At 34.6% G+C, this 72,089-nt stretch overlaps 1 protein-coding gene across 1 annotated transcript; it reads right to left on the reverse strand.

Annotated features, from left to right (window-relative positions):
- Positions 1-36,454: 36,454 nt before the first annotated feature.
- On the reverse strand, positions 36,455-37,147 carry LOC141720276 (uncharacterized protein At5g65660-like). The gene is made up of 2 exons (XM_074522624.1): positions 36,790-37,147; positions 36,455-36,701 (listed from the first exon to the last, which is right to left on the reverse strand). Exons 1-2 carry the CDS (start codon positions 37,042-37,044, stop codon positions 36,531-36,533), a joined length of 426 nt encoding a protein of 141 aa, XP_074378725.1. The 5' UTR covers positions 37,045-37,147; the 3' UTR covers positions 36,455-36,530.
- Between the last annotated feature and the right edge of the window lie 34,942 nt (positions 37,148-72,089).

Genomic DNA, 72,089 nt, shown 5'->3' on the forward strand with positions numbered 1-72,089 from the left:
GACTTTCCTCCTTTCCTCTTACTTCTTTATTCCATCTCAAGTTTATGAGTCTTGAGCATCCCATAAATTTCATCAAGAGTCGTTTCATCAAGATTATAGTTGTCTCTTATTGTTGTTGCCTTCAAATCCCAGATTTCAGGAAGAGCCAACAGGAATTTAAGGTTTGAATCTTCAAGATCATACTCCTTATCAACCAGTGACAAATCATTCAAGAGTTCGACAAATCTATCATATAAATCAGTCAATGACTCATTAGCCTTTGAGTCAAAGTGTTCATACTCTTGAGTGAGTATTGTCTTCCTGTTCTTCTTAATCGTATCAGTTCCCTGACATCTTGTTTCCAAGGCATCCCATATCTCCTTTGCAGTCTTGCAGTTTATTACCCTGTTTGACATTACATTATCAATGGCACTATGCAGTAAGTGTCGTACCTTAGCATCCTTAGCAATTGATGCGATATCTTTAGGGGTGTAGTCACTCTTCTCCTTTGGTAATGACTATACTGCTTCACCTGCAACTGCAACAACGAGTTTGGTTGGTTTGTGAGGCCCTTCATTGATTCTATCAAGATATTCTGGATCTGTAGCTTCTAGAAACATAGTCATCCTCACCTTCCATATGGGATATTTAGATGGTCTCAATATGGGAACTCTAATAGCCTCATATCGGCTATGGATTTGTGTTTTTGGAGGTTCTTCAGTTTTGGTGGGCTTAGTTGGAGTTTCTACTTCAGACATGATTGTTTTTGGATCTTAAACTGTTTGTATGTTAACAGATAGGCTTTGATACCACTTTTTAGGTCACACACACTATAGAGGGGGGTGAATACAGTGTATAGCACAATCAAATCAAACTCTAATAACTCAAGTAACAGAAAACAAACTTTATTCAAAACAATAAACTCTGTTACAGTATGGAACTGTCCTCTCTCAGTGATGAACAAATATCACGAGAGCTGCTAGGGTTACAATGAATAATCTTTTCGATAATGATAACACTTATAGTGTAAACCCTATGTCTGTGTTTATATACTACACAGTTACAAGATAATCGCTAATCGATATGAAATATAATTCTGCTTCCTATAATATCTATCAATCAGATATCTTTTCTTCCAAGTATTATATTCTTCATAGAATTCCTTCTTCATGCATATCTCTTCTTACGTTTGTCTTGATCTTCTTTTCCATTTAATCAGCCGCCTTCCTTATCTGAACGTTTCCTTTAAGTCCTAATATTATCTCCTGATAAATATCTCCTGAACCTTAAGTACTAATGACTTAAATTCTGACTTCAGTATAAGTGCTGATTTCAGTTAAGTACTGATTTGTCCTTTTTAAGTAAGATCTGAAAACTAAACATAAATCATATTAGACATGACATTATCGAATATATCTAACAGGGATGCATGATAATTTCCGTCATAAACTAATACACCTTTACGATAAAATAAGAAAGTTTGATTAAACTGTAAAATAACGCCCACCTTCAGTTAAATAACAAACTACATTTCTGCAGTTTTTAATCAATAAAAGTATCGTAAATGAATCAACACATGTATAGAGGAGAAAACTTGACATACACAACCAATGGTAGTATAAACCAACCTCAAAGTTATGTACTCTGCACCATATATCAATGCACATTTCACAACAAAAGAACTCTGCAGGAATCAAATAATGTTAGTTGAAAAAACTTTGGTTTATAGAATTAGATACATAAAGATTTTCCTTGCATACAGTTCAATAACTTATGTTATGTATTGTGAAGTTTAACTTTCAAAATAGTGACTAAAATTTCAAATTCTCAAAACAATGACCAACTTTATTTTCCGCATTTCAAAAAAATGGTTGTCGTCAACTCCTGTTAAGTCTTCGTCATTAATTAATATATTTAAAGCGTAAATTATTTAATGATGGTCGTACTTTATACTCATTTTTAAAATATTGGCTACACTTTTAAATTTTCAAAATGATGATATAGTGTCGGTGTGGGAAGAGTTTTAAAGAGTCCTCATAAATTGATCCTAATACTGGGTGTCGATTAAAAATTCATTATCATTTTAGTTATAAATTTTTTCAATGGGTAAATGATTTTCTCAATATTTTAATTAAATTCTTTATTCGTGTTTTTGTGTGGGGGTTGAAAGAACATGAAAGTCGGGCACTTGATTGAATTAGAAGAAGTGAAAAAAATGATGTTTTTGAGTTGTGTTTGTATCTATTTGTTTAACGATGTCATATTATTTTCAGTGACAATAAATATGTGAGTCCAGATAGCAATTTGACGAAACCATTCTTTTTAAACGTGAAAAAAAGTTTCAATAATTTATAAAAGTTGAACCACTGTTTTGAAAATAAATGTGAAAATTAATAGTCAATATTATGTAATTACGCTTTAAATATATTATTTAACAGTGAAGACTTAAATGTAGTCGCCAGACATTTTTTTGAAAATCATAAGGAAAAGTTGGTCACTGTTTCGAGAATTTAAAATTTTGATCACTATTTTAAAAATCAAAGTAAAATACGGCCATTCATCCGTAATTTACTCTAAAAATTATGAACATTACATACACCGTAACATCTCATAATTTTAAAAAATATACTAAAAAATGACATGTACCTCATATGGATTTTTATTTTAATTTAAAATAATATTCGAATTAAAATTAATAAATTATATGTATAGTATTTTCCCTTTTTGTCTGGCTTTGTTTCCTGTCGTAAACTAATCAAGAAGGTAGGTAGGTGAGCATCTAACCCTTTAGGCACGAGAATATCAGATAAACTTAAAAAAATCATCTTACTGGAAAGAAATTTCAGAAGCCACATAATACAGTCCATAGGCGTGTTGGAAGTGGGAACCGTGTGGGAACCGAGAAGAATTTTGAGAGATGTGTGTTATGATTATAATAGAGAGAAATAGTTACATGAAAGTTCCAAGTAATGTTATTACATTACAGTCCTTACAAAAGATTTAAGTAAGATATTTAAATTTATTGAACTTAGCCCTGCTGCCATACATTTATATTTAAGACACTTCCTTCCTCTTATTCATTTATTTATCTATTTTTCTATGTTTAGCACGTATTTTAAAATTATTATAAATTATAATTTTATAATTTATTTTTAAAATATTTTTTCTGTATAAAAATTTAATCTTATATTTTTATTTTAAAAAATATTTAAAATTATTTTAAAAAATATATTTTACGAAAATTTTAAAATACGTAATAATTCTTATTTTATAATATAAAAATTTAAAGGAACGGGGAAAGTAGTAAAAGCAAGCGACTACGGACGGGTAGAGGGAAAAAAGATAACACGAACAAAGTGGGATAGTTGATGGTGGGATTTTGTGGAATTAATTTGATCATTTTCTAGTTGATTAAGAAATTAAGTCGTGAATAGAATGTTAAGATTATAATAATAACTAGTATTTCTAGATTTTTTTAATACCATACAAATATATTAATAAAATTATTGATCATCTTCTTATTGATAAATATTGTATAACGTTCTAAGACATATGATATATAAGTTGTATGAATTTCATGTAAAATATTTTTAATATATCTCACTAATCATAATACTTATTTTATTGTTTGTGTCATGTAATTTGTATTTATTAAATGAATATAAGCAGGTAGTTAGTGTACGTGTAAAAGGAAAAAAAATTAAAGTTAATCCATCAAATATTGTCAATATGTATATAAAGAAAACTAAAAATTGACATATATGTATATTGCAGAGTCGAGTAATTTTTTTGAGTTTTGGTCAAAAAAATCTTGAGTAATGAGATATTTTATTACTAAAATCATTACTAATTTACAATTACATTGCTTAATTTAAAATGATTAGTAATGCATAATTAAAGTGTTGAATACTTGTAATCGTAATATTCAACAAATTAGAATTTACACAACAATTAATATAAGTTTATTTTTTAAGAAGAATGTTATTTTTTTTAATTCAACGTTTATGTTGGTTTAATATCATTGCTAATGTCTTAATTTATTAACTAAAGTTGATCTTTAATCCTCTCTATTATACAAAATTAATTTTATAAGATGTTAGATAATTGTCAATTCATAAATTAAAATTGACATAATATATTTAGTTTTTAACACATTGAAAAAAACTTAAATTTAATTAATCGTTCTTATTTTCAGAACATAAAAGACTTTTATTATTTTTTTCTAGTATATATATCAATAAGTCTAAAATACACCATTGGCCGTTAAAATTGAATCTTTTAATATTGGTAAAGATAAAGTCACATGTGTGTGTATGTATGTAAATTATTATTTATTATATTTTCGAGTAAATTAAGTGGGTCTCGTTTATTTATATGTTGGATATCATGGTTATGTATATGTCTAATTGTTATTTAGTAAATTACTCAAATAACATGTATTTATAATTATTCAAAAATTATAATTATTAAATAAATAAATTACAATTATTTATATATCGTAATCGTAGTTGCACTAACAATCAAACAATATCTATTTTTACTCAACAGAACACCAGTCATGGATGTGACATAAAAATAATTCATATATTATAAAGACTGACTACTGATATTCAGAGGTTTTTTTAAGAATCTGAAAATAAATTTGTACTAATATCATCATTCAAATTATTTTGAAATTTCTTTCATTTTGATTCTAATATTTCTTTTTATAGTAACTTGATAACATTGTATATTATTTTTTTAAAATTAAATATTTTCAATTTGATGATTTTTTATATATTAGTTGAATTTGTTAATCTTTTCAAAATATCGACTAATATTAATTTTTTTTTATTTAGATAGCATAACATGGATTAAACCAAATAGTACAATACGTTATAGTTTGAACCTTTTTTCTAAGTAATTCAAAATAATTGTACAATATATTCCATGTTGTAGAACACGTAAATATTCAATTTGTTGAAAATTAATGATATAACACCATAACACGTTTATATCATGTAGTTTATTATTTTAGTTTTTAAATTATTAGAAACATAAAACCTGGACCATTAGATTGGATTTTAATATAAAGTTAGGATTTTGGATTCCCGAACTCCACAAAACAAATATAGACTTTATTTATATGATTACTTATAATAACCATATAAAATTTAAGATTTATCTCACAAATATTTGAATATAAATATATATTTAATTAAATAGTGCAACAAATAAACTATTTTTTATGAAGAAACATCAAATGTCTTACCATTTTTCAAATAACATGTTAATGAAAATTATTAATTCTACTTTATAGTTGTAGTTTAGTTTTTTTCTAAAGAGAATAAAAAAAATAGGAATTTAGGAGTATCTCTTTATAAATTCACCATCATTGAATAATATTTTAAACCTAATTATTTAAAAGTGAAATATTAAAAAATAAATCGATTTAGTATATCTTCGTAGTTTAAATGGAACTCGTGACATCTCATGTCAAATTTTATATATATTTAAATATTGGGTCAAGTTCCAGATGTAATAATGTAAAATCAGTCACTTAGTAATTTTGATACATAATATCAATTGATTTGATCGTATAAAGACCTCAAAAATATTAATTTTTATTAATATAAGATATTAAAATTTATCCTTATTGGTGAAATATTCTCGTTGAACTCGTAATTTAAATTTATTAAACTTAGATAGTGATGATGTATTTTCGACTGGGTCATTTAGTCAAATTTTGAGTATTTTTCAAAAAGGATAAAATTTTAATTTTGAATCTAGTAATTTTGATACATATTATCAATTGACTTGATTTTATAAACTGATCAAAGATATTAATTTTTACCAACATAAGATATCACAAAACTTCTCTTTGTTGGTAAGATTTTGTGGTCGAACTCATAATTTAAATTAAACCTAGGTAGTGACGTGGTATCTATGAGCATGTCTTTTAATTAAATTTCGAGTATTTTTTGAAAAATGGGTCAAATTCTAAATTTGAATTCGAAATAAATCGAAATACGCTAATTATAACTTATCTAAATATATAGTACACATATATTTTTTTTTTATTATAAGTGTATCTATTTTCAACATATAAAAAATTAATTATATGTACAATTTATTTTTTATTAAAAAATATATATATTAAAAATGTACGAGACATACTTTTCAAATAAAAAAATGTTTAATAAATAAGGGAATGATCCGTTTATGTATTATGCTTAACTTTTATCTCAAATTTAATTATTCAAAACTAATTCTACAAATATTTTAGTAATCATGTTTAAAGTTAAATAAATTATCAATATTTACAACACATATATGATAAAACACTTAAATAACAATGTGGTGTAGTGATAAGATGATGTGCTTGTGAATATATATACTAGATTTCAATTCCTCCTACCGACCACCATGTATATAGAAGAGAGGGGGTAACTATAAATCATGTTATTTTCGAGGTTTCACCGTGTAACTTACATGATTCAAGCTTTCGAATTAGGGAGGTTTCTACTTTTGAATTTTTCTTTAAATATTTGGGTTTAAATAAATTTGGTTTCTTCCGCGTTTTAGTATTTATTTATTACAAAACTTTCTAGAATGTAATACATAAATATTTAATTATACAAAACATTGTAAATAAAATCTAACTTAGTTTCTTAAAGGGGTCAAAGTTTACAATGCATACTGATATTTTTATAAGAACTGCAGTTTAAAACAAAATTTTAATTTTATTGGCGGGAGAGTGTAAAATAAATTATGTTACTCCCATATATAATGTATATCAATAATGTTCTAAAATTCCCCGATTCAACTGATTAATCTGTAAAGTATTCGACCGATTTGGTGTTTGAAATTCGATTAATTTTACGATTTTTTCTTTATTGGAGTATATATAATTATTTATTATAAATAAAATACTATATTAGTTTAATTATGAATAATTATAGAAATTATGATATAAAAAATATATATTTGTTAATAAATAACTAATATGATCATAATAATATATTAAATATAATTTAATATTATAATATATCAAATTTTTATTCTGAATAATCCTTCCAATTAATCCTCAATTTTTAGTTGATCTCAAATCGATATATAGACCGAGTTTTTTCTAATTTCCAATTTTTACAATACTGATATACATGCTCGCCTTTGCCGATAAATAACTATATGTGCTGGAACTTCTACATGTAAATATTAAGATAAATTAAATAATATTAATGGTGAAAGTTCCCTTAACTCGTCCATAGTTAAAAATCGTATCAAAGATTTTTATCGATTTTTGTGGCATGATACGAAGTCTTATTTAACACCCCAGCTAATAAAATTTCTCAAGATAATACTTATTTAAATCCAAACTCCATTAAAATCCGATAAAACTTTCAATTCTTGAAATAAAATACAACCTAATTACAACCAAACCAACAAACTCTAAAGAAAATCTAAGAAAATACAAAACTCCTCAAAGTCTTGGAACTCGCACTCTTCCCCTTAAACAACCCACCTAAAAGAGAGAATACCTGTCGAAGAAAAATAAGAAAAATAAAGGACCGGCAGTGAGCGAAAGGCTCATATACGGATATAAAATAAAGCATAACTGAACAAAGATTAAAAGATGACGAGGCTAAGAACACAACTCAATACCTGAATGAAGCACAATAACAATAGTAAATGAGACAATATAAAAAAATGAATACTCAACTCATAAAACAAAACTAAATGCTTACCACCCAAAACTTATCATACTCTTACACATATCCTTATCAATTTTACATAATAATCATAAATAATATAATCGAAAGAATAATGATAAAATGAAATCATACCCTTACACATACTCTTACACATATTCTCACACTTACAAAATAATACATAAAATAGCTTACATACGAACATGGGAGATAATCTTACACTTACAGGATGTCCTACATTTTCGGTAATCCATAAATATATAGTCAACAAAACTTTTAGGGGCTTCCACAGCACAAAACAAATGCTACCCAATATCTTACAGGAGCTTGCACGGCAATAAACACGTGCTACCCAAAAGGCCAAATCATATACATACTAGCCATGGCTATACGTGTCCCACAACTTCGGCGACACGCCCATACAATTTAAGTACACCGCATAGGAGGTGCCAAGCACGAGATTATCCACTCGCGACGGATGTCTTACAAACTCCCAAGTCATACAAATAACATAAATAACTCAAAATAAATACTCAAATATCACACACTCAAATATCTTACATCTCCTAAATAATATATAAATTTATCAAATAACCTCAAAACACAACAACCCAACATCACGAAACAAAATAACATAACAAACCACTAATTATTGATAAGCTCAAATCTGATCAGTTTCAAAGAATGTCAAATTACTGCATAAAGATGAAGTCAATTGAAAAGGTACGAAACACGAAAGTCGTGGGAAATTCCGAGACCTTTCCAGAATGGTAAGGCTCGTCAAAAACGAACAAGTAACATATTCATAAAACAAATAAATGCAGTCTGCAGAACATAATCAGCCGTGATTATAATTGTATTTTGATGTTTAAGACATCAAAATCATAGAATTTAGCAGCAGAATGTAAACTCAAATTGCAGATATCGAAAACAGCTTTCCAGAATGGTATTGCTCATAATATTTGAACAAATATTCAATTTAATATGATTTTTCAAAGGTTGGATATTCAAATCCCGAAGTCAAACAGACAGGTCATACAAATTGCAGAAAAACTCATATTTAGAGACCGAATTTCAAAAATGGAAAGGAACGAAAGTTGTAGATAATTAAAAGATCTTTCCAAAATGACCAAGATCAACAAATTCTAACAAATAACGAATCAGATATGAATTTAACAAGAAATCAGATCGTATACAATGAAGAATACGGAAACGAAAAATAAGAGAACAAAGAAGATATCCGTACTTCGAGATCTTAGTAACCGAGAATGAAAATCAATAAATTTAGAACCCCAATCACAAGAACCCTAATCCCTTAAACTCCAAATCCATAATCTCCGATTTGACTTTGTTGATCATCTATTTCTCCTTGTCTTGCCTTCTCTTTTCCTCCTTTTCTATCTATTTTACTCTCTCCTCTTCTCTCCATCTCTTTCTCTCTTCTCCTCTTTTCATAAAACGTGAGTAATCTCTTTTTGTTCTCCCTGTTGTTTTTTTTTCAAACCCTAACTCTTTTTTCTCCTTTCTTTTTTTATATTAAAACCCTCACTCTCTTTTTTATAATAGCCTTACTATTTTTTTTAAACCAATACCTTTAAAACAATATTCTCAATATAAGAATAAAAATAAACTTATAAAAACTATTTTAACTACAGCACACTGACATTAATAAATAATTAAATCAAATAATTAAACTAAAAATAATTATAAATAATCGGGATGTTACATCTTACGAGTGAATTTATATCCTTGGTTGAAAAAGTACTCTGATCAAATTGAAATGCGTGGAGAAAATGAATTTTTTCATTAGCCAACTTATCATATTTTTAAAAACTTATCATTTAACTATAATTTTTTTTAGTCACTAATATTAAGTTCATATTTTTTTAGTCACTAACGTTAGATTCAGATTTAATTATTAGTGTATGTCAATTTTTTATAGCATTATTAAAATATAGTGGTAGTCTGTAATATTTTAATAATTTGATATATGTCTATATCTTTATATATAATACTTGTTAGGTCACACACACTGTAGAGGGGGTGAATACAGTGTATAATACAATCAAATCGAACTTTAATATCCTAAGTAACAGAAAACAAACTTTATTGAAACAATAAACTCTGTTACAGTATGGAACTGTTACCTCTCAGTGATGAACAAATATCACGAGAGCTGCTAGGGTTACAATGAATAATCTTCTCGAATATGATAACACTTATAGTGTAAACCCTATGTCTGTGTTTATATACTACACAGTTACAAGATAATCGCTAATTGATATGGAATATAATTCTGCTTCCTAAAATATATCAATCAGATATCTTTTCTTCCAAGTATTCCATTCTTCACAGAACTCCTTCTTCATGCATATCTCTTCTTGTGTTTATCTCGATCTTCTTTCCTTTAATCAGCTACTTTCCTTGTCTAATCGTCCTTCAGCACTTAAGTTCTGATATCCAACTTCTGATTATTATCTCCTGATAATATAAGTACTGATATCCTTAAGTCCTGACTTCCGGTATAAGTACTGATTCCCAGTTAAGTACTGATTTATCCTGTTAAGTAAGATCTGAAAACTAAACATAAATCATATTAGCCATAACATTATCAAATATATCTAACAATCTCCCCCAACTTGTAAATTACCATAATATACAAGTTTAACAGATATTTGATGATGTCAAAAATATTAAGTACAAATGCATGAGAATTAGACTAGATAACTACAACTTACAGTCCTTAAAGCTTTACCAATATTTAACTTCTGATAACAACTTCAGTCTGTACAAATATCAGAATTCAAGCAGTTGTAGATCTTTGACTTGGTTTCATCTTCTGATCTCTCTGATGTCAGGAGTTGTTCTGAGATAGTTCTTCAACAAACATCTCTCAGCATATCTAAGTTCATCAATCATTCTCCTTTTGGCATCTTTAAGCTCTGCAGTATCTTCACCAATTTGAAAGATTGCAGCCCTGAGATCATTAATCTTTGCTTTTCTTATATCCTGATCCAGTCTGATCAAATAAGCTTTATCAGACTCAAGATTGAATTCCACAGCCCTGTACCATAGAAAGGTAGTTATAATTTGAGCAGAATTGGGCTTCATTTCAACTATATCACCCTTGTGATCTCTGTACTTTGGAACATATGTGGTGTCAGACTTAACAGAATAAAGCTTTTTTTGTCTCTGAATCTGATCCTTCAAATAGTTTGCAGCAGTTCCTGTCAATCTGTCATCCACTTGAAGTAAGAATAATACATGCTTCAATTCTTCAAAATACTTCAATGGAATGACATTTTGCCTTATATGATAAACCCTACCATCTGTCATGAAATACAACAAGATGTATTCTTTCAAATAGGTATGATAAACCATTTGTACAGATTCCAGTTGATTCAATCTCTCAGGAGTTGCTCCAATACCTGGTTCACTCAAGGAAGTTGGATCATTGGTAGTGTTATGTATTCTTCTTTCATCAGCACTTCCCAATCCAGTTTTATCTCTTGCTTCCTTTCCAGTAACTACTCTAGCTTCAAAACCACTTGCAGTAGTCTTCAAAGGTTGAACCTGTTTTGCTTTAGTGAATCCTGGTAGGAGTGTCTTTGGTCTATCTTCTGATATCAAATTAACTTGAGCTATGTCAGACGTTACTTGCTTCTTCTGAATATCAGAACTTACAGTTTCTTGACTCTGAACAACTTGAGCCATGTCAGAGGTTGTTTTAAGAACTTTTCTTGAAGTCAGAGCAAGATCATCCTTTTCATCAGTAATTTTTTCATCCTCAGGAGGCACATAAACCTTGATAGGTTCACCAACCTTTTCTTTACCCTTGGATCTTGGATCAATCTGCGGTTGTGATTTAGCCAATGTTGCTTCAGTATGTGTCCTTTCTTTGATCACAATGCCTTTGAGTTTTGGAAGTGGCTTTTTACCAGAAGCTTCAAATTTAGATGTGACTTTCTCTTATTTAAGTCTGGCTTCTTCTTCCATTAAACTCTCCAAGTCCATTCCTGGATTTTCTTGAAGAAATAACTGTCTTGACATTTCTTCATCAAGATCTAAAAGTTCATCAGAACTTATTCTTTTACCAGTAGCAGAACTAATTCTCTTCCCAGTATCAGAACTTATCCTGTGACTTTTGATTTCAGCTTTTCTTGATGTGAATCCTCTACCTTGACTATGACCTCTACCCGTTCCAGAGTTTCCTTGATCATCCTTTTCATCATCCTTCCCTTTCAGTATCTTGTCAGTCTTGCATTTGGACTTAATTACTTTCTCCCCCTTTTTGGCATCAGCAGGTAGTAGAAGAGAGACAAGCAATTCCACTGAGGCTTGGATTTCATTAAGTTGTGATTGCTGAGAAGCTTGATTTTTCAGAATATCATCAATCTGAGTTTGTTGATTATCTTGAGTCTTCTCAATATAAGCAATCCTGTCAAAGGTAGGTTGGAAGAACTTTTTCTTATCAATCTTTTGAACTTGTTCCTGTTTGATAAATTCTTCCTGAATCTTGTGTAGCTCTGCATGAGTAGTTGAATGAAGACCTTGTAGATGTTTAGTACTCAATGCAGTGACTCTAAGCTGGGTTTTGAAATCATCAGAATTTAACATTTCATCAGCTTTAGTCAAGTGCTCAGCAAGATGCTTTTCAGTTGGAACACAGGAAATTGAATTCCATTTCTTAGTCCCCTCCTGTCCGGTAGGAGTTTCACTCCAAGGCACTGGTGCTTCTCTGGTAACAAACTTCTTAACAAGTTCAGACTTAAGAGTAGTTTGTTGAGGAGTATGTCCTGAAGGACCTGCTGCATCAGCATCTGCATTTGGAGCAGCATCACCAGTATCTCCAGCATTTGCAGCATCAGAACTTACAGAATCAGTATCTTCTGATAAAACAACAGTGTGAGTAGCAATTGAGGCTTCAGCATCCTCGAATTGCTGATCTGGTTCTAAGTTCCGATCAACAGCCATATCCTGATGCTCACCTAAATTCTGATCATCAACATCTAGATGCAGAGAAGGTGTAGTAGATAACTCTGGAGTTTGAACAGCATCAGTAACAGGTGTTGTGGATGGATTATATGATGTTGGAGCTTCTAATAGAATTACTTCAGGAACAACCAAGTTGTGAACATCAATATCAGCACCTGTGCCTGAATCAACAGGAGATACAGATGGTGTGTTGGCCTTTTCAGAAACAGCTTCCTGAGATGAAGTTGATGGAGAAGAAGTGACTTTAGCAAATTCCTTTTCTTGTGAGATCAGAGATTCCTGATCCCCTTCCTTAGCTGCTTCCTCTTCATCATCTGAAACTGGCCTATTTGCCCTCTGTTTCTTGTATCTCTTTGTAGATTTGGATTCCTTGGGAGTTTCAGGAACTGTCATTCTTCTAAGCCTCTTGAGAAGCCTAGATCCCCCAATTCCAGAATCCTTCTGAGAAGTCTCTTTCTCAGCTGCATTAACAACATGTTCTGAAGAAGGAACCTGTTCCTCAGTATCAGATTCATCTCTCAAAGCAATCCTCCTTCTCTTTTGAGGTGTTTGAGGAACAGTCTTTGTCCTCTTAGGTTTGGAAGATGAAGGCTTCACAGTAGGTGCTGAGGATGAGGGTTTAACTGTCTGTGAAGTGGAGATATAGGATTTGATATATTGCCTGAGGGTAGGTTGAGTATAATGAGTGGTAGGTGCTGATGGTTGTTGTGATATTTGGGTGGTTGTTGTTGGTTGGACATCAGAATAAACAAATCTATAAGTATCAGGATCAGCATTTACTAAGATCTGTTTTACAGACTAAGAAATCTGTAAAGGTCTGACCACTGATTTCTTAGTGTCAGCATTTATCAGGTCATTAAAGTAGCGTTTTGCAACCTTAAAAAGGTGGAGTTGAGGAACTGACTAATTGAGGTTCATCGGTACAAAAAGTATATATAAGTTGACAGAATCTAGCAAAGTAAACAACATTCCTATCCTCTGTCATCCTATCCCCAATAAAACCAATTATAGCAGTTGCAAAATCAAAATGAGTTTGGTTTATAACAGCATACCCGATGTGCTGACTCATAATTGGGATAGCATCAAAATTCGAACACTTGTTCCCAAAAGCTTTAGTGATGCAGTCGAAGAAGAAGCTCCATTCTCTTCTGATATGAGCCCGTTTCAACTGCCCAAGTTTTTCCAAACTCTGTTCATACCCCAAATTGGCCATTAACTCCTGAAGAGCTGATTCCTCTGGAATTGAAAAGGTACATCCTTCTGGGAGATGTAGAGCCCTGCGTATTATACCAGGAGTGACTGCATATGAAGAATCACCCACTTCGAAAATAATACTAGGAGTGCCATGTGTACCACCATTATCAAAGTGCCTAGTCCGCCAAAATGTCAGAACTTGTTGGCTCGAAAAGACTGAAGGCTGGGTCAATGCATACCCAATCTCACTGTGTGCAAGAAGATCTTGCACAAAATGCAATTCAGATGGAGCTTCAGCATGATCAAGAATTGCAGCATAGTTGTTTGGAACAAAATTTAGCTCCATCAATGATTAAATCCTTAGGTGCCATGTGAAAAATTGAGATTTAAGAGTGCCTGTTAGGTGTTTGGTAAAATGTCTGTATGAAAAACCAACGTGAGAAGAAGAAAGAGAGTAAAAGCAAGTAGAGAAAAAGTATGAAGGGAAATAAAAGATAAAAAAAATCCTCTCTCTTTCTTACTTATACTCTGAAAAAATATGTTACCGTGGATACCTGTCAGACATGCAGTAATAACGGATAGTTACTGGGCTCGAGAAAATAGTAATCATTACTTACCCACTTGCCTTTTTTCAAGGAAAAACCGTTCCACTTACCCAGATATTCCATTAATCAAGGTGAAACAGTTTTAATTCAAAATTGAAACCGTTCCCACTTATTTAACTATTTTTCACTGCAACATTAATATTCTGAAAATAAATCAAGTGAAAATGACCAAGATAAATCAGATGAGTAAGTACTGATAAAGTAAAATCAGAACTTAAATTAAAATAGAATTTATATGGTCATCAGAATATGAATATTTATCAGGATTTATCAATGCATTACAAAATAACTTAGAGACAAAATCTTGAAACAAAAACAAATTTCATTAATATATCAAGTGAATACATTCATGAAATTGAAATTGCATCAGTACTTGTACAAGATTTCCCTAAGCTGCTAAACCTAACGTCAACAGCCTTTGTCCTAGCTCAAGAAGCAGGGCAAGGCTGATGATGAAGCAAAACAGGAAGAAGAAAATAAATCATTTCTTCTTCCTACTCTCAACAAACAGAATGGCGAGTCAAATGATTCACTCTTGCTGGCGGAGAGCTTCCAGCCTTTCCTCCTCCAATCGCTCCAGATGGCGATGGTAGTCCATATAGAAGAACATGAGGTGGGTGAGTACCTCCTGTGGGACAGAGTCCCATATCTCATCAGAAATGGCAGTGACGTGCCATTCCTGCTGCCAATCGGCACAGCTTAGCTCCATATTGAAGGTTTCGTAGTTCAAAAACATGTTGTATCTGACCATGGTGTTTTTGAAAGAAAAAGTATGAAGGTAAGGTGAGTTTGGGAGAAAAGATTTGATGGGAAGGCTGATGTAAAGTGGTTGCTTATATAGGCAAGAGAATGCCAGGAGACGCAAATGAATTTAATGTTGACAGGTAGAATTAATTCTACCTCGTCTCCCCAGACTTGGAAAAAGAAAAACATTCATTGGAAAGAGAAAACATGGTTTAATGCGCACAAGAAGCAAGTAAAAGTTGACTGTTCAAGCACGAATACCATTAACCCTAACCATAGTGACTATTAATCTTCCACTTCAACATATTCTAGTTTGAACCGAGACTGTTATCAAATATTATCCACAGATAAGTCAAGTAAAGAATTAGACTATAATATCAGAACTTAGACTTATATCAGAACTTAACAGTCATCAGAACATAATTTCTTAACTCGAAAAATGAATGCCTATCTTAGTAAGTCCTCATACAAGTTCTGAGTTATATTCTTCAGAACTTAATCATCATAACTTGTCCTCAGAATTTGTGCAATGTGACATAATGACTATTTATCTAAAACAACATAGACCACAACAGTAATTTTCATCATTCATATGGAGTGATTAGTGTGTGCATTAAGCTAAATGTCAGACAAAGAGTAAAGTCTAATTCACTTCAGTACATCTTAGAAATAAGGCATAACTAAAACTTTGCTAAAGAAATGTCATTATTCTGAAACCTACTGTTGAATAAGTTCATGCTTGAGTCCACCTCAACTATTTTGTGCTAATTTTATGCATCTTTTTAAATTCCATTTCACAGTGGCTTCTCAGTGTAAGTGAGTCACGACTGCTTATCAGAATTTATGCTATTATCAGAGTATTTCTCCAGTAATCACAGAGTGTGAAAAGTCACCAAGAAAATATTTTGCTTTTCTAATGCATATTTACTTAATACCAGCAATGCACTTGGGTCGTCCCTTCCACATTTTTACTCTAGATCTCAAAGGAGTACCTGATTTTATTCTTTGATCCTTTTGCTTTTTCTTTTGATAAGTGAGGTTTATCAGCACTTAGTGCATTCAGCAGATTTACTAGTATCAGAACTTAACAGATGAGTAGCATTATTCTAATTTGTGACTTAGTAATAAGATAAACAAAGTAAACTCAACTAAGCTCAATTATCAGAATTTTGCTTGTGTCAATAGATTTCCACAGAAATAATTACTTCTTACATAGGATCATTTGTTTATTGAAGACTACTAGGTCAGCATCTAATATAGTTATCCTCATAGGATTGAATAGTTACTTAAACAGACATATCACTTATCAGAGTTTAGAAACATATATCAGACAACAGTCAGTACTTAAACACATTTGTCAATTAAGCACAGAATACACAAAGAGATTAATTTCTGTAAATACTGATCATAAAGTCTGATAAAACAGAACAAGACTAAGCAGATTTAGAGAAAGAACCCGAAACCATTCCAAGTTCATTTACCAACCTTGTAAAAGTGGCTTCACACTATGGTTTTGTGAAGATATCTGCTAGTTGTTGTTCTGTTGGAACAAAGTGCAATTCCACTGTACCTTCATCCACATGTTCCCTTATGAAGTGGTACCTGATGCTGATGTGCTTTGTCATAGAGTGTTGAACTGGATTACCTGTCATAGCAATAGCACTTTGATTATCATAGTAAATAGGGATTTTGAAATATGTTAACCCATAATCCAGTAACTGATTCTTCATCCAAAGAATCTGTGCACAACAGCTTCCTGCAGCAATATACTCTGCTTCTACAGTTGATGTGGAAATTGACTTTTGTTTCTTGCTGAACCAAGAAACCAATCTGCCTCCAAGAAATTGGCAGCTTCCACTTGTGTTTTTCCTGTCAATTTTGCAACCTGCAAAATCTGCATCTGAGTAACCTATTAGTTTAAAATCTGATTCTCTAGGATACCACAATCCCAGATCAGCTGTTCCTTTAAGATACTTAAAAATTCTTTTCACAGCTGTTAAGTGAGGTTCTCTTGGATCTGCTTGAAATCTTGCACAAAGATAGGTAGCATACATGATATCAGGTCTACTAGCAGTTAGATAGAGTAGAGAGCCAATCATACATCTGTAATCAGTAATATCTACTGATTTACCAGTATCCTTATCCAGTTTTGTTACAGTGGCCATGGGAGTGGATGCACTTGAACAATCTTGCATTCCAAATTTCTTCAACAAGTTTTTGGTGTACTTAGTTTGACAAATAAAAGTGCCTTCTTCATTCTGCTTGACTTGAAGGCCCAGAAAATAGCTAAGTTCCCCCATCATACTCATCTGATGCCTTGACTGCATCAGTTTGGCAAACTTCTTGCAAAGTCTGTCATTTGTAGACCCAAAAATGATATCATCAACATAAATCTGGACCAGAAGTAAGTCCTTTCCATGGTTGAGGTAGAACAGTGTTTTGTCTATTGTTCCTCTGTTGAATCCACTTTCTAGAAGAAATTGAGCTAAAGTCTCATACCATGCTCTAGGAGCTTGCTTAAGTCCATAAAGTGTTTTATCAAGCCTGTAGACATAATCTGGATGTTTGTAGTCTATAAAGCCTGGAGGTTGTTCAACATATACTTCCTCCTCCAATTCTCCATTGAGAAAAGCACTTTTCACATCCATTTGAAAGACAGTAAACTTTTTGTGAGCAGCATAAGCCAAAAATATCCTTATGGCTTCTAACCTAGCAACTGGTGCAAATGTTTCATCATAATCAATTCCCTCCTGTTGAGAATATCCTTTTGCAACCAGCCTTGCCTTATTCCTTGTAATTATGCCATCACTGTCAGTTTTGTTTCTGAATACCCACTTTGTACCAACAACAGATCTATTCTTTGGTCTTGGCACTAGGGTCCAGACTTTGTTTCTTTCAAATTCATTTAACTCTTCCTGCATTGCTTGCACCCAATCAGCATCTTGAAGAGCTTTTTGCACTTTCTTTGGCTCAGTCTGAGAGAGAAAAGAATTGTAAAGACATTCGTTTGAAGTACCTGTTCTAGTTCTGACACCTGCATCAGGATTTCCAATTATCAAATTAGGTGTATGTGATTTTGTCCACTTCCTTGCAGATGGAAGGTTTTCTCTAGAACTGGATGCTCCCCCATGATCCATGATGTCTTCATTTTCATTTTCTGATGCTCCCCCTGAAACTATGCTCTCTGAGTTGGATTCTTCAGAATTTAGATTTTCAGCACTATCAGAACTTGGCTTATCAGAACTTGACGAATCAGATCTTGAAGAGCCAGACGTATGTTCTGATGTTTCTTGAGATGTGGTAAGATCTTGAGTATGCTCCCCCTGCACAGGTGCATCTTTCTTTGGCGTAGTCATCACGGTTTCAATAACATCAGAGTTTAATCCATCAGAATTTACAGTATCAGGACTTAGACTGTCAGGATTTTCAGTATCAGAATTTGAGTCTTCATTTTCAAATCTCAGTTGATCATGGTCAATAAAATCTTCAAGACCAGTAATCTTCTTGTCATCAAAGGAGACATTAATAGATTCCATGACCACTTTTGTTCTCAAATTATAGACTCTGAAGGCTTTTATGGAAAGTGGATAACCAACAAAGATTCCTTCATCAGCTTTTAGATCAAACTTGGATAGCTGTTCAGGATGAGTCTTGAGAACAAAACACTTGCATCCAAATACATGAAAGTACTTCAGATTTGGCTTCTTTTTCTTCACCATCTCATATGGTGTTTTTCCTTGCTTGTTAATGAGTGTTGCATTTTGAGTAAAATAAGCAGTCTGCACAGCTTCAACCCAGAAATAGGTTGGAAGCTTTGCTTCTTCAAGCATTGTACGTGCAGCTTCAATGAGAGTTCTATTCTTCCTTTCAACAACTCCATTTTGCTGTGGAGTTCCAGGAGCAGAAAATTCCTGCTTTATTCCATGGTTTTTGCAGAACTCTTCCATTATCAAATTCTTGAACTCAGTGCCATTATCACTCCTTAAGGTTTTCACAGAATCTTTGACCAATTTATCCAGATGTTTGACATGATCAATCAAGATAGATGCAGTTTCACTTTTTGTGTGCAAGAAATACACCCATGTGTATCTAGTGAACTCATCCACTATGACCAATGCATATTTCTTCTTTGCAATAGACATGACATTTACTGGACCAAATAGATCAACATGTAGTAGATGATAAGGCTCAAGAATTGATGATTCAGTCTTGCTCTTGAATGAAGATTTTCTTTGTTTGGCCTTCTGACAAGAATCACAAAGGCCATCAGGAGCAAATACTGACTTTGGCAGTCCTCTCACAAGATCTTTCTTGACCAGTTCATTTATATTGTTAAAATTTAAATGAGAGAGTTTCTTGTGCCAATTCCAGCTTTCTTCAATTGATGCTCTACTCATCAGACAGATTGCAGAACCATCAGTACTTGTTGAAAGCTTAGCTTCATAAATGTTACCACGCTTGTATCCTTTCAGAACAACTTTGCCTTTAGATTTACTCACAATTTCACAGTGTTCTTCAAAGAAATCAACATGATAACCTCTGTCACAGATTTGACTTATACTCAGCAGATTGTGTTTAAGTCCTGAGACCAGAGCTACTTCTTTAATGATGACATTCCCAAGATTGATATTGCCATATCCCAATGTTTTTCCAATGTTGCCATCTCCATAAGAAACACTTGGGCCAGCTTTCTCCACAAAGTCTGATAGCAGGGCTTTATTTCCAGTCATATGTCCTGAACATCCACTGTCCAGAACTAAGATATTTTTCTTGTTGCCCTGCAATCACAAAGACCACTAATGATTAATTTTAAGGACCCAGACTTGCTTGGATCCTTTGGCCTTATCAAGTTTGTTAACATTTGCAGCGGATTTAGCATCAGAGTTTATGTTAATATTTTTCTTATCAGAACTTACACTATCAGACTTTGAATCAGAATTTACACTAGAAAGAACAATGGAAACTTTCTTCAAAGAAGGTTTTAATTGATAATAATCATAGTACAAACTATGATATTCCTTACAAGTATAAATGGAATGCCATAAACTACCACAATGAAAACAAGAATTTTGTGGTTTCTATCTAACAGACTGACTCTTAACTCCTGATTTTGAAGGTAAGGAGTTAATGTTCTTATTCTTCCTGCAAAAAGAAGCCAGATGGTTAGAACTTCCACAGTTATGACATGTTTTCCTAGGAGCATCATGAACAGGTTTATAATCATTGCTTTTATTCACACCTTCCTTTCCATTCCTATTTTTCCTAGGTGATTTTACCTTGTTTACATTCTTAACTTCTTTCAGCTTATGCTTAAGCTGCTTCTTTGTCATTAAGCCTATGTTTACTTCAGCTGTCTTTTCCAGTTTTAGTTTGTCAGAAGTTAATCCCTATGCAGTAAGTGTCGTACCTTAGCAATTGATGCGATATTTTCAGCAGTATAATCACTATTTTCCTTTGGTACGGTTTTTGCTGCTTCACCTGCAACTGCAACATCGAGCTTGGTTAGTTTGTGAGGCCCTTCCTTGATTCTATCAAGATATTCTGGATCTGTAGCTTCCAGAAACATGGTCATCCTCACCTTCCATATGGCATATTCAGATGGTCTCAGTATGGGAACTCTGATGGTTTCATACCGACTTTAAATTTGTGTCTTTGGAGGTTCTTCAGTTTTGGTAGGCTTAGTTGGAGTTTCTGTGTCATACATGATTGTGTTTGGATCTTTAACTGTATGTGTGTTAACATATAGGCTCTGATACCACTTGTTAGGTCACACACACTGTAGAGGGGGTGAATACAGTGTATAATACAATCAAATCGAACTTTAATATCCTAAGTAACAGAAAACAAACTTTATTGAAACAATAAACTCTGTTACAGTATGGAACTGTTACCTCTCAGTGATGAACAAATATCACGAGAGCTGCTAGGGTTACAATGAATAATCTTCTCGAATATGATAACACTTATAGTGTAAACCCTATGTTTGTGTTTATATACTACACAGTTACAAGATAATCGCTAATTGATATGGAATATAATTCTGCTTCCTAAAATATATCAATCAGATATCTTTTCTTCCAAGTATTCCATTTTTCACAGAACTCCTTCATGCATATCTCTTCTTATGTTTATTTCGATCTTCTTTCCTTTAATCAGCTACTTTCCTTGTCTAATCGTCCTTCAGCACTTAAGTTCTGATAATCAACTTCTGATTATTATCTCCTGATAATATAAGTACTGATATCCTTAAGTCCTGACTTCCGGTATAAGTACTGATTCCCAGTTAAGTACTGATTTGTCCTGTTAAGTAAGATCTGAAAACTAAACATAAATCATATTAGTCATGACATTATCAAATATATCTAACAATACTCCATATGTCCCCGAAACGTTTACTTTGGGCAATGAGAGTTTGACACGTATTTTAAGACTCCTAAAAGATATGGTTTCATATATTATTTTAAATTTTTTTTTCTGAATAATAATTTAACATTTAAATTTTATATAAAAAAATCTTAAAAATAAGTTATGAAACTATGTTTGTAAGAAAAATATCTTGTGAGAGTTGTTTGATTTAATACCAAATTCAAATTATTATAACATTATTTCTATTTTTGTGTTTATACACATACTTGTTTCATGATTCTATTATAATGGATGGGTTTATAGTTTTGATTATGGGTCGGTGAGAGTTACACGAAGGAATTGTGATTAGTGATTTCACTGGGTTTGAAAGTGTCGTTTGACAAAATATTGATATGTAATGTTTTAATGTTTTTAATACTTTATGATCAGTCTGTAATTTGATTGTATTGATTTTTTTATTCTTTTATTTCTCAATAATTTTAGTACGAATTGGGATGACTCTCTCTAATAATTTTGCTTTTGAGTTTAGTACCCTACATAAAAAATAACAGACGTATATGATCTGATTTTATGCATTTGTTTATAATGTATATACGTCTGTTCTGACCAGATGTTTAAAATAATATGCGTCCTTTTTATAACAGACGTATATAATTCAGACATTATACAACTCCTTCATATGCAACTGGCAAACTCAAACGCATATAAACTTTCTTATAAATGACACTTTTTGTACTAGTTACCACTATATTTTAATAATGCTACAAAAAGTTAACAAAATACTAATAATCAAATCTGAACCTAACGCTAGTGACTAAAAAAAATCCGAACCTAACATTAGTGAGTAAAATAAAAAAAGTTATAGTTGAGTGGTAAATTTCTAAACACACAATAAGTTGGGTGACGAAAAAATCCATTTTACCAAACTTTCACATGGACACTTTCAAAACCCAATGAAATCACTAATCATAACTCTTTCATGCAACTCTTACCGATCCAGAATCAAAACTTTAAACCCATCCATAACTTATTAAATCACACAACTCTCATTTTGTAACATAGTTTTATAACTTATTTTTAAATTTTTATTTTGTATATAAAAATTTAAATGTTAAATTTTTATTAAGTAAAAAGAATAAAATAATTTATGAAACTACATCTTTTGGGAGTCTTAAAATGCGTGTCAAACTTTCATCACCCAAGCTAAACGTCTTGAGGGACATATATAGTACTATATATAAAGATATAGATATTGTTATTCCTAGAGGACTAACAATGAGATTTACAGAAGGGGGGGTTGAATGTAAATCTCAAAACTTTTTCAAGTTTTGAGAAGTTTATTAAAGCAGTGTGTTCTAGATGAACAAGTGTATGAATTGCTTTGAGCTAATGCAGACAGATATATATTCAAACACAAAATGTAAAGAACACAACAAACTTTAAAAACTTTTCTGGTGGATTTGTTGTTCCACCAGAGATGGTATATTAGAAAATCTGTGTTCAACAATGTTGATCACAGCTGCATCCTAGTACAAACTAGATGAATTTTCTCTCAAGATATTTCTTAACAGCTCTGGAAAAATCTCTCTCTAATTACTAGCTTCTTCTTGGTTTATATATATTACCAAGTGTACAAGTGAAAAACAATATAAAATTACAATAGTAAAATAAGTTCTTCACTTGCTTCTTTTCCTGTTCACTCAAGTACTTTGTTGACTATTGCAACTTTGTACTAAAGAAGAACGGCTGCTTTTTCTGTTGATCCTGAAATTCGGCTACCACATCTCAGGTTTTCTCTGTCAACCCACGTGCCTCTGTTTGTAGGTACAACTACCACTTATCAACGGCTAATTAGCAGAACATCCGTTGAAGCTTTCATCCGTTGATGACTTCATCCGTTGAAGGATGTTATCCGTTGAAGCTTTCATCCGTTGATGCTCTCATCCGTTGAAGGATGTTATCCGTTGAAGCTTTAGAGACATCCGTTGAAGCTTAGCTTCTCATCCGTTGAAGGTCTTTAAGTCATCCGTTGATACCACTTCATTTATACAAAATTACAAGGCATGAAATATTTACAATTGGCCTTCCTATCTGCATATCATCTAGTAGTCAACATGACTCATAGTTTCTCTCAACTTCTAAGAATTACAATTTTAAATACAGAGACTGAAATATGCTACAATACTAGACTTATTTCTAAGTAAAGCTACACCATCAACGGATAGCCAAAGTGGTCTTATCCGTTGAGGCTACAGACACTAAATTTCTACTTAAGTGTTTTGTTAAACATATCATCAAACTAATGCACATATATTCCTAACAATCTCCCCCTATTTATGTCTATAAGAACTGTAGGCATAAATTCAGGGTTAACTTGATGATAACAAAACACTTAACAAATATTTGAATTGAAACTAAGTAGAAATATAAAAAGTGCTGCAAAAGTGTATGTACTAGGAGGTAATTGAAGATTTACAGTATTTCCAAGGGTGCTCCTCTAGCCTGAGCAAATCATCATTTTCTTCTTTGTTCCCTGGTTTTCTTTCCTAGCCCTTTGTCATTTTCCTCAATTTGGAGTTGGAGTTGTCTGAAGAATTCAGCTTCATCTTCATCACTGATATCCAACTTAGATTGCATTTCCTTGAGAGTTTCATTGCTGGCAATCTTGAGTTGGTCTTCAAGTCTGAAAAATCTTCTGACTCCTTTGTCATCTCTAAATTCCATCAACCAATGAGGTGATTTGTGAATTTTAGTTCCCCTTTCTTGTATGAGTAAGGTTCTGGGCAAAGCATTTGGTTCCCTCCAAGTCTTCCTTATGTTGGCAATCTTGTTGAGAATTTCAGTCTTGGCTGTTCTGGTAAAGCCAGAATCCTTTTTGATGGCTGAAAAGACTCTGATCAAGGTAGAGTAGCCTTCATTTAGAATCCTGTAGAGAGGCCATGTTCTTTCCCCAGCTCCCTTATATCTGAAAACCAATCTCTCTGGTAGCTGTCTGTAGGCAGCTATTCCCCTTACTTCCTCCAGCTCATCCAGATAGAGATTAATGTCTGAAGCTTCTTTTATGTCACAGATGTGAACATAATCATCTTTAGAAATGGGTGGCTTAGGGTTAGGTTTTTGTTTTTGAGTGAATTTCTTAGAGGTTAGGGGAGGTGTAGATTTAGATTTTCTTTTCTGTTTCTTTGGTAGTGGTATATTGGTTACAAAGGTAGGCAATGTGATGTTGTCCCAATCAATAGGTTCCTCTTTTGGAATGATTGGTTCACCATGGATATTTATAGAGGGATCAGCAACAAAAGGTTCAGGTATGGAAGGTAGTGGTTTAGATATAGATTTGGTATCTTCAGGGTTATCTTCACTCCTTCTGTGTGCCTTGGCCTTTCTTCTGTTTCCCTTCTGCCATTCCTCTCTTTCCTCCATATTTTCACCAAATATGCTCCCAAGAACCTCATCTAAGTTAGCAATCTTTTCTTCACCCCTGACTTCAATTCCTTTCATTTCTTCAACTTGGCTTGACTTTAGCTGTTTTTCAAGCTTTGCTTGTGCTCTTTTGTCAGCCTTGAGTTTTACAGCTTCTTTCTTCAACCTTCTGGTTTCTTCCCTTTTAGCCTTTAGAAATTTGGGATGTCCTTGCATCACACAGATACTCTTTCCCTCTCTATAGATAAAGGCCATGTTCATTCTCTCACCCTTGTCCTTGGTCTCCTTCTTCTTTATGATGCTTGCACTTAGAACTTTATCTCCATCAGGTTTTGGAAGAGGAAAGTCTACTTCCTTTATCTGAGCAAAGTCTAGGGGATTCTTTGTGGAGTCCATACTGGATCTAGTGTTAGGCTTTAGAACCATAGGTTTTAAATTCTTGAAAGAAGTCTCTCCAACCTTATTTCTCCCTACTGGCTTGAGCTCCATGTTGATTGGTTCAATCTTTATGCTAAATTTCACAGATGTTGATTTATTTTGTGTAGAACCAAACACCAATTGTAACCTTTCATCAATTTTCCTCCATTGTTCTTTCATTTGTATTTCAGCTGCTGCTAGCTGAATCAAATCAATTCCATCAGGTTTTCCCTTGATTTGAATGATTGGAGAGGTAGTGATGGCAGGAACTAGCACTTTAGATATCTGAATCTTTGTAGAGGGCTCTCCTTCCCCTTCCCTTTTATTCTCCCCCTTTTTGTTATCATCAAGGAGAGGGGTCAAGCCTTGTGCTTTTGCCAGCTGCATTAGGAGATTGGTTTGAGATTGTTGGTTGAGAAGAAGGGTGGCCACAGAGTCTTCAATTCCTTGAACTCTGTCTTCCAACTTGGCCAGCCTTTGTTCAGTAACTGATTCCTTTTTCAATCTCGAAACCAAGTCCTGCAAAGTACCATAGGGCATGACTGAATCCAATTTTTCTGAAGTGAAGGATTTCAAGTCAGCAATATCTTTCCTGAGATCATCTAGACTCATATTTTGCTTTACTTTCTGCAACTTCATGAGATGCAGTGAGTCCAGGTGAGCTTGGAGGATAGCCTTGATATTTGCATTTGAAGTGTTCTGAATGGCCTGTTGAATAGTGATGATTTGTTTGACCAAGTGGACATTGAATTCACCTGTTCTATGCTCCTTAGTCAGGGCCCATTCAGGTAGATTAGGAATGGAACTAGGGTCTTCATCTCCCCCTATGTTCATGCTTCCATCAGAAGAAATAGAGTCATCATCATCAGAATTTACTCCAAATTCCTCAGATGGCTCACCAGCTGTAGAAGGCATCCTGTTAATAGCAGCTTTATCCCTTTGAAGAGATTCTGTTGTGTGCACTAGATGTAGTGTCCTTTCTGCCTCCTCATTGCCCTGAGCAGCCAACATTTGATAGGCTGTCACAGGATGAGTAAAAGTGTCAGCATCCAAGGAAATGTTATCAATTACAGCTTTGTAATGTTGCTGAAATTGTCTTTCCTTTTCAGCATCATCCACAATCATTGACTCATGAGCAATGGCTGGTTTCACCCTTGTATCAACTGTACCTGCTTTTCTCTCTTTTTCTCTATGTTCTTGCATCAGGGGCTCCCCCTGGCTCACATATCTCACTCCCTCATCTTGGTGAAGAAGTATTTGGTGATTGATGTGTAGTTATTGTGAGAGAATGGGGCTGTGACTCCACATTTATTGGAGTCACATCAAACTGAGTTTGAGAAGGCACAGAGACAGATGGATGTATCTGTGCAGTGTGTGCACCCTGTGTAGAAGATTGGGTTCTAGCCTTCTTTCTTCTAATAAAAGCTTTTGTAGGTGAGTGTTTGGCTTTAGTGTCCCTCCCTCTTTTGTTCTGTGTTCCTGGTTGGGAACTCTTTTCAATAGTAACATCCTTTTGGGAGGATGCTACTAGGGATGTGCTAGAAACCTTTTCAACCACCACAGCTTTTTGAGAAACTGGGGCTTGGCTAGCTTGGGAAGCACTCAACTCTCCTTCCTTATCCTGGGGGTTTCTTTGATGTTCACCCCTCCCCTCACCACTCACACCCTGATCACTTCCCTCAGGGTTAATGGTTGTTGTTACAACTGTTGTCTTTTGAGAAACAACAGAGGTGGTTTTCTTTGTCTTGGATTTTGAAAGTTTAGATTTGGTGACCTTGGTAGAAATCTGTTGGGGCATTGACACAGATTTCATGGCCACACTAGAAGATAAAGAAATAGAGGGGTTGGAAGAAGTAGGAGTTGTAGAAGTAATTACCTCACCTACCTGGGGTGCATTCATGATTGGTAAATATACCAATTGCACACTGCTGTTGAGATCCATTCTCAATAAGTCTGCAAGAACTCTTTTCTCTTGTGCCCAGCACTTGAGTTTATTATTCTCATTGATAATGACTAAACCTTCAGCAACATGGTTAGCCAATAACATAAAGAATCTAGCATAATAGATGTTATTAGGTCTATTAGCTTTGTTACCTAATCTAGTACCTAATTCTAGCATCACATAGTTGCTAAAGTTAAAGTACCTATCAGAAACAAGCATATAGAACATATTAACAAGAGATGAAGTTATGGCATCAAAATTACTAATTTTCCCAGAGAAAACCTTTATGAAGGCATCCCCAAGAAAACTCCATTCTTTCCTAAGGCCTTTTCGTCTAATACCCCCTAAATTAGCAGAGTTAAGAGAGTAACCTATGGAATCTAACATGCTGGATACATCACTATCAGTGTGTGGTGTCATGGCATTGTTCTCAGGTAATTTAAAACATGCTTGTAAGTCATCACAGTTAATACAGTGATTTTTACCTTTGAGAGTGAAGGAGATAGTCATATCCATGGAGTTGAACTCAGCAGTTGTCCAAATCTCCTCAACTACTTCACAGAAAATCGTTGGGGCTTCCAGCATTGCATAGCTAAGTTTACAGTTTTTGATGAAGTCCATCATTTTGTGATAATCTGAGTGGGCTTCATTCTTTTCTACCAGAGCTATGAAATTGTTCTTCTCGTAGATGAACCCAGATTGAGACATAATCTTCACGACTGGTGCCATTGTTGTGAGTAGAAATTGCAGAGAATAACTTGAAGGTTTTGCAGAGAGAAAATGGTAAATGCTTGAAATTCTAAGAAAGCGTAAAGTAATAATGAACAATCAGAAGGGCTTATATGCTTTCAAAGAAAAAGAAATAAATAAAGGATTAATCAATAAATAGGTGTTAGTGAATTTCAGCCGTTTAAGAATAAACTGTAAGTATTCTAATAACTACCTTTAAAACCAATACATACAGATGTATGTATGGTATCAACGGTTAAGAAAATAGAATCAACGGCTGTGAAACACCTCAAACGTCTGATGTGACATTTCAACGGATAATGTAAATTGTCATCCGTTGAAAGGTACTTCAGCTTTATCCGTTGACGGATAAAAGTTCCAGAGATATACTTGTCTTTCAACGGATAATGAATATCCGTTGATAGAGCAATTTTGACTTTCAACGGATAGGGAACATCCGTTGATGGAATAAACTTTGTTAAAAGTCAAATTTGTTCTAGCAACTAATATATTTCAGGCTTCACTTCAAATTGCAAAGAAGACATGAATTTTAAGAGTAATTAAGCATACCTAGCTCACTTACCAATCTTGTGAATGTTGATTCATCAAGTGGCACAAAATGTAGTTCCACTGTACCATTCATGACATGCTCCCTGATGAAGTGGTACTTAATATCAATGTGCTTGGTCCTTGAGTGCTGCACATGATTCTCTGTTATGGCTATGGCACTTGTGTTGTCACAAAAGATAGGTATTCTATCAACATGAAGTCCATAATCAAGGAGTTGATTCCTCATCCATAACATTTGAGAACAGCAACTTCCAGCAGCAATGTATTCAGCCTCAGCTGTAGAAGTAGAGACTGAATTTTGCTTTTTGCTAAACCATGATACAAGCTTGTTTCCCAGGAATTGGCAGGAGCCTGTTGTACTTTTCCTGTCTATTTTGCAACCTGCATAGTCTGCATCTGAATAACCAATTAGATCAAAGCCAGATTCTCTAGGATACCAAATTCCTAAATTTGGTGTACCCTTGAGATATCTGAAAATTCTCTTGATAGCAATTAAGTGAGACTCCCTAGGATCAGCTTGAAATCTAGCACACAGACATGTAGCAAACATTATATCTGGTCTGCTAGCAGTTAAATATAAAAGTGAACCAACCATGCCTCTATAACTTGTAATGTCCACAGACCTTTCAGTCTTATTTAATTCAAGTTTGGTGGCAGTGGCCATGGGAGTTTTTGCAGATGAACATTCCATTAAGTCAAACTTCTTTAAAAGATCATGAATATATTTAGTTTGACTAATGAAAATTCCATTACTAACTTGTTTAATTTGTAAACCAAGAAAATAGGTTAGTTCTCCCATTAGGCTCATTTCATAATTACTTTGCATTAGCTTAGCAAACTTTTTACAAAGTTTATTATCTTTAGAACCAAATATTATGTCATCTACATAAATTTGAACAAGTATACTAGAGCCATTAACATTTCTAAAGAAGAGAGTTTTATCAACAGTACCTCTAGTGAAGTGATTCTCCAAAAGAAATTTTGATAATGTTTCATACCAGGCTCTAGGTGCTTGCTTCAGTCCATAGAGTGCTTTCAACAGATAATACACATAGTCTGGAAAATTTGGATCTTCAAATCCTGGAGGTTGACTTACATAGACTTCTTCCTCTAATTTCCCATTTAGAAATGCACTCTTGACATCCATTTGATAGACTTTGAAATTGGCATGGGCTGCATAGGCTAGAAAGATTCTGATAGCTTCAAGTCTTGCAACAGGAGCATATATCTCATCAAAATCTATTCCCTCTTGCTGAGAATAGCCTTTAGCAACCAATCTGGCTTTATTCCTTATGATAATGCCATTTTCATCCATCTTATTTCTGAATACCCATTTTGTATCAATAGGACTCTTGTTCTTTGGTTTGGGTACCAGCTTCCAAACTTGGTTTCTCTCAAATTGGTTTAGCTCTTCCTGCATAGCTAATATCCAATCTGGATCCAATAAGGCTTCTTCCACTTTCTTAGGTTCCTCCTGAGATAGAAAACTACTATACAGACATTCATCTTGAGTAGCTCTTCTTGTTTGCACTTTAGATGATGCATCACCAATGATCAGTTCAAAGGGATGATTCTTGGTCCATTTCCTTTGAGGTGGAAGATGAGCTCTAGATGAGGTGATCTCAGTATTGTCATGATGTGAGATAGAGTTTTGATTAGTTGAAACTCCCCCTGAGTTGTTGGTCCTTTACAGGGAACTTGGAGTTCCATCAATTAATGATGTAAATTGATTATCAGTTGATGAGCTATGATCAACGGATGCTTCATTAAGTACTTCAACGGATGATGCACAATGTCTTTCAACGGATGCTGAATTTTGTGCATTATCCAGGAGCAAATTTTGTATTCCTTTTGAAGTGTCGTCTCCATCAATCTCTTCTTCACTATCATCACAATATATTTCAATATTGTCAAATTTGAGTCTCTCATAATGTTCCTCATCTGTTAGTCCATCAATCTTTTTATCATCAAACACAACATGCACAGATTCCATAACAATGTTGGTTCTTAGATTGTAGACCCTATAAGATTTTCCAGCTGAATAACCAACAAATATTCCTTCATCAGCCTTTGCATCAAACTTCCCTTTATGGTCAGATTGATTCCTTAGTATAAAACATTTACATCCAAAGACATGAAGAAAGTTTAGAGTTGGTTTTCTTTTCTTGAACAACTGATAAGGAGTCATGCCTTTAGCTTGATTGATCAAAGAAATATTTTGAGTGAAACAGGCACAATTAACAGCTTCAGCCCAAAAATATGTTGGTAACTTTGATTCTTCAAGCATTGTTCTGGCAGCCTCAATTAAAGATCTGTTCTTTCTTTCAACTACCCCATTTTGCTGAGGTGTTCTTGGAGCTGAGAACTCATGCATGATTCCATTTTCTTCACAGAACAGCCTTAATGTCAAATTCTTGAACTCAGTTCCATTGTCACTCCTGATGTTTCTTACCTTCAAGTCAGGATGATTATTGACTTGCCTGATGTGATTGATAATGATTTCACTTGCTTCATCCTTTGATCCAAGAAAACAGACCCATGAGAACTTTGAGAAATCATCTACAATCACTAAGCAATATCTTTTTCTTGCTATTGACAATACATTGACTGGTCCAAACAAATCCATATGTAGCAGCTGTAATGGTTCATCAATTGTTGTTTCAAGCTTCTTCTGAAATGATGCTTTCCTTTGTTTGCCTTTCTGACAAGCATCACACAGACCATCCCTTGAGAATTCAACAAGAGGAATTCCTCTTACTAAGTCCTTTTTGACTAGATCATTCATTGTCTTGAAATTCAAATGGGATAGCTTCTTGTGCCATAGCCAACTCTCAACTGAACTTGCTTTGCTGAAGAGACAAGTAATAGATTCTGCATCTGTAGAGTTGAAGTCAGCTAAGTACACATTTCCTTTTCTAACTCCAGTTAGAACCACTTTGTTGTCTTTCTTACTAGTGACAACACAGGCTTCAGAATTGAAGGAAACTGTATTCCCTCTATCACATAGTTGACTGATACTCAGTAAGTTGTGCTTGAGACCATCAACTAATGCAACTTCTTCAATGATGACATTCCTTGTTGAAATCAAGCCATATCCCATAGTAATCCCTTTGCTGTCATCTCCAAAGGTTATGCTGGGGCCAGCTCTCTCTTTAAACTCTGTGAGCAGGGAGAAATCTCCAGTCATGTGTCTTGAACAGCCACTGTCCAAGTACCATAGATTTCTTCTATTTTCCTGCACACCACAAAATCAATCAATTTGATTTTGGTACCCAAGTTTCCTTGGGTCCATTCTTGTTAGCCTTTCTCCTAGACTTCATTCCTCCTGCATCTTTAGACTTAGGTGAGTTTGAGTCAACCTTGGTCTTAGATGTGGTTGGTTGAGGTGTAGGGTTAGTCACAACATTATCCAGCACATTTATAGAATTATTAGGCATGGATTGTGCATACATGTTATTCCACATTGGCATATTGTATGGCAATTGAGGCATACTGAATGCAGCAAGATAAGGATTGTTAAAATATGGCATGTTTGCAAAATGTGCATAAGGATTTTGTTGAGACATAACAGGCATAGCATGTAGAGGTGATACAGACATGTTAGGCATGGAAGAGGGTACAGTTATGGGAGATTTCTTAATAGATTTACAATTAGCAGATAGATGATTAACACTACTACAATGCACACAGCTTTTTCTAGGAGCATACTTATCAGGTGTGTAATTGTTATGTTTGTTAACTCCTACCTTCCCATTTCTGTTGGATTTCCTTTTGGATTCCTTTTTATCCTCAACCATCTTGAGCCTATTGTTTAACTGTTCTAAGGTCATGTGCCCTACATTCACCTTTCTGACATCTTTGGATGTGCTTGCTTCTTCTTTGACAAAGTTCTTTGAAGTTGAACCAAACTTTTTGTTGAGTTTCTTTAGATTTTCTCTTTTAGAAACATCTGCCTGTTTTAATTGAGGAACCTTCAACGGATGTTCCTTTTCTTCCTTCAACGGATAACTTTCATCATCCGTTGATTCCACATCCGTTGACAGTCCATCAATTAATTCCAGTTTCTTTTTATTTTTATCCCAGGCAGTTTCACAGAATGATTCAATTCCTTGGACTTTGGCAATTTGAGCACTTACATCCCTAGATATTTTCCAGGCTTTAATCACCTCTTGCTCTTTCTCTAATTGATTGGAAAGTATTTCTACTTTCTTAACAGATTCAGCTAGTTCATTCTCAACAGATATACAATGCAATTTGGTTTTCTCTAGGTCAATCAACTTATTTTCTAACACAGTATTTCTATTGCTTAAAAACAGATTGTTCTCTTTGATCCTACTATTTTCTTTAGCAAGAGATTTAAGAGACACACGCAAATGATACAATTCAGTAGACATGTCATTGAAAGCATCATTGCACTCTTCTTTAGTAAGCTGTGTTAAATCAGTAGTGATTACCTGATTGCTTGATGAACTAACTTCGTTTTCTTCAGAATCAGCCATGAGAGCAAGGTTGACATAATCCACATCTTCATCCTCTTCATCTCCATCAGCTGCCCAGTCCTTTTCTTGAGTAATGAAAGCCCTTTCCTTCTGTTTGAGTAGATCAAAATATTTCTTTTTGTAATCTACTTGTTCAAATTTCTTCTTTTCAGAGGTTGGCTTTCTGCACTCACTTGCAAAGTGTCCACTTATACCACAATTAAAACACTTGAACTTGGATTTGTCCACCATGTTCTTATAGGGTTTAGTGGCTCTAGTGTTTTTCCTGAACTTCATCTTTGCAAATCTCCTGGACAGAAATGCAAGATGCTCATCAATACCATCAGAGTCATCTTGACTGGAGTTGTCTTCATTTTCAGCAACTTGCCCTTTACCCTTGTCTGATTCTGGATTTCTTACACCATATTTGGAGCTTGATGTAGATCTCACAGTTTCTTTTCTGCATTCTTTCTCATTTTCAGCTACCAATGCAACTGAACCTCCTTTCTTTCTCCCCCTCTCCAATACCTCATCCTGTTCCAACTCTAGTTCATAAGTCTTCAAGATTCCATATAATCTTTCAAGAGTAAAGTCCTTATAATCCTGAGAGTTTCTTAAGGAAACAGTCATGGGTTTCCATTCCTTTGGTAAGGATCTCAAAAATTTAAGATTTGAATCCTTCACCTGGTACACTCTACCATACAGCTTCAGTCCATTCAACAGTTTTTGGAATCTATTGAATGTGTCATTTAAAGATTCATTCTCTTCAAAATGAAAGTACTCATACTGTTGAATGAGAAGCTGTATTTTGTTCTCTTTTACTTGTTCTGTACCTTCACACAGCAGCTGAACTGTGTCCCAAACCTCTTTGGCAGTTGAACAATTTATCACATTATCAAACATATCCTTGTCAAGACCATTAAACAAAATGTTCATAGCCTTCTTATCCTTGTGGACTTCTTCTGTGTCTTCCATTGTCCATTCTGCTCTAGGTTTTGGAATGGATTGACCAACAGCAATTGTGGCCGTAGCAACTGTGGCTACTTTGTGGGGAATGTGAGGACCATTCTCAATGCAGTTTACATAACCTTCATCTTGGGAGAGTAGATGAAGGTGCATTTTCACCTTCCAGTGGTGATAACTGTCTTTGTCAAGAACTGGGATCTTTACTCCAATATCCTTCTTACTCATCTTTGTTAGATTCCAAGATCTTTAAACTCTTTGTGTGTCAAGAGCTTGCTCTGATACCAATTGTTATTCCTAGAGGACTAACAATGAGATTTACAGAAGGGGGGGTTGAATGTAAATCTCAAAACTTTTTCAAGTTTTGAGAAGTTTATTAAAGCAGTATGTTCTAGATGAACAAGTGTATGAATTGCTTTGAGCTAATGCAGACAGATATATATTCAAACACAAAATGTAAAGAACACAACAAACTTTAAAAACTTTTCTGGTGGATTTGTTGTTCCACCAGAGATGGTATATTAGAAAATCTGTGTTCAACAATGTTGATCACAGCTGCATCCTAGTACAAACTAGATGAATTTTCTCTCAAGATATTTCTTAACAGCTCTGGAAAAATCTCTCTCTAATTACTAGCTTCTTCTTGGTTTATATATATTACCAAGTGTACAAGTGAAAAACAATATAAAATTACAATAGTAAAATAAGTTCTTCACTTGCTTCTTTTCCTGTTCACTCAAGTACTTTGTTGACTATTGCAACTTTGTACTAAAGAAGAACGGCTGCTTTTTCTGTTGATCCTGAAATTCGGCTACCACATCTCAGGTTTTCTCTGTCAACCCACGTGCCTCTGTTTGTAGGTACAACTACCACTTATCAACGGCTAATTAGCAGAACATCCGTTGAAGCTTTCATCCGTTGATGACTTCATCCGTTGAAGGATGTTATCCGTTGAAGCTTTCATCCGTTGATGCTCTCATCCGTTGAAGGATGTTATCCGTTGAAGCTTTAGAGACATCCGTTGAAGCTTAGCTTCTCATCCGTTGAAGGTCTTTAAGTCATCCGTTGATACCACTTCATTTATACAAAATTACAAGGCATGAAATATTTACAATTGGCCTTCCTATCTGCATATCATCTAGTAGTCAACATGACTCATAGTTTCTCTCAACTTCTAAGAATTACAATTTTAAATACAGAGACTGAAATATGCTACAATACTAGACTTATTTCTAAGTAAAGCTACACCATCAACGGATAGCCAAAGTGGTCTTATCCGTTGAGGCTACAGACACTAAATTTCTACTTAAGTGTTTTGTTAAACATATCATCAAACTAATGCACATATATTCCTAACAGATATATATCAAATCATTAAAATATTATAGACTACCACTATGTTTTAGTAATATTACAAAAAATTAACATAATACTAATAATCAAATCCGAGTCTAACGTCAGTGGTTAAAAAAAATATGAACCTAATATTAATAAGTATAAGAAAAAAATTATAGTAAAATGATAAATTTTTAAAGACACGATAAGTTGGGTGATGATCCAATTAATTTCACAAAAATAAAATTAACTAAAATTAGCCCCATCTTGAATTTACTTTTACTCGATATGTTTTAAACTGAAAATATGGAAGCCCTATTATTTATATTAAATTTCCTCTGATTTGCTGTTCCACCAACTAAATTTATCTCTACGATGCAGACTTTTTCGTCTTTTTCAATTTTTTTTTGTTATTTCTTCAAACAAAAGATTTTATATGTAGAACGTTAAGGAAAGGACAAGAGTCGTGGACTGAAACGATCAACTTTGGACCACGCCATTGAAGGATGATGTACGACCAATCTAATTCAAATACTTTATGAATCAAATTAACTAAATTACAATTATTTTGACTCATGTGGTAGGCTAATGTGTTTCTTTTCTCCATACAAAACATAGAGGAGGATCCAGTGAGTGAGTAAATGGCTACCCCTTGCCTGAATATTGGATTGGGATTGTAAATCAGGTCCGGAACTCAAATTAGTACACAGATTCGCATATGTTTAAGATTATGAATTTATTTCTGTCGAGGTCGTACAGTTCTCCCAACGTCCCTCCCAATTATTATCGGGAGAGTACTAATATTATAAAGTAATTAATTATGAAAATTCTAGCTGTTGTACTCTGTAGTCTGTACTTATGTAGACGTAACTGAAAACTAAAGGAAATACGCGCTGCAGAGGGTGAAGGATAGACAATAGATTTGGCCTTTCGTGTATTGAAAACGACTAATATTTGTTTTTGAAAGGTTCACATGCCAGCTAAAAAGAGTTTAAATTGCACAAGTACTGAAGCGGAGCTAAAATATGATTTAAATTTAGTAGTATTATATAAAATATTTACAATAAAATGGTCGCAAAATATAGTATTGAAATTAGCTAAGCTAAGAGTGAGGCGATTCTATCTGCGGTGGCTTGGGTGGTTTCTGCACATCTACACTAATGCCGTTCTCCGATGGCGCTGGCTCACATTTACACGGCATTGCAATGAATTTAGGGATGAGATCTCCGGGCATTAGTACAGGCAAGCTTTCATTTTGCTTCTTGTTTAAATCCTGCAAAATATTAACGAAAAATAATTAGTACAAATAAGATGTAGAAATACTTGGGTTGATAACTCAATGTAGACAAAATACTAAATACCAGAAAGGGAGGCTTAGGTTTGGAGGGATCCAGATGGTGATGTAGCTGCAGAGTATCTGCCTGAAGGTCTGCGTGTGCATTAGCGAAAGAACGGCGCAGGGAGCGGAGCTTGTCCCAGTGGTAGCAGCAAGAGAAGATGCCACTCAGGCTGAAAATGACTATCAAGAGAAGAGCTGTCCCGAGTGGAAAGCCGAGAGATGGCCGAGACGACGAATCGTGATGATGCGGCTGTGCAGGGTAATTAGGACTCTCCATCACCAAAAATACGAGCAGGATAACGAAAGCTTAGAGAAAGAAGAAGAAAATGAATTGTAGTATTTTTCAACCTGCCTACTCCTCTCATGAGAATAAAGAGGGCAGGGGAAGTGAGAATATATAGAGTAAAGGGGAAGGGTACAAAAAATAAGATGTTGTCCAGGCGGGCAACAGTACGTACGGAATAAATGGGTGGGACCGTAATTAGGTTTGTGTTTGATTGGGTGCTGTTACTGCGGGGTTTATTCACAGCTAGATTAGTTTTCTTTGAAATTGCTAGTGCTGAGCTGATAATGCCCATCAACTACTGCTACTTTCATTTGTCTATTCTTCGGTGCGAAGTTGTTGGTTTATGATATGATCATCATACCTCACTTTCATTTCATTTGCTAATCAATTAATTCCTCACATATAAGTATATATCTTGATGTTTTGTGGATTAATAACGTCCATTCTCTATCCAATTTATACATCAAACGAGATAAAGCTGGGTTTTGATTGTATTCATGTGCTCTCAAATGAGGACATCTGTGGATTAATTTGGTCAAGCGTCATTTTTAGATTTGCCTACCTTAATCTCTACATTAATGTTGCTTTATCATTTGTTCGTATGTGTGGAGTCCAATTTCTTTCTTTTTTCCTTTCCTCAAAAAGTACTGTCAAAGACTAATTTTACTCGGTCAAATTAGAACATGTTGCATCAAAAGCAAAGCATTCTCAATTTGTTAGCAAAAACAAGAGTTCTTCTTACTCAGAGTCACATGATAAGATTATATGTTTACCACAGCTCAATTCTTTCTGAATTATGCAAATAATATACGACTTGTATGGCCAACTTGTGAAACTAATTCAGCTTTCGAGCACAGTTCAAACTTTTTCTGAAACTAATACGGTTGATACCATAAAAAAATATATTATTTTAATGATTTTAGTACTTTATTCGAAATAAAAATATATTGAGTCAACTATGTTGAAATCGGAGAAAAGTACCCCATCTGTCCCAATTTATTTATCCAGTTTCACTTTTGCACGTAGTTTATTATATTTTTATTCATAAAAAAAATTAAATAAATAATTAACGTAACTATGCAATCAATACATTTTAAATTACGTGTAAAAGTCAAACGGGACATAAATTGGGACGGAGGAAATATTATATTTAGCCGGATTTTCATTTTAAGGAATATTACTTCATCGAAGAAAACAGTTACTCTAAAACCAATGGCCTTTTCTAGGATCGCGCTCATTTTTGATGTAAAACGAGCCTGAGTTCTGATATCATGTCAAAAAAACAGTTAGTCATGATCTTATATTATTCTAACAAAGTTTAAATTGTATTTTCAAGTTTTTACTCCGTTATCGATGGAATGTATGTTTATATTATTAACATGAAAAGCGAGGGTATAGGATTTAATATATTGAAACGTTCTACCAGTTCTCATCATAGCGAGGGAGATTTGTACACCAAAATACAACCTTTACCTTTCATGGCTGTGTGCCTTGCAATTGAAAGCTGCATGGGTAAAGCATGTATGAGTCATTGAGTTATGTCTATCTCTGACAACCTAAAATATAAATCTTGTGATTTGTTTTATGTATTCTAGATATTCTAGTACGAATTCTAAAACTTCAAAGGTGAGAGCACCTTGATGTGTAGTGAAGGTGGATGAGAGACTGGAGAGTCGTGTAAACAAGGAAAATTGTCCTCTTGGTCTTTGAAAGGACATTTTATCTTTCATCGAAACCTTGGCACTATCAATTCTATTCTGGTGAGCGGACACCGTCACTGAAGCATACTTAATCCTAAACTAGTTTAAACGGTACAAATATTGTGAACACATACGATACGGATGAAAAATGGGAAGGATATGGAGCCCATATAGGAGCAAGGCTGTCGGATGGGGCGTCATTCAATTCGAAATCGACTTTGACCTAACAAAATGTGACCCCGTGAATTGATATCTGCATCTATTCCCCTTATTCAACAATCTGTCAGCATTTATACTAAAAAAATATCAGACTCGACAGTGTTTGTGGAAGACGCGAATATTTAGTGCACCACTACCTTGTTATCCTAAGAGATATCATGCTAATCACTAATCACTTCCTCCTCCATGATTGATGCTTTAAATATATTGTCCTAGTGGTTGGTTAGTAAAACTTCAGAGCAAAAACACGTGCTTCAAAATTAATCCCAAATTTATTTTTAAATGCTTTTTATTTGCGGGACTTGTATAAAATTACATAATTTTGTTAGTTAAACCTTTTGGTAGTAAGACAGTATGATATATTTTGGATAAGTGAATTTTCATAATCATTAAAATCTCAGCAAGGACTCTTTTGTGCAAAGATAAGACATTTCATATGAAAGCTAATTTTTTATTGTCAAAAGATAATAATAAATTGTTTTTTCAACCCCATGATTTAAGAATACCCTTGATTGAAAATGTGTTGGGCCAAGCATAAACCTATGCAAAATATTTAACAGATATCTCATTATAAAAATATTGGGCCTTTGAGATAATAAACTTGACAAGATTCTTAATCTTTTTAAGCCGGCCAGGTATTGCAATTTGGTGGTGACCGTATAAGAAAGGCCTGCCAACCTGAATTAGAAATGCGAAATGGAATGACAAACACAAGGAGAAAATGCGAAATCAAATTAATTAACGGGCTTTTTAGGCCCACTACCCAAATACCTTTTAATTTCTATGAATTTATGTGATGATATGATGTACATAGTGACTGAGGGAGATGAGCAGCTCACCCCAGAATTATGGAGAAATTAAAAGAATGTATATTTCTCGTAGTTACAATATTCATTACAAGTTTTGGCTTTACAAAATTGTGCATACACATACTTAGGTCACAACAATTTTAGTTCTCATTAATTTGAACCAAAACTGTTGGTCCTAAATTAGGGTTAATAAGTTTGAAGGGGTTAAATAACTTATAACCTTTTTAAATTTTAGAATTTGGCGTTTTCAACTTTTCTTTACCGTTTAAAATTCGTTACCTATGAATAAGTAAATTGAATGCGGAAAAATAAAGTAGTACATCACCTCACAAGAAAGTCTAGATAACAAATCTTACGGCTTAAATCCTGTTTAAGAAGAAAAGTTTTGTTTGGACGAGTACAAACTAGTTCAAAACCAAAAATGAACGCAATATATATATATATATATATATATATATATATAATTGTCTTAAGCAAATATATATATGTGTTTGGGAGAAAGGTGTGTGTCTCCACGTGTATACAAATATACAAGTGTTATGCTAAATAAAACCACTAACAAATACAAGCACGTAAGTTCACACTTTAATAAATGACCGAATATAAATAATTAAATGGCCGAATATAATTAAACACGGTTTAAGAAAAATAATTTCGTTTAATGCGAATATTTCTTTTCTCGGAACCTAAGTTGGTTTACTTTGAGAATTAAACAAGTAAGGCTCGTTTATAACTAGTGTACATTTTATACGAGAAACCTTATAAACTTGAAATTCAAAGTAATTTCAACTTCTTGAATACTACAAGGAAGCTCTTGTGTATATCTCCAAATAATAATATGAGATTTATACAAGTCGTTTACAACTCGGATTCGAAAGTATAACTTCAAGAATTAAATAAATAAGGCTCATTTATAACTTAAATATATTTTATATGAGAGACCTTTGGACTTATAATTCGGAGTTGATTTAAATTCTTAAATATAACAAGGAAGCTTTTTTGATATCTCTAAATAAGAATATGAGATTTATACAAGTCGCTTACAACTCGAATTCGAAATTAAAAAAAACTTACTAAAATTTCTCTCCTATTCTATGTGAGAGCGCGAGTTATTTCTCTCCTTTTCTTTTCAGAGGAAGTGTGAGAGGGTTTCTGTTATCAATCATGGATAATCTTGATGCTTTGATGACCGATTTAGATATATCAAATGAGGAGAATGAAAATCTTGTTTTCGATGAGGAGTGTGAAGATGATAGTAATAGGTTTGAATTATGCTTGGTGGGAAAATTTCTAACAGAGAAAAATCTGAATGTGAGGGCTATGAAATCCAAATTAGCAGACTTATGGAGGCCGGCAATGGGAATTACTATCAAAGTGCTGAAACCAGGAATCTTTCTATTTCAATTTTATCACAAAGACGATTTGAATTGGATGGTATCTAATGGTCCCTGGTCGTTTGACGGAGCCATGTTGGTTGTTAATTCCATCAAGGTGGGAGAGGATCCTATGAAGGTGTCGCTTAATGAAATGGAGATTTGGATTCAAATTTATAACCTTCCGGTAGGATTCATGGCTGAGATGGTGGGGAAACAATTAGGAAACTTTTTTGGTAGATTTATAGCATATGATCGTAGTAATAATGCGAGAATATGGAGGGAGTATATGCGAGTCCGAATTGCAGTGGACGTCAGATATCCATTGAAGAGGAAGAAAAAGATTGTCAGGAAAAATAAAGATGAGATTATGGTTACTTGCAAGTATGAAAAACTAGCAGATTTCTGTTTCTTATGTGGCCTACTTAGCCACACTGAGAGGTTCTGTAAACGTAAGTTTGAAAGGGATTCTGATCAAATCATCAGGGAATGGGGAACTTGGTTACGTGCTCCGGCGAGAAGGGGCGGCGGACAGGAACGCAGCAAATGGCTAAGGGAGGAAAGAGATGAGGGATGGAACGGAAATTTCGGGGAGGAGAGAAATCAGGGACCTCAGTTTCCTAATTTTGCGCAGGATAGAGTTGTCCAGCGAGATAATAGAGAAGTTACAAGAGGAAATGCGCCAGTTTTGGAGAATTTGAATAATGTTATGGATAGCATGGAGGAGGGAAATTTAGCTATTGGGCCAGAAAATTCAGAATTACATGGGCTTGAATTAGAAGAGAGGAAACGTAAGAGATTGGGCCCGAGGTTAGTAGAAAAAGAAACCCAACAAGCAACAAGGTATAACCAAGATCCTGTGCTTTCTACAGTTGATTGCTCAGGAGCTTCTAACAATTTATTGGCTCAGCTTGCTAAGTAAGCGAGCCATTCATCATGAATATCTTAAGTTGGAACTGTCGGGGGCTCGGGAAACCCCGTACAGTTCGAGCTCTAAATGATCTTGTAAAAGATCGTAGACCCGAGGTGCTTTTTTTAATCGAAACAATTTCAGAGAGGAGAAGAATAGAAGAGCTTCGCGTAAAGTTTGGGTATTCTAATTGTTTTTCAGTTGATCGTAGAGGTAGAAGTGGAGGATTAGCATTGTTTTGGAATAACAGATGGGAGGGGAAAATTTTCGGATACTCCAATAATCACATAGATATTATTTTTGAAGAGAATAGGATGGAGGCTTGGAGACTATCGTGTTTTTACGGGTTTCCTGAACGTAGTAGAAGAAAAGAATCGTGGAATTTTTTACGTGCTCTCTCTAAACTGTCATCTCTCCCATGGTGTGTAATTGGAGATTTCAATGATCTCTTATACAGCACAGATAAAAAAGGAGTGCATGAGCATCCTAATTCGTTGTTGGAGGGTTTTAAGAGAGCTGTGGAGGATTGTGAATTAGCAGAGATAGACTTATGTGGAGGCAGGTTCACATGGGAGAAGAGTAGAGGTAGTAAGAATTGGGTTGAAGAGAAATTAGATAGAGCTTTTGGTACTAGCTGTTGGTGGTCAAAATTTCCACTTTGCAAGCTGAACATAGTTGATGTCCCTGTTTCAGATCATAATCCTATTTTTCTGGTTCTAGTGGAAACTATGATTTCAAAGAAAGAGTTCCGGTTTAGATTTGAGAATATATGGCTTAACGAACCATCTTTTGCGAAAGAAACTGCTGATTTTTGGAAAAAGATTCCAGCTATGCATCTTATTCCAAAACTGGAAAAAGTGTCAAGGTTTATGGGCAAATGGGGCAGGACTTTTTTTAATAAATTTAAGGAGAAATTGAATATGCAAAAGAAGTTGCTGGACAAGTTGAAAGAGAGGGTGGATGAGGCAGGTGTGAAGGAGTATGTGCTTGAGAGAGAAAAACTAAATGAGTTATTACTCCATGAAGAAACATATTGGAAACAGAGAGCTAAATTATTTTGGCTTAGGGAAGGAGATGAGAACACACGGTTTTTCCATGCAAGTGCTTCAGCAAGGAAAAAAACCAACCATATTCCTCATTTATTAGATGAGACAGGGGCGAAAGTAGAAGATAACGAGGGTATGAGAGTTCTGGTGAGAGATTATTTTAAAAACATTTTTGCGAAAGATGACACACGAGAAGTCAGTGAGAGTGTTAATAGTCCAAGAAAGGTTACTGAGGCTCAGAACAAGCAATTAATGGAAGAGGTGTCCTTTGAAGAATTCACTATTGCGATAAATCAAATGCATCCGGATAAAGCCTCTGGGCCGGATGGCTTAAACCCGGCATTTTATCAGAATTTTTGGAAAACCATGGGACAGGAGGTTTTTCAGTGTTGTAAGAAGTGGCTTCAAGGTGATCCGTTTCCTGCAAACTTGAACAGTACAAATGTAGTTCTGATTCCTAAAGTCGATAATGCAACCACTGTGAAAGATTTCAGACCGATAGCCTTGTGTAACGTGTTATATAAAATCATGGCTAAAGTTCTCACCAATAGAATTAAAGCTGTTCTTTCGGATGTAATAGCAGAAAATCAGTCTGCATTTGTGGTAGGTAGGAACATTACAGATAATTTTTTGGTGGCTTTCGAAGTCATTCATCACATGAGGAATAAGAGAAGAGGGCAGGAGGGTGAAATTGCGTAGAAACTTGATGTTAGTAAAGCTTATGACAGGGTTGATTGGGCATATTTGTAACAAAGGATGCGATCTATGGGCTTTTGTGAGGGTTGGATTAAGTGGATGATGCGATGTGTAACAACAGTGATTTACGAATTTTGTTTCAATGGAATGACTGTAGGTCCAATTTTTCCAGGTAGAGGGCTTCGGCAAGGCGACCCTCTCTCCCCATATTTATTTTTGATCTGTGTTGAAGGGTTGTCAAACACACTTGACAAAGCTGCTGAGAGAGGCGAGATTACTGGGAGTCGAGTTAGCGCAACAGCCCCGGAAGTTACTCACCTGCTCTTTGCAGATGATAGTTTTCTCTTCTTCAAAGCACAAGTAAATGAAGTTCTTAAGGTCAAATCAATTTTGGAGGAGTATTCTAACCAGTCGGGACAATCTATCAATTTTCAGAAATCTAGCATTTTCTATAGTTCGAATGTACGAAGAGATAAACAACTGGAATTCTCGGAGTTGCTGGGGGTACATAATGATATATCTAACAGTAAGTATTTGGGACTTCCTGCATTGGTTGGTAGGTCTAAGAAAAGAACATTTGGCTTTCTTAAGGAAAAGGTTAATCGAAGGTTGCAGACTTGGTATGCAAAACCTATTTCGAGAGCAGGTAAAACAGTTCTTTTAAAAAATGCAGCCCAGCCTATCCCTAGTTACTGTATGATGTGTTTTTTGTTGCCTAAGGTGTTGTGTCAAGAGATAGAGAGGATGTTTAATGCATTTTGGTGGAAGTCAGGTAATGGCCAACGAAAAGGAATTCATTGGCACTCTTGGGAATCGATGAGCATGAACAAAAGAAGTGGAGGATTAGGTTTTCGGAGTCTACATGGTTACAACGTTGCCTTACTGGGAAAACAAGTATGGAGATGTATGAACTGTCCAGACCTATTAGCTTCTCGAGTGTTAAAAGCACGGTATTTCTCTGACTTGAGTATGTTGCATGCAGTTAAGGGAAATAATTCTAGTTCAGTTTGGGTGGGGATATGGCAAGTTAAAGAGATGTTGAAAAAAGGCTACAGATGGGTTCTGGGAAATGGCAATAAGATAAATGCTACTAAGGATCAATGGTTGAGAAATAAAGAAGATTTTTGTGTGGAAAATTCCCATGTCTATCAAGGCAGGTCAGAGTTAGTTAACTCTTTATTTGTTCCAGGCTCTAAAGTTTGGGACGAGGAGAAAGTGAGGCAGAAGTTTACGACGGTGGATGCCAATGCTATTCTCGCAACTAGGGTGCCACAGCATGACGCTGATGATAGAATAGTTTGGTCTAGCTCTAAGGATGGAGTTTATACGGTGAAATCTGGATACAAGTTTTGGCATGACAGAAACGTCGATGGTTCTGCAGCAGTTCCTCAGTCAAAGGGTTGGCATAAAATCTGGCAACTAGTTCTTCCTCACAAATTTAAGATCTTTATTTGGAGATTTTGCCGCAATAATTTGCCAGTAAGAGTGCGACTTCACGAGAAAGGAACTGATGTCCCTCTGCATTGTCCTATGTGCAGTGCTGATATAGAACATCTTAGACATGTTTTCTTTGAATGCGAGTTTGCATCGAGTTGTTGGCAGACTATGGATTTATTTTTTGACACAAGTGAGATGCATGATGTCCGTGCTTGGATCTTGGACAAGTTAGACAGAGCACCCCAGAGTGAAGCTATGAGGATATGCACAGTGTTGTATGGTATTTGGTACTGGAGGAATAAGCGAGTATGGAACGATAAAGTAGTACCAGGAAAGACAGCGATGGACGTATGTTTTAAATTTGTGCAAGACTGGAAAGAGGCAAGGTCGAAAGGGGTGACAGAGGTTCCAAATAAAAAGCAGCCTATGCAGGGTAATTCAAGAAGGTGGCAACCTCCGGAGAACGGGGAATATAAGGTAAACGTCGATGCAGCGTGGTCACAAGGGGTTGATTTCTGCAGTACTGGTATGGTCCTTCGAGATAGCAGAGGGCATTTTATTGAAGGTAGAACCATGCATCATCCACAGGCTGGAGATGTACTAGAAGCTGAAGCCCTAGGGATAAGGGAAGCGCTTTCCTGGGTAAAAAACATGGAGGTAATGAAGGTAATGGTGGAGTCGAATTCACTAGTTGCAGTCAATGCAATTAATGGTGTGAACAATTATCTTTTGGAGGTTGGACACATTATTGACCATTGCAGATTATTGCTCCAGTCAATGCCTAGTGTTATGGTTAAATTTGTTCGAAAGCAAGCTAACGAGGTAGCTCATGGTCTAGCTAAAATGCCTTGTTCAAGTAATTGCTTAGTGATTTTCACGTCTCCTCCTACACATTTGGTCGAGACTTGTAATTTTGATATGGTTTGAATGAAAGTTCAGTTTGTTTCAAAAAAAAACTTACTAATATTCAACGAAAGAGTTTTGCTTATGCATCTTATAATTATAAAGAGACTTATACAAAATTCGTAATATCGGAATTTTAATTTAGTTTATTTCACTTGATATTTCAAACGAAGAAGTCTACTGTTTATGTGGTTACCTTCGACTTATACAAATTGACTTTGTTTCAGAAATAAAGTGAACTAACTCGTAAGTATTTGATCAGGAGTCTGGGCTTTTATTTATATCTCTAAATAATAATATGAGATTTATACAAATGTTCTACAACTCGAAATATGAGTTAAAAATGTTTACTAAAAAAATACAACAAGAAATCTATTCATTTTTATCGTATAGTCGACTTATATGAAATTGCCTAATTGGATTTTTAAGTAAAATCGAAGTTGTTTTGAATCCCGAACTTAACCAAGGGAAAATAACTAAATTAGGAGAGAGTAAATAAATTTACAACTTCTCCTTGGTGGGTTACTAAATATATATACTCTTTTAGAATAAAGATTTATGCTCGTGTATATATAACCGTAAAACCCGAATGTTTATGCTTAAAAATTAAGCGAGCTAGGTGTAACACAGACACTAACCAATTTATGACTATGGGCCTTACATAGGCTAAAATTCTTCTTCCAAAATGAATAGAGAATTAGAAGAGATACAAATTGATTTGTGAGGCAAAAAATGTTGTCCATTAATTATATAACAATAAAACTCAAAATAAAGTCGATAAACACGATATCGACGAATAAAAATACATTTTCCCGTTAAACTGAAAAGTAATAGAAAATTCTGAAAATTTGGGGATCCTCTTGAAATGTTTACAGAGGATTATGATAATAATTTCACCTTGAAATTATTTCACCATCTATGACTTTTAAGCGACCGATAAATCAGTTACAATCGAATTTACGAGTCCCAGAAAAAAGACATAAAAAATTATGAAATTTCTACCAAAATTAGAATTAAATATATTTATATCAAATCCCTAGTTTCAATTCAAAAATATATGTGGAAGTATTGTTTCAGATTTTTTTATTGTTAAAACAGCCTTCCGGAGCGACTGAAAAAATCATTTGTTTTTACTGACAAGTTAGACAAAAGTTTTGACTTGAAATATATTCAGAAATAATATTACATGAATAATAATTACTATGAGGTCTGAGAAATGATTACGTTTGAATTTAAAATGATTTTATCCCGAAAAATAAGCATTTAAGGATTTTCAAAATAAAATCCGTTTTTAATCTTTTGGCAAGGATTTTGGCAAGATAATTTGATATTAATATTCAATTGAATATATAAAATATATTTGAGATAAAAAAATTTAAGATCGACACGCTTTTAAATATATCTGACAGTTTAGTACGTTAAAGTAGTGTTTGAAACAATTCTCGTTTTTCGTGCATTTAGCTGTTGCCATTTGTTTCTTTGACATAATTGACTTAGTATTTAAATGTATCATTGAGTTGATATTTCCATTCTAAATATGTGTCAAATTAGTTTTGTCGATAAATATTTTAGGATTAAAATCCGGTCTGACTGATATTGACTCGATACTCGAAAAATGCCAAAAATACAAAAATCTAGGGGAGGATTACTATCTGATTTAGTAAACTTCCTAGATTAACTAATTTAATTTACACTTAATTATTTTAGACAAAAAAATCAAAACCTACTAATCAGATTGCTTCTCACAAAAACCAATTTGTAACTGCAATTATGAATAATTAAATTTAAAAAATCAAGTACATGAGTTTATCTTAGAAAACTTAAATGAGTTGATACTTAAAAATTCAAAAAAAACATGATACATATTATAGCTATAGTCAGAGATATATTTGTGTAATCATGAAGTAGAATAGTTGATTGTGAATCAAGCGATGAAAAGTGAATAAATATTCAATTAAATATGTACACAAAATTAAAAAATATAAAATAATTTGATTATTTATCTCAGATAAATTTCATGAGCTAATCTCGGAACATCATTCTTTCAAATTTATATTATATATAATCAATATACTTATATATAGTAGAAGGCAGAGGCGTTTATGTGGCGTCTCTCAAATTGTCTCATTATATTATTTTAATTTTCTCAATTTTTTTAGTTAATAAACATCAAAAATTAGAGTTACCCTATTTTTTCTAAATAGATTATCATTATTCATAATATTCTCCTAAAGTTTTTATAACATCTTCTATTAAAATTTTTGAAATCAACTTACCATCATTATATTCTGTTGTGCAAGACATGCATGTACATAACAAGACTAAGTAACCTTGACAACCCTAAGGATAAGTTGTATGATAATCCCATTGTATTCTGTGTTTGTATTTCTTGAGTCTGTAAAAATGCTAAGTAGATTAGACTGGAGAATTTTTCTATGAACATCCATGAAACTAAGGAATAAACTCTGGAAGAAGATCAATCTTTATCATGCCTCAGAGAGAAGTGTGTAAGTTTGGAGTTGAATAATGTTGTTCTAGGAAAAATGTTCTAAGTCGTATATCAACAAGTCACAGATCAAGGAATATAGAGATGTATGTAGAGAAGTCAAAAATGGCCTGTAGAGAAGTCCCGAGTGATATCGACAAGTCAAAATGGTCTGTAGAGAAGTTTTAAGAGATATCGACAAGTCAATCTGCATGTAGAGAACCGGAGATATCGAGAAGTCAAAAAGTCCATATAGAGAACTGAGACATCGATAAGTCAAAGTCTACTTGTAGAGAACTAGAGATATCGACAAATCATTATACTTGTAAAGAACTGGAGATATCAACAAGTCAAAAGCTTATGTAGAGAAATGAAGATATCGACAAGTCATAACACCTATCGAGAAGTAGAGATATCGATAAGTAATTTTACTTATCGCTATGTGACATCTCTACACAATAAAAGAGATCTCGATAAACAAATTCAGAATTCAGAATAAAGACAACTCGAAGATCCAAGACTATCAGTCAACAAATAATTTTATCACCGAATTGGAAAGCCTACAAATGCAACTTGAAAAACGCAAGATCAAGGGCCAAGATGAGCTGCACAAAGGAGGATTACAGACCTAGTAGATTCTACAGAGATATGCTCCACTAGAAATAGAAACAGACAAATGAGATTTAGAAAACGTGTTAGTCTATTTTAGTGCAAGTTCTGTAAACTGTGCATGTTAATCTATAAAACATATCACGGGTCCTTAGTTTAGTTGTAACAAACAGATTTGTAGCACAGATTCTATCAAGAGATGTAACCGAGTTCTTATTTTCAAGAACACGGATTTGTAGCACAAATAAATTTGGTTTAATACAAATCAAGTGAGTTTTTGATAAATTACTTGTTTATTTACATTTAGTCTTTTATCGCTGTAAATTTATCTAGCTGCTAAGTTTCAAGATCCACAAGCATTCAAAGTTAATGAAGAAAACACATTCACCCCCTGTGTTGCACTTCATACCTAACAAGTGGTATCAGAACAAAATCTGAAAGTAAACATATTAGATTTTGGAAGTATGAGTGCATAGAAGCTTAGCAGTATCAAGATCCCTGTCTTTGATAAAATAAATTACACCTTATGAAAGAAGAAGATGATGTTGTTCATCAGGATGACCAATCCACTGTATATTGAAATTCTCAAGCATGGACCCTTCATTCTTGTGGTAAGGGTGCCTGAAGCAACCGATGGTGATATGGCCATTCCTAGTCACTTTTCTCCTAAAGATCCATCTACATATACTAAACCAGAAAAGGCGAAAGTTTCACTTGGCAGTAGCTTGCAACTTATTCTCATTGAATTTCTTGATAATGTCATGTATAACAACATTATCAACTGTGAGTCATCCAAGCAGCTCTAGGAAAAGATAGAGGTTCTGTGTGAATGTACTGAAGAAGTAAGGTCAAACCAAAGAAGGATTCTAGTCTCACAATATGAGGGTTTCATGGCTAAACCTAAAGAAGGTATTATTGAGGTCTTTGAAAGATTTAACAAGTTGATAAATGACTTGCAGATTCATGACAAATACTATGAAGCTGAGAAAGTTATCTAAAATTCCTACTCACTCTCCCTGACCATCTAGAACAAAAGATCTCTACAATAAGAGAAGGGATAGATCTAGGGAGAATAACTTAGGAGGTTTTGTATGGCATTCTCAAAATCTATGAGCTAGAAATGATGCAGAGAAAGTCATTGAAAGTGAGTAAAGGTATGTTATGGATGTATCAAGTGCCTTGATATAAAATGACAAGAAAATGATTGAAGATGAAACTGAATCCCAGACTTAAGTTATTCAAGTTGTTGAGCAGAAGAACAAGGAACCTCAAAAATAAGTCATTCTTGAGTTGGAGAAGGATGAGTACTATACTCTTGATGAGTTGGATGAAATGGACCAGTCTATGGATTATCTAACAAGAAAAATTTCAAACATAAGAGTCAAGAATCCTAGGTATTTCAAGAGTAAAGTTCAAACATCCTACAACAACAACTGGAAAGGAAAGACTCAGATAAATGCAACTGGAAAAGTGGCTACAAGTCAGGATCTGTGGACAGATCAAAGATTAGATGCTACAATTATGATGAACTTGGTCACTTTGTCACAGAATGTAGGAAACCAAAGAAGGTGAAGAAGGATAAGACTTATTTGGAGTTTGAAGCTAAGTATGAAGCACTTTTGAAGAAACAAAAAGGAAAAGCTTATATTGTTGAAGGTAAAAGTTGGGATGGAATAGATAATGAAGATGATATTGAAGAATATGGAAGCTATGCTCTCATGGATTTGGAGGAAGGAGAGTCATTTGCATCAAAATATGAGGTACTTATTCTAACCACCATTGATTTGAATGCTTCACAATATAAGGAAACTATTGAAAAGATGAGTTTAAAAATGTTTCACATTCACACAAGTATGGTGGAAGCTACTGAGGAAATGAGTTGGTTGTCAAAAGTGAATGAGAAAACTTGAGATTGAGAAACAGGAACTAGAGCTGCAACTTGTTAGTCTAAAAGCAGTTAGACAAGAAAATGAATACCTCAAAAACAAGATGAAATGTGCAGAAGAAGTGGAAGTTGTGCTAAGAGACAAGATTGAGAATAATACATCTCAATTGATTGGTCAATAACCTGAGAAGAATAAGACTTGTGCTAACATAGCTATTGGTTTGGACTATGAGACTGGTAAATCTCACAAGAAAAGTGATGTTGACAAGGGAAAGGAAAGTGTGAACACAGAAGTCCATGTGGTGTTCAAAAAGGTGAATGCACCCTTGTTCAAAACTTGTGAGGAGAACTTCAGTGAAGAGGAGCTTATCATCAAGCAAGAAATTGGAGATTAAGATGAAAAAAAAGAATGCCAATTCTACTCTCAATACTGAATGTGAGAAGAAACCTCAAGCTAGTGCAGTTATCACGACACCAGTAAATGAAATGAAGAATGAAAGCACGAAAAAAAAACAAGAACAGAAATGAAAAGATTGGTGTCAATAAAAGCAACAATTATGTGGCGCCCCAAAATCCGGGGTCAGGAATCTCGGAGGCCACGCCATCTAAAATACTACAACCACACAACTCACACTACAATATATAAATTGTTAGATATATTTGATAATGTCATGGCTAATATGTTTTATGTTTAGATTTCAGATCTTATTTGAACAGGACAAATCAGTACTTAACTGATCAGTACTTATACTGGACATCAGGACTTAAGAGATATCAGTACTTATGTTATCAGGAGATAAGCATCAGGAGATAGATATCAGAACTTAAGTGCTGAAGGACGATCAGATAAGGACAGCAGCTGATTAAAGTTAAGAAGATCAAGATAAACATAAGAAGAGATATGCATGAAGAAGGAATTCCATAAAGAATGGAATACTTGGAATAAAAGATATCTGATTGATATATATTAGGAAGCAGAATTATATTCCATATCAATTAGCGATTATCTTGTAACTGTGTAATATATAAACACAGACATAGGGTTTACACTATAAGTGTTATTATTATCGAGAATATTATTTACTTAACCCTAGCAGCTCTCGTGATATTTTGTTCATCACTGAGAGATAACGGTTCTAGATTGTAACAGAGTTTATTGTTTCAATAAAGTTTGTTTTCTGTTACTTAAGTTCTTGAAGTTCGATTTGATTGTAATAAACACTGTATTCACCCCCTCTACAGTGATAGTGTGACCTAACAAGTGGTATCAGAGCCTGCTGTTAACACACATACAGTTAAAGATCCAAACACAATCATGTCTGACACAGAAACTCCAACTAAGCCTGCCAAAACTGAGGAATCATCAAAGACATTAATTCAGAGTTCCCATACTGAGACCATCTGAATATCCCATATGGAAGGTAAGGATGACCATGTTTCTGGAAGCAACAGATCCAGAATATCTTGATAGAATCAAGGAAGGGCCTCACAAACCTACCAAGCTCGCTGTTGTAGTTGCAGGTGAAGCAGCAATGACTGTACCAAAGGAAAAGAGTGATTACACTGCTGAAGATATAGCATCTATTGCTAAGGATGCCAAGGTACGACACTTACTGCATAGTGCCATTGATAATGTAATGTCAAACAGGGTAATCAACTGCAAGACTGCCAAGAAGATATGGGATGCACTGGAGACAAGGTGTCAAGGAACTGAAGCAGTTAAGAAGAACAGGAAGACAATACTCACTCAAGAGTATGAACATTTTGACTCAAAATCTAATGAGTCATTGAATGATTTATATGATAGATTTGTCAAACTTTTGAATGATTTGTCATTGGTTGATAAAGAGTATGATCTTGAAGATACCAACCTAAAATTCCTGTTAGCTCTTCCTGAATGCTGGGATTTGAAGGCAACAATAATAAGAGACAACTACAATCTTGATGAAACAACTCTTGATGAAATCTATGGAATGCTCAAGACTCATGAACTTGAGATGGAACAAAGAAGCAAGAGGAAAGGAGGAAAGTCAAGGATAGTTGCTCTCAAGGCTGAAGAGGAATCCCCCAAAGCACCTTCCTCAAAGAAAGACAAGGGTAAAGCTCTTTTCATAAAGTCTGATACTGAGTCATCAAGTTCTGAGAGTGATGATGACTCAGATTCTGAAAGCTTGCCTGAAACTGATGCTGATGAGGAGATGATGAAGCTGTGTGCTCTTATGGTGAAAGGAATCATAAAGATTGCATACAGGAAGTTCAGGAAGGGAAAGAAGTTTTCCAGGAAAGGCATAAGTTCTGATAAGAAGAATTTCAGAAGATCTGAAGGAAGAGGAGGAAAGTCTGACAGAGGAGATTACACCAATGTTAAATGTTATAATTGTGGTGAGAAAGGCCACATATCTCCTGATTGCAAGAAGACCAAGAGTGACAAAGGCAAAGCTCTTGTCACAAAGCAGAAAAGCTGGACAGACACCTCAGACTCTGAAAGTGAGGAGAACTATGCATTGATGGCAAATGCTGATAAATCAAGTTCTGAATGCAGTTCTGAAGCTGCTGAAACAAAGGTACCTCAGACTACTTATGCTTTTCATACTGATGATATTAATTGTAACACCCCCAGATCCGGGGTCGGGGATCCGGGTCATCATGGTCTTTCTTTCCACAATATCACTTCACTTAATTAATAATAATAACCTTATGCTGTGACCCCACACTAACACACACCACAACCCGTTATAGTCTCAGAGATGAAATTTAAATAAGTACAAGTCTTTGAATCCATAATTTAAAAGTTATTACAACCCAAAATGATTACTTGATAAATTTACAGTTAATTGCCATTATCTGCCACAAGTTATAATTATACATAATTGATTCTCAAAAGTAGATGGTCTGATCTACAATAGATCTACCTCTGCAGCTATAGTAGCTACAACATCAACGGGAAGACGCGGGACGCTTCCCACGCGCTTGCGCTGGGTCTGCTGGAGTCTGGCCATCTTTCCTAACTGTTGTTGTGTGATGAAGAAATATAGCAAGGGTGAGCAGCAAGCCCACCAAAATAATATGTATAATGATTTACAATATATGAGCCTTCTCATAGTACTCATGAAAGTCTTGGTCAAAAGAAATGAACCAAGTTTGATATCTTAATGCGATGAAGTCGCAAAATATTCAGTATATATACATATATACTTTTCAAAATCTTGGAAGTCCTCTTCCATGCATAATATACACAGAGTTCCAGTGTATAACTGTATAAAAATATCGTTGCAAGGTGATCTCATATATCTAACCTTGTCTCAACGTTTTTCTGAAAATCTTTGTCATGCATAAGATAATCACTTACTAGATATAAGTTTAAAAGATGAAGTTACAAGATACTCCAATATACTTATATCTTTCCCAAATACTACTTGAACTACCACCGTTCAAGTTATAATTAGCTTCAAAAGTTCATCACATAGATGAGACTATAAGACAAGATTTGAATAGATTAAATCTTTAAAATATTATCAAAATAAAATGAAGTTACGAGATACTTCATTTGATGTAAACATCATTTTGAAAACTTGACCCTGCCAACACTCAACAATCGCCCAACCGTAGCCTTTCTATCGAAGTGCTCTGGGTAGTGTTGCAGAAATTATCCAATTGGATGATGAACTCATTACGGGAGTTTGCCGCGCCAGGAAGACCACTTACGATGATCAGTCGTAGTAGTACAACCCCACCATTTTCTACATGTAGAGGAGAACCTGTCGGATTTACTTGTCAACCGAACACTGAACTCCTAAGGAATGGACCGCCTTAGCGGAACTTCCAGGCCATTTGGGCCAATATAATAAGGCTGGGCCGGCGCTACTCGGCCACTTACGCCACTCCTAGTTCAGATGAAATCCATGACTCTGAAACGTAAAGCTCGTCCCCACTTTCCCCAAGTAGAAACTTGTTGATACGGCTCCACCAAGAAGTCGTATCTATTTGGAAAGGAGAACTCACCGATATTTCCCAGGCGATGCCTGTTAATAGATTAACTTGTTCCAAGAATTTTACTTCCCGAGTGTTGGGTAAGTAATCAAATTGTTTTCTCAAAACAGCAACCATGTTGCGAATATAAAATACACCACAGAGCCGGATCCCCAAGATTTTTGAGCGAATATTCAAGTCTCCTTCGAAAGGAAGATCTTAAATCGGAAAACGAGTTTTGGGATCCGCTCTAACTTTTAAAATCATTTTGAAGACTCGAAAACATTTTTAAGAATGTTTGGAGTAAAGCTGATTTAATGAAATAAATCAGTCCCGATATATTAGAAAATATCTGAATATTATTATTTAAATAATATTCCCATAAAGAATAATCTTTATAAAAATAATTGAAGTAGAAGTTTTAAAACTTATACTTGAAACGAGTATTAAATAACCAAAGATACACTTATATGAAAGTATTATCTTTATTTGAATAATCAAAAATAAGTTTGATTATTAACACCTTATTCTTTAATAAAATAAAGAATATATTTCAGTAATAAGCGGAGTCATAATACCTCGAATGAATATTATAAATAATATTCATTAAATAAAATAAAGGAGTCATACATCCTCAAATGAATATCCAAGTAATATTCAAAAAATAATATAAAGGAGTCATAAGTCCTCGAATGAATATTCAAGATAATATTCATTAATAAATAAAGTTATCGAATAAACCTTATTCGATTAATAGTTTAGAAAACTATAACCATATATATATAAATATATATATATATATAAAATCTACTCGGGATCCTCGACTCCCGGTTTTAGAAAATGTTTTTCACCTTTGGGTCCCTATACTAAGGGTATATGCAAATTATTGCTATTCTCTAGCATAGGTATTATCAACTGAATCAACAGATATAGGTGGCAAGAATACGAAACCGGTATGCATATATATACCATATCAGCATGCTTCAATATATCGCAACATTTGCTAATTAACCAACATGCATCTATCGCAAGATAATGCATATACATATATATACATCACAACAACAGTATAACGGGTAGAAAACTTGCCTGAGCGACTGGGGGTTACGAATGGCTCGGGACGAGTCTGGTAACCTATAAATAACAAGTAAGTTGGAATTAAACCAAAATCACTTATAAATCTATACTTTAACTAACTTAGACTCTAACACTTGTTTTGCGCTTACTGATTCTCTTAAGTCACTCGAGTACCCTCGGCTCCACCATTTTTAATAATTTAACCTTTACGAGTTTTAAGGCGATTCCTTCGCGAGTGTCTTACCAACTGCCTAACACACTTACCATAAATGTTTCATACATTAATTAACCCTTTTTGGTCTTTAACCTATGTTTCAAAGTAAGGCGAGGGGAAAAGTTTCGTTCGTGAAACGCCGTTACTTGAAACGGTCATTTCTCCTAAACCGTGCATCGGAATTGAACGAACTACATATCAAAACGAAGCTCGTAACATGAGCTATCTAAACATGGCAGTGGTCATAATCTAGCAGGGGGTTCTCGGGTCCTAATGTTATGCACAAAAACAGTCCAAAGAAAATCGGACGTTACGACGGCTATATTTACGTGATTACCAATGTTTAAACTACTCCAATTAACCACCAACCAACTCATAACCATCAATACAACAAAACTTCACCTAAACCATACCACATCAGTCCATAATCTCCAAGGTTTTTAACTCAAATAACCACAATCAAGACCTATGAACTATAATCAAGCTTCAATTACCAAAACACTTCCAAATCAAACCAAACTACTAATAATCACAATCCATGCTTCTCATTTCACAACACCAACCATTAAACTTACTAACAAATAAAGTAAAGGCTAGGGTTTGAAGTTTATACCTTCCTTGGGAGGTGTTAAGTTGCTAGGAAGCCTTAGGGAGCCTCCTACAACCTTGATCTTTCCAAAGAAATCAAGAACACAAAGTTAGGCTTTGAAGTTTCTAAAAGTCCGATTTAAAGAACTGTAAAAATGAGGGTCTTACCATGATTATTTGGACGAGACTTGTGAACAATAGTTGTAGGCCATATCAATACCTTTCCAATGAGCTATAGAACACAATATTTGAGTGAGAACTGAAGGAGATACAGCAGTTTTAGTGTTCTGGTTCTGTTTTGGACGAGAGCATGAAGAACAATGCCTTGGTTTCTTTTTGATTTTGATGAAAATGATTTTACTTGGCTTGGTTGCTTTGTTTTTGTGTTTGATTTAGTCAATTACCTTGTTGCCCTTGAATTTGTGTGGTTCTCATTCAACCACACCTCCTTCCTTCCCATGTCATGCTTGTGTCATCCTCATGATGTCATCCTCCCCTCCTTGTCCTCTTTCTATTGGTTGGATGACACCATCCCCACTAATCCCCTTGATTAACTTCCTAATCGTTTGCCTAATGACCGCTGATCTGTTATACGGTTCGCTTAACTTTCGTTTTCGTTTATCGTTTGAGGGATCATACCCGGGATCTTATTACTTAGGTTCTCTTAACCTTTCTCAATATATTATATTCCTTTTATGATCCTCTCTTATAATCCTTTAATTTAAATCCTTTTTATCCTGTTACCTTATACTCAATTCTTTCCGTATCTATTGGATTTCCGGGAAAAACCAAAGTGTTCGGAATTGGATTCTGACGATCTTTACATACACTTATATACTACATAGAGTACTAATAATATCTCAGAATATCCATAACAGAACCCCTACATAGTGTGGCATGAAAAATTTTCTCGTTCAGCAAAAACACTATTTATAAGGGTTTCAAAATTTCTCAAAAATTGGGGTTATTACATTAATGAGTTGAGAAGATATCTTAAAACCATGTTTGTTAGTTATAGAGATCAAACTTTAACATGTGAAAGATTAACTTCTGAAAATCTTGCTTTTAGGAAAAGAAATGATTTCTTAGAAAAAGAGTTAGTCATGTTCCATCAAACTCAGAAGGATAGAGATGATGCTTTTTATGTTAGGGATGAAGTGCTAAAAATGAATGAATCTCTAAAAACTGAGTTAGAAAAGGAGAGAGAGATTATTAGGACTTGGACTAACTCTGGCAAAACAACTCAAAATTTGCTAAGCAGTGGAAACTGGAAAGAGGGCTTAGGTTATGGAGAAAATAAAAATGAAAAAGGAACTGTAGAAATTAAGCCTGTTGATAAGCAAAAGCCGAAGTTAAAACCTGTTAAGTTTGTAACTGAAAAATCTGAAAATGAGAAATCAGAAGTTAAAAAAGAATTAGCTTCTGACAAACTAAAACAGGAAAAGACAGCTGAAGTTAACATAGGCTTAATGACAAAGAAGCAGCTTAAGCATAAGCTGAAAGATGTTAAGAATGCAAACAAGGTAAAATCACCTAGGAAAAACAGGAATGGAAAGGAAGGTGTGAATAAAAGCAATAACTATAAATCTGTTTCTGATGCTCCTAGGAAAGCATGTCATAACTGTGGAAGTTCTAACCATCTGGCTTCTTTTTGCAGGAAGAATAAGAATATTAACTCCTTATCTTCAAAATCAGGAGTTAAGAATCAGTCTGTTAGATACAAACCACAAAATCCTTGTTTTCATTGTGGTAGTTTATGGCATTCCATTTATACTTGTAAGGAATATCATAGTTTGTACTATGATTATTATCAAATAAAACCTTCTTTAAAGAAAGTTTCTGTTGTTCCTTCTAGTGTAAGTTCTGATTCAAAGTCTGGTAGTATAAGTTCTGATAAGAAAACTGTTAACATAAAATCTGATGCTAAATCCGCTGCAAATGTTAACAAACCTAAAAAGGCCAAAGGATCCAAGCAAGTCTGGGTCCTTAAAACTAATAATTAGTGGTCTTTTTGATTACAGGGCAACAGGAAAAATATTTTAGTTCTGAACAGTGGATGTTCAGGACATATGACTGGAAATAAGGCCCTGCTATCAGACTTTATGGAGAAAGCTGGCCCAAGTGTTTCTTATGGAGATGGCAAGATTGGAAAAACTTTGGGATATGGCAATATCAATCTTGGGAATGTCATCATTAAAGATGTAGCTCTGGTCTCAGGACTTAAACACAACTTACTGAGTATAAGTCAAATCTGTGACAGAGGTTATCATGTTGATTTCTTTGCAGAACATTGTGAAATAGTTAGTAAATCTAAAGGAAAAGTTGTTCTAAAGGGATTCAGGCGTGGTAACATTTATGAAGCTAAGCTTTCAACAAGTTCTGATGGTTCTGCAATCTGTTTAGTGAGTAGAGCCTCAATTGAAGAAAGCTGGAATTGGCACAAGAAACTCTCTCATTTAAACTTCAACAAGATAACTGAACTGATCAAGAAAGATCTTGTGAGAGGACTGCCAAAATCAGTGTTTGCTCCTGATGGTCTTTGTGACTCATGTCAGAAGGCCAAACAAAGAAAATCTTCATTCAAGAGCAAGACTGAATCATCAATTCTTGAGCCTTATTATCTACTTCATGTTGATCTATTTGGTCCAGTGAATGTCATGTCTATTGCAAAGAAGAAATATGCGTTGGTCATAGTAGATGAGTTCACCAAATACACATGGGTGTATTTCTTGCACACAAAAAATGAAACTGCATCTATCCTGATTGATCATGTCAAACATCTGGATAAATTGATCAAAGATTCTGTGAAAATTTTGAGGAGTGATAATGGCACTGAATTCAAGAATCTGATAATGGAAGAGTTCTGCAAAAATCATGGAATAAAGCAGGAATTTTCTGCTCCTGGAACTCCACAGCAAAATGGAGTTGTTGAAAGGAAGAATAGAACTCTCATTGAAGCTGCACGAACAATGCTTGAAGAAGCAAAGCTTCCAACCTATTTCTGGGCTGAAGCTGTGCAGACTGCTTGTTCTACTCAAAATGCAACACTCATTAACAAGCATGGAAAAACACCATATGAGATGGTGAAAAACAAGAAGCCAAATCTGAAATACTTTCATGTATTTGGATGTAAGTGTTTTGTTCTCAAGACTTATCCTGAACAGCTATCCAAGTTTGATCTAAAAGCTGATGAGGGAATCTTTGTTGGATATCCACTTTCCACAAAAGCCTTCAGAGTCTATAATTTGAGAACAAAAGTGGTCATGGAATCTATCAATGTCTCTTTTGATGACAAGAAGATCACTGGACTTGAAGATTGCATTGATCATGATCAGCTGAGATTTGAAAATGAAGATTCATATTCTGATACCTTAAGTCCTGACAGTCTAAGTCCTGATACTGTAAACTCTGATGGATTAAACTCTGATGTTATTGAAACTGTGGTGACTACGTCAACGGAAGATGCACCAATGCAGGGGGAGCATACTCAAGATATTATCACATCTCAAGAAGCATCAGAACACACATCTGGCTCTTCAAGTTCTGATTCGTCAAGTTCTGATAAGCCAAGTACTGATAGTGCTGAAAATCTAAATGCTGAAGAATCCAACTCAGAGAGCATAGTTTCAAGGGGAGCATCAGAAAATGAAAACAAAGACAGCATGAATCATGGGGGAGCATCCAGTTCTAGAGAAAACCTTCCATCTGCACGGAAGTGGACAAAATCACATACACCTGATTTGATAATTGGAAATCCTGATGCAGGTGTCAGAACTAGAACAGGTACTTCTAATGAATGTCTTTACAATTCTTTTCTCTCTCAGTCTGAGCCAAAGAAAGTGGAAGAAGCTCTTCAAGATGCTGATTGGGTGCAAGCAATGCAGGAAGAGTTGAATGAATTTGAAAGAAACAAAGTCTGGACCTTAGTGCCAAGACCTAAGAATAGATCTGTTGTTGGTACAAAATGGGTATTCAGAAATAAAACTGATAGTGATGGCATAATTACAAGGAACAAGGCAAGACTGGTTGCAAAAGGATATTCTCAACAGGAAGGAATTGACTATGATGAAACATTTGCACCAGTTGCTAGGTTAGAAGCCATAAGGATATTCATGGCTTATGCTGCTCACAAAAAGTTTACTGTCTTTCAAATGGATGTGAAAAGTGCTTTTCTCAATGGAGAATTGGAGGAGGAAGTATATGTTGAACAACCTCCAGGCTTTGTAGATTCCAAACATTCAGATTATGTCTACAGGCTTGATAAAGCACTTTATGGACTTAAGCAAGCTCCTAGAGCATGGTATGAGACTTTAGCTCAGTTTCTTCTGGAAAGTGGATTCAACAGAGGAACTATTGACAAAACACTATTCTATCTCAACCATGGCAAGGACTTACTTTTGGTCCAGATTTATGTTGATGATATCATTTTTGGGTCTCCAAATGACAAACTTTGCAAAAAGTTTGCCAAACTAATGCAGTAAAGATATCAGATGAGTATGATGGGAGAACTTAGTTATTTTCTGGGCCTTCAAGTCAAGCAGAGTGAAGAAGGCACTTTTATTTGTCAATCTAAGTACACCAGAAACTTGCTGAAGAAATTTGGAATGCAAGACTGTTCAAGTGCATCCACTCCCATGGCCACTGCAACAAAACTGGATAAGGATACTGGTAATTCAGTAGATATTACTGATTACAGAGGTATGATTGGCTCACTTCTCTATCTAACTGCTAGTAGACTTGATATCATGTTTGCTACCTGTCTTTGTGTAAGATTTCAAGCAGATCCAAGAGAACCTCACTTAACAGCTGTAAAAAGAATCTTTAAGTATCTTAAAGGAACAGCTGATCTAGGATTATGGTATCCTAGAGAATCAGATTTTAAATTAATAGGTTACTCAGATGCAGATTTTGCAGGTTACAAAATTGACAGGAAAAGCACAAGTGGAAGCTGCCAATTTCTTGGAGGCAGATTGGTTTCTTGGTATAGCAAGAAACAAAAGTCAATTTCCACATCAACTGCAGAAGCAGAGTATATTGCTGTAGGAAGCTGCTGTGCACAGATTCTTTGGATGAAGAATCAGTTACTGGATTATGGGTTAACATATTTCAAAATCCCTATTTACTGTGATAATCAAAGTGCTATTGCTATGACAGGTAATCCAGTTCAACACTCTATGACAAAGCACATCAGCATCAGGTACCATTTTATCAGGGAACATGTGGATGAAGGTACAGTGGAATTGCATTTTGTTCCCACAGATCAACAAGTAGCAGATATCTTCACAAAACCACTGTGTGAAGCTACCTTTACAAGATTGGTAAATGAACTTGGAATGATTTCAGGTTCTTTCTCTAAATCTGCTTAAACTTGTTCTATGTTATCAGACTTTATGATCAGTATTTACAGAATTAATCTCTTTGTGTATTCTGTGCTTAATTGATAAATGTTTTTAGTACTGACTGTTGTCTGATATATATCTCTTAACTCTAATAAGTGATATATCTGTTTAAGTAATCATTCAATCCTATGAGGATAATTGTGCTAGATACTGACCTACTAGTCTTCAATAAACAAATGATCCCATGAAAGAAGTAATTATTTCTGTGGAAATCTTATGACACAAGCAAATTCTGATACTTGAGCTTTGTTTAGTTTACTTTATTCATCTTATTACTAAGTCCCAAATTAGAATAATGCTACTCATCTGTTTAAGTTCTGATTCTAGTAAAACTGCTGAATGTACTAAGTGCTGATAAACCTCACTTATCAAAAGAAAAAGAAAAAGAATCAAAGAATAATATCAGGTACTCCTTTGAGATCTAGAGTAAAAATGTGAATGGGAAGACCCAAGTGCATAGCTGGTATTAAGTAAATATGCATTAGAAAAGCAAAATATTTTCTTGGTGACTTTTCACACTCTATGATTACTGGAGAAATACTCTGATAATAGCATAAATTCTGATAAGCAGTCGTAACTCACTTACACTGAGAAGCCACTGTAAAATAGAATTTAAAAAGATGCATAAAATTAGCACAAAAACAGTTGAGGTGGACTCATGCATGAACTCATTTATCAGTAGGTTTCAGGATAATGACAGCTCTTTAGCAAAATTTTAATTATGACTTATTTTTAAGATGTACTGAAGTAAATCAGACTTTACTCTTTATTAGTTATTTAGCTTAATGCACACACAAATCACTCCATATGAATGATGAAATTTTTGTGGTGGTCTATGTTCTTTTAGACAAACAGTCACTGTGTCACCTTGCACAAATTCTGAGGACACGTTCTAGTTATATGTTCTGATGATTAAGTTCTGAAGACTATAACTCAGAACTTGTATGAAAACTTACTAAGATAGATATTCCTTGTTCGAGTTAAGACATTATGTTCTGATGACTGTTAAGTTCTGGTATAGGTCTAAGTTCTGATTTTTCAGTCTAACCCTTTACTTGACTTATCTGTGAGTAAAATTTGGTAACAGTCTCAGATTAATTTAGAATATGATGAAGTGGAAGATTAATAGTCTATGGTTAGGACTAATGGCACTCATCCTTGAACAGTTCACTCTTGTTACATGTGCACATTCCTTTTCAAATGACTGTTATTCTTTTTCAAGTCTAGGGAGACGAGGTAGACTTAACTCTATCTGTCAGCATTAAATATCTTCGCGTCTCTTGGCATTCTCTTGCCTATATAAACAGCCACTTCACATTAGCTTTTTCATCAATTTTTCTCACAATCTTAACTTCATATTCTTTTTCAAAAACATCATGGTCCGATTCAACATGTTTTTGAATTACCAAAATTTTCATATGGAGCTAAGCTGCGCCGACTGGCAGCAGGAGTGGCATGTAACTGCCATTCCTGAAGAGATATGGGGCTCTGTCCCACAGGCGGTGCTGAACCGACTTCTGTTCTTCGAGATGGACTACCAGCTTCATCTTGATCGATTGGAGGAGGAAAGGCGGGAAGCTATCCGTCAGCAAGAGCGAATCATTCGACTCGCTATCTTGTTTGTCGAAGATAGGAAGAGGAAGATGACTTAATCTCGTCTTCTTCCTGTTCTTCTTCATCCTCAGCTTTGTCAGGCTTCTTAGCTAGGACTAAGGCTGTTGATGTTAGATTTAGAAGCTTAGGACAAGATTGTAAAAGTTCTGATGTAATTTCAATTTCATCAATGTATTATTTTGATATATTAATGGAATTTGTTTTTGTCTTATGATCTTGTCTCTGAGAAATTTTGATATGCATTGATACATCCTGATAAATATTCTGATGATCGTATAAATTGTGTCTGACTTTAAGTTCTGATAATGTTTTATCAGCACTTACTTAACTGATTGATTTTACTCATTCTCACACACAGTTTTTTTTCAGAATATTGATATTGCAGAGTAAAATATTTGAATTAGTGGGAACAGTTTCAATTTTAAATTAAAACTGATTCACCTTGATTAATGGAATCTAGGTAAGTGGAACGGTTTTTCCTTGAAAAACTGCAAGTGGGTGGTAATTATTCCTTATTTACCGTGCCCATTACTTTTTGCCTTATCTATGTATAACAGTTGTCAAGGTATTTACCACTACTTTTAAATGCATGTCTGCCATGTGTCCTCAATGGTTACTTTTTGTGTATAAGTAAAAGAGAGCAAAGATTGTCAAATCTTTTATTTACCTTTATATTTTATCTCTCTCTTTACTTTTCAACTCTCTCATCTACTGACGATTTTCTTTTAAGAGGCATTTTCTCAAACACATTACAGGTTACCGATTTCTTTTCAAACATAATGGCACCCAAGGACATTCTCTTTGATGGAGCAAAGTTTGTTCCTAATAACTTCTCTGCGATACTCAACACTACAGAGGCACCCTCTGAACTTCATTTCATTCAGGACTTTCTCACTAGTTCTGATATTGGGTTTGCTCTAACTGATCCTACATCCATTTCTGGAGTTCAAGTACTGGAGTTTTGGAGGAGTGGAGTATATGACAATGGTGGTGCTCAAGGGTCCCCAAGTATAATATTTTCATCAGGGGAAGATGAGTATGTTGTGACTTTGTCTACAGTTAGACAGGCATTACAGCTACCTGAGGACTGTGTTTATTCTACTATTGATGACTCAGTTCTTCAAAACATGATGGTTAGTCTGGGATATGAAGGAACATTGACCAAGCTTGGACAGTTGAAGAGATCTTTCATAAGGAGGGAATGGAGTTTCTTCTTTGATTGCATTACCAAAGCTTTCGCCAACAAATGTTCAAATTTTGATGCAATTCCCATATTCAGCCAACAAATCGGGTATGCACTTCTAAATCACACTGATTTTGATTATGCACGAGCAGTCTTAGGTTTTATTGGGGATAGGATGACAGAAGATCGCAATACTGTATATTTTGCAAGATTTTGTCAGCTTATTTATAGTTTTTGTTGTAATCAGCCCCAAAATTTTGGTGATCTAATTCCATCTTTCAGAATAGCTAAGAGAGCTTTTACTGATTTATTATCTTCTGATAATAAAAAGGCTGTGTTAAGACCCCTCTTAATACCTTTATCTGTCAAACAAGCCTTAATCACCTATGATCCTGTGAAGTACACTGCACTTTATCCTGATGTTCAAACATCAGAACCTGGTTCATCAGCACCTCCCACCTCTGCTCAGCCACCTCAAACCTCTCAACCATCTCTCAGAACATATCTCAAGTCCTATGTGAAGCCTACATCTTCTAAGTCAAAGAGAACAAAGACTGTTTCTCAAACACCTCAGAAGAAGAGGAGGATTACTTTGAGAGATGAATCAGATTCTGAGGAACAGATTCTTTCTTCAGAACCTGTGGTAAATGAAGCTGAGAAAGCAACTTCTCAGAAGGATTCTGATATTAGGGGTTCTAAGCTTCTCAAAAGGCTTAGACGAATGACTGTTCCTGAAACTCCAAAAGAATCCAAATCAAACAAGAAATACAAGAAACAGAGGGCACAAAGGCCAGTTTCAGATGATGAGGAGGAAGCAGCTAAGGAAGGGGATCAGGAATCTCTGATCTCACAAGAAAAAGAATTTGATCCAGTTACTTCTTCTCCATCTACTCCATCTCAGGAAACTGTATCTGACAAGGCTAATTTCCCATCTGTGTCTCTTGGTAATCAAGGCACAAGTGCTGATAATGCTGATCAACACTTAGTTGTGTCTGGAGTAATTTTCTTCGAAGCTCCAACAACAACAAATCTTTTGCCAACACCTGTTACTGATGCTATTCAAACTCCGGAATTATCTAAGTCACCTTCTCTGCATCTAGACACTGATGATCAGACTTTAGGTGAGCATCAGGATATGGCTGTTGATCAGAACTTAGCATCAGATCAGCAATTAGAGGATGCTGAAGTCTCCATTGCTACTCACACTGCTATTATATCAGATGATACTGATTCTGTAAGTTCTGATGCTGCACATGCTGGAGATACTGGTGATGCTGCTCCAACTGCAGATACTGAAGCAGCAGGTCCTTCAGGACATATTCCTCTTTCTAAGTCTGAACTAGTAAAGCAGTTTGCTACAGCGGAACCACCAGTGCCTTGGAGTGAAACTCCTGCAGGTGAGGAGTGGACTAAGGAATGGAACTCAGTTTCATGTATTCCTTCTGCGTTACATCTTACTGAGCACTTGACTAAAGCTGATGAAATGTTAAATTCTGATGATTTCAAAACCCAGCTTCATGTCACTGCATTGAGTACTAAACATCTACTAGGTCTTCATTCAACCACTCATGCAGAAATACACCAGATTCAGGAGAACTTAATCAAGCAGGAACAAGTTTGGAAACTTGATAAGAAAAAGTTCTTTCAACCTTCTATTGACAGGATTGCTTATATTGAGAAGACTCAAGATCGTCAACAAGCACAGATTGATCAAATTCTGCAAAATCAAGATTCTCAGCAATCACAATTGACTGAAATCCAATCTTCAGTGGAATTGCTTATCTCTCTTCTACTTCCTGCTGATGCCAAAAAGGGGGAGAAAGTAATTAAGTCCAAATGCAAGGATGACAAGACACTGCAAGGAAAGGATGATGAAAAAGATGACCAAGGAAACTCTGGAATGGGTGGAGGTCATAGTCAAGGTAAAAAATTCTCATCAAGAAATGCTGAAATTGCAAGTCACATGATAAGTTCTGATACTGGGAAGAGAATAAGTTCTGATACTGGTAAAAGAATAAATTCTGATGAACTTCTAGATCTTGATGAAGAAATGTCAAGACAGTTATTTCTTCAAGAAAATCCAGGAATGGACTTGGAAAGTTTAAAGGAAGAAGAAGCTAGACTTAAATCAAAGAAAGCCACATCTAAATCTGAAGCTTCTGGTAAAAAGTCACTTCCAAAACTTAAAGGCATTGTGATTAAAGAAAAGGCACAAACTGAAGCAATATTTGCTAAATCACAACCAAAGATAGATCCAAGATCTAAGGGTAAAGAAAAGGTTGGTGAACCTGTTAAAGTTTATGTACCTCCTGAAGATGAAGAAATTACTGATGACAAAGATAATCTTGCTCTGACTTCAAGAAAAGTTCTTAAAACAACCTCTGACATGGCTCAAGTTGTTCAGAGTCAAGAAATTAAAAGTTCTGATATTCAAAAGAAGCAAGTAACCTCTGACACAACTCAAGTTAACTTGATATCAGAAGGAAGATCAAAAACACTCCTACCAGGATTCACTAAGGCAAAACAAACTCAATCTTTGAAGACTACTGCAAGTCGTTTTGAAGCTAGAGTAGTTACTGGAAAGGAAGCAAGAGATAAAACTGGATTGGGAAGTGCTGATGAAAGAAGAGTACACAACACTACCAATGATCCAACTTCCTTGAGTGAACCAGGTATTGGAGCAACTCCTGAAAGATTGAATCAACTGGAATCTGTACAAATGGTTTACCATACCTACTTGAAGGAACACATCTTATTGTATTTCATGACAGATGGTAGGGTATATCATATAAGACAAAATGCCATTCCATTGAAGTATTTTGAAGAATTGGAGCATGTATTATTCTTACTTCAAGTGGATGACAGATTGACAGGGACTGCTGCAAACTATTTGAAAGAACAGATTCAGAGACAGAAAAGACTTTATTCTGTTAAGTCTGACAGCATATATGTTCCAAAGTACAGAAATCACAATGGTGATATTGTTGATATGAAGCCTAATACTGCACAGATCAGAACATATCTTGGTATTAAGGGGCTTGAGTTTAATCTAGAGTCTGACAAAGCCTATGTCATAAGACTAGATCAGGAGTTGAGAAAAGCAAAGATTAATGATCTCAGAGCTGCAATATTTCAAACTGGTGAAGATACTGCAGAGCTTAAAGATGTCAAACGGAGAATGATTGATGAACTCAGATATGCTGAGAAATGTTTGTTGAAGAATTATCTCAGAACAACTCCTGACATCAGAGAGATCAGAAAATGATGAAGCCAAGTCGAAGATCTACAACTACTTAAATTCTGATATTTATACAGACTGAAGTTGTTATCAGAAGTTGAAATTGGTAAAAGCTTTAAGGACTGTAAGTTGTAGTTATCTTGTCTAATTCTCATGCATTTGTACTTAATGTTTTTGACATCATCAAATATCTGTTAAACTTGTATATTTTGCTAATTTACAAGTTGGGGGAGATTGTTAGATATATTTGATAATGTCATGGCTAATATGTTTTATGTTTAGATTTCAGATCTTATTTGAACAGGACAAATCAGTACTTAACTGATCAGTACTTATACTGGACATCAGGACTTAAGAGATATCAGTACTTATGTTATCAGGAGATAAGCATCAGGAGATAGATATCAGAACTTAAGTGCTGAAGGACGATCAGATAAGGACAGCAGCTGATTAAAGTTAAGAAGATCAAGATAAACATAAGAAGAGATATGCATGAAGAAGGAATTCCATAAAGAATGGAATACTTGGAATAAAAGATATCTGATTGATATATATTAGGAAGCAGAATTATATTCCATATCAATTAGCGATTATCTTGTAACTGTGTAATATATAAACACAGACATAGGGTTTACACTATAAGTGTTATTATTATCGAGAATATTATTTACTTAACCCTAGCAACTCTCGTGATATTTTGTTCATCACTGAGAGATAACGGTTATAGATTGTAACAGAGTTTATTGTTTCAATAAAGTTTGTTTTCTGTTACTTAAGTTCTTGAAGTTCGATTTGATTGTAATAAACACTGTATTCACCCCCTCTACAGTGATAGTGTGACCTAACATAAATACTCACGCTTCACGACCCCACACTTATCACACACACACATACTTACAGGTTATTGTCTTGGAAACGAACCGTTCATAACTAGAGTAATTCAACCATCAAGTGATAATTATTACAACCCATAAGTGATTAAGTCTTACCAGGGAACCTTTAAGTAAGGCTAGTCCGTCAGACAAATATACGTTTCTTGTTTATTACCTTACATAAGTCATACTTATAAATAAGTCGAACTAAAAACAATTGAAAACTAATCCAGCTTATTCGGACTACCCGTGGTACAACACCAAACAATCTACGGAACAGCTGGCCATTTCCTATCCGTTTCCTGGCTGTGGTTCTCATGGCAGGCATCTTGATTCACTGTTGTGTTGTGTCAATTTAAGAAAACAAGTGTGAGCTATAATGCCCAACATAATAATGTACAGTATGCAAATGACTGTATGATAACTTACGTAAAACATCATATATGATAATTATGTTTTATTCGAAATTAGTTTTCGTTGGTGATACACACCTTCTTATGAAAATAATTCTTTAATGGATTTTATTAACCTGCGAATACCTTAAAAGTAAACCCATCACTTAGGCTTGGGTTACGATATTGCATCACAATTCCAACTGGAAGAATTAGGACATTCGTTGGACCCACCGCATACGATGATCAGTCGTACTTCGATAAAAGTAACCTTTTCTACTATTAGAAGGACGACACCTTCGTATCCCGGTTATCACCCTTGCCGCATACGGGTTATGTGTCCTCATTTCGGGTATACACACACTTCGCAGGTCCGTAGGTATATATTGTACCGTCTCATACGGTACCAGTAGATCCAATACACGAAGTACTTGGATCCTACCCCTCCCTTGTCCTTTAGGAGATCCTATCATACCTCGAGAACTCGAACCACATCGAAGTTCCCCCAAACGTTTTGCTTGTTGATAGGCGTAGCTTTACTTTATATATATATAAGTACTTCCGAAATTTTTCGAAGGAAGTACTAAGGATGTGAGCTGACCGTTGTCAACCGATAATTAAATAAGGGGGAAAAGTTTCTCCTTGAAACTATATTCAAAATATTAAATAAGTCGGGATAATATTCTCCGACGATCTGAAATTATTCGAATGATTTTCAAAATCAGAAAGTAATTTAAATCCGGTTCTATGATTTTTAAATCATAACTAAACCCTTTAATAAATACTCCCTCCGTCCCTTTCAATTGTTTACATTTTTTAGAGAGTGCTCGACACGCATTTTAAGGTGCATATTACGTATAGTCCTGTAATTGTTTTTTATAATTTTTTTTCTGAATAAAAATTAAAACATTTAGCTTTTATACAGAAAAAGAAAATTGTAAAAATAAGTTACATAACTATACTTTTTATGCACCTTAAAATGCGTGTCAGACAATTCCTCAGAAATGTAAATAATTGGAAGGGACTGAGGGAGTAATAATTAATTAAATGATAATTGATGAATAATTAAACCTCGAATGAGTTTACTCTTGTAAAAGAATATTTAAAATAATATTCCTCAACTAGTTTATATCCATGAAATTAATAATCTTTAATGTTTAATCGGGTTTGAAATAAATAATCGTTGGAGTATACTCCTCCCATAATAAAGGAATAGGTATATAATATTTATTATTCGAACAATAAAATATAGTTGAGGGGATATGATCGTTGGGAAGTCGTTTTAATAAAAGTTCGAGGTATTTTAATGTTTCGTAAGTGGACGTTGAGTCCCTTTAAAACGTACTATTATGGACTTGTAATTGTCCTATAATATCACCGGAATGATTCCCGGATTTTTATCTTGAAATCCAGACCGACTCTCGGTCTTATTGTAATACGTTACGCTTATAGCGGAATCAAACATTTCACGATATATACTTATCGTACAACATTGCTATATCATGCAAAATTCAATAATTACATATCATGGCAAACATGGTACTTATGTAATGATAATAAAACAATCCTTTCACAACACAACAGTAAATGGAGTTGGGTTCGTAAACTTCCCTGGGTATCTCGAGGTGGAGGATGCTCTAGGTTCTGCTCGGAAATCTATTAATCATAAACACAATTCATTAGGTCTCGTTCTAATTTACGGCGAATCGCATTCATGCACTACTTATTATGCACCCTCTCAACTTGTACTACCCTTATTATTCCTTGAAGTCCTTATTCACATCACGGTCGCTTCATTTCTCTAAGTATTTTAGGTTCATTTTCATTATCGCCGTCGGCTCCGTTTATGGATTCTACCGTTTCTACTCGCGCGGTGTCGGCTCCGATATTTTTATAAAATTGAAAAATAATTATTTTCACTTGAAATTTTTATGGAAGTTAGGAAACTTTATATTTTACTCTCTGTAAAACTTTAATGATATATGAACACTTTTAAGTCGATACTTTATATTTTCAAAGTTCGTAATTCGTAGCAGTTTTTGTCCCGTAAATCACTTTTAGTAAAACGATCATAACTTTTGATCCGTAAATCGGAATCAAGCGATTCAAGCGCCTAAACGATCCTTATAACATTGTATATCATAATCCATAGTTAGTTTTCAAGAAACTACAGTTTAAATCTTCGGGACTTTCTGCAGAAACTTAAAGTTATGATTTGTTTGTTTTAACGGAATTACGTTTACGATTGGGGTTTCGTTTACGCCCTAACTCTTAACACAACCACCAATAATCATCATCTCATCATAAACACACAAACTCCTCTTAATAACATCATGTTATTGAGGCAAAAACAATCAACTTTACATCTACTTAACTAAACATCAAGATTTCAACAATACCACTTCTAAAACGAGGTTT

The sequence above is a fragment of the Apium graveolens genome, chromosome 4 (genome assembly GCF_009905375.1).
Source record: "Apium graveolens cultivar Ventura chromosome 4, ASM990537v1, whole genome shotgun sequence".
In the NCBI taxonomy this organism is placed as follows: Eukaryota; Viridiplantae; Streptophyta; class Magnoliopsida; order Apiales; family Apiaceae; genus Apium; species Apium graveolens.

Excerpts from the sequence above, each read along its gene's own strand:
- LOC141720276 (XM_074522624.1), bottom strand. The coding sequence starts at position 37,044 with ATGGAGAGTCCTAATTACCCTGCACAGCCGCATCATCACGATTCGTCG. Across the intron at positions 36,702-36,789 it reads AACCTAAGCCTCCCTTTCTG|GATTTAAACAAGAAGCAAAA; the intron begins GTATTTAGTATT and ends AATATTTTGCAG.